Raw genomic sequence first — 60,948 nt, 5'->3', positions numbered from 1 at the left:
TACTCCCAGTGTTCTCCAAGTACCCTAACCTAGCGCTAACTTACCCCCTCTTATTTATGCCTTCGAATTTCCTAATTTCATCGCACCACCTAATTCTTTGCCGTCCTCATCTTGGCACCTATTGTGCAACCCTAATAGATCACCCACCAGCTGCCCTACGCATTACATGGCATGGCCAACTCCGTTTCTTCCTCTTAATCTTCCCCTTAACTAGGACTTCGACTGCCCTCGTTTATTATGTAATCCACACTGCTGTCTTTCCGTACCTTACCGTTACGACTGTCGTTCTTTTTTGTTTCATCGCTCGTTGCGCGGTCATTGCCTGCTTCTCAAGCTTCTTTGTTAACCTCCAACTTTCTGTCCCCTAAACGTTAATAGTGCTAGACCGCAATGATAGTAGACTTTTATTTTCAAACATTTTAGTATATCTTTAAAGTATCTCATTAGTACATTTGTCTCTGGTACCTTCTTAAACGCCAAAGTGGTCAGTAGCCGAAGCAACGGCGCACATGGACGAGGTGTGGTCGGCGCCGCCCGTTTTTCCTAGGCTGCGATCAACTCTACTGCGCCTTGTGCATGGTTCTATCCCGATACCGGCGGTGGGGGATACGCTCCTCCACACTTCATCGAGCACAGATCGACGCACCGCTTGCGGCAGTCGGCAGATGGCGCCACGCCGCACTCCGCCGCCAGGCATGGCTTCTCGCACGCGTCGTAGCAATTGGTGGCGCTGGTCGTCGTCGACGAAGGTGGGCGCGGCGTCAGACACGGGTTGGACGCTGGCGGCACCACGCACAGGTCTCCGCAGCACACTCCGTAGTACTTCTTGAATATCACGAACGTCTTCGCGTTTCGTTAAAGCGATATCGTAGGAAAGGAGAAGACATGAAAAAAAAAAGAAAAGTTCGGTCACTGCCACCTTTCAAGGGTGCCCATCCCCCACTGTGGCTACGTGCCACGTTTGAGGGTCGTCATAATCGCAAATGTCAAGTAACTTGCAGCGCACGAGAAAAAAAATGACAAAGAGAGACATGCGCTTTCCGCAATTTTTTGAATGCGAAGAGTGGGGTGTGTACGGTTCTCGTGCGACCTAGCGAAAATGCACCAACGTGTACTACGAAGAACTGGGTTGTGTCAGCAGCGCTGTTCGTGACGCGTCAGAGCGCTTCGCGCTCTTTGCTTTTCGCTAGGTTGCGTAAGAACCACGCACTCCGATGTTCGTATGTGAATGAGTGCAGATAGCACACATATAACTGATCACAGTAGCACAAGGGCCACCGGCTTCATGTGACAAATGTGATTTGGTGCGCTGTTACAAGGTATGTCGCATCTATAGAACTTTATGGATCACTGCAGTGTGTAAGTCGCAAAAAACTACCACGGATCGAAACTTTCAATTCAAGGCTATATGCCGTGGCTTCGCGGGAATTCGGCCTTTTCGCACATGCCTTAGCTGTTCCGTAAAATTTTGTGGCTGAGGCTGACTATACATGCAGTGCTCACTTTCAACTGAAAAAAAAAAAAAAAAATTCAGAGCCTTTCCATTATGTGAACATGGAAGACCAGCGAAGCGGTATTGTTCAATGGCTACATGAAGTTCTACATGGTGGTTATGCTATAACGGTTGAATAAAGGCACAAACACATAACTTCGTTCTTCGCTTCGTCTCTTATTATTTTACTTCTTTATTTTTATTTCCTTTATTTCTCATTTTTAAATATTTTTTTACTTTATGCATAGACGGCTATATATATGTGTGTGTATATGTTTCCATTCTGTACGGCTCTTGCCCACGGACATATTTTTCATCAGAACATGCCATATACAGCTACGCTGCAAAAATTTCTTCACCCAACAATGACAAAGCTTTCTTGTCACCCATTGCAATGCTGCACGTAGACATCGATGTCTTTTCCGGAGACACACTGAAAGGCTGCATGCCGACACAATTTTTTTGCATCATTGTGGCGTTTTCAACCAACTAGACTGGTAGTTTATTGTCACTTTCAAGGGGTACTGGCCGAAGCTCGAACACGCATTCTGCCACCCCCTTGTTGATCATCAACAAATACAAGTCCATAGAAATTATACTCGTTGAATGTAGCCAAGGCTCACATAACCACAGTCGTGAGAAGAGGATAAGGAAAATAGGATTATTATAGGGGTCTTTTCTTGCATCTATAACTCACCCTCTTACACCCATGGAAATGGTTGTTTGAGCGAATAAATACACCCATGTCAATGGGTGATCTTTTTGAAATTTCACCCTTTCCCTTAATAACTGTTCTGCCGAAATGCAAACTATACGTTTCCTCCCTACGGCCTCATGTTTCATTCTGTAACTGCACTAGTCTTGCAGGTGCCCGCCGAAGTAGTCGCGAAGTGCTCTGCGAGAACTTCATAAAAAAATAAAGCGCAGGAAAAAAAAAAAAAAAAGCCACGCAACACTCCACCGGGATGCGAACTGTGGACCTATACGGATTGCGACTCGGGCATGTTTTCTTCGGCTACTCCACTTTCTCTTTATTTATTGCTTTGCTTGACACGTTTCAACTAACCGACCGAAATAGTAAAAAAAGTAATGGTTAGAAATGCTCTTAGGCGTACACAAACTTGTTTTTTTTTTTGCTTTCTTCTACAGCAATCATTACATCAAATGTATATCAAAAGTGCGTACGATTTTTTTACTTGGACAGTGCATCGTAATATCCAATGATTATGCATCATTCTGCGCATCTTCTTTTTTTTTTTTTTTTCGTGGCGAGTTGAAGAAAGCAGCCTCAAGCCAGTGCAATTTCGCCGCCGAACCCCTTTCCTCATCGCAGTGGTATGTGCGGAGCGCGGTGCGTTTCAGCGACAGCTTCCGGTATAGTAGCGGTGTCATTGCGAATTGCTGTGGTTCCAACATATGTCTCATGTTTCATTGTCGCGTTAGTTGACTCAATGCTAAAAGCTACCTATGTGCTGTTTTCGGCTGCAAAAAAAAAAAAAATAACTTCAATTCACACGTTAAATATACTAGCGGCCGATGTATGTGAAGTGCATCTTCAGCTGTGACCACGCGTTTCAGCTATATGAGCTGACAGTGCGCTCGTAAATTTGATGACTTGCAAGATTCGATGCAGCACGAGTGTGCACTTCTGCTGCACTCGCTTCTTTGAAGTGCAGACGTCGTCTGGGCTAGTTGTCGATAAATTGCATGTGCGGCGCTCGAGAACACGGGACACACCGAGTGGAAGACGACACAGAGCTGTGATGTTTGCCTCCATGTGTCCTCGTTCTCGAACGCTCCAAAAGAAGTGCTTCACAAGTTAACACTCCGGTTGTAACATTACGCTTATGTGCAACACTTATTTCTGCAACGCACGGTAGTGATGCGCCTGAAAGAAATGTGCCGAGATATAGGTGCGAACATGGACAAAAAACAAAGTTATTTTTCTTGTTTTACGCTAAATGCAAACGTAGCTTTCCTGCCATCCGCTTGCCTTGTATGGTACCAAGCGCCAGCATGGCAGTTCTAAGCACCCGCACGACAGAGCTAATGCCCCTTAAGCTAAGCCATTTGTGAAAATAGCCAAATTTCGCCAGACGGTGTTATGCAGTGCGTAATTATTTCTTTTGACAACACAACCATACATTCCATGCACATGTGTGGTGTGGTATGGCATGGTATGGTAAATCTTTATTGAGGTCCTGCAGATTGTGAGTCATCACGAAGCGGACCGCTGGCCGAGCCTCTCGGCCGCATCGTGGGCCTGCCGGACAGCCCAGAATTGGTCAACCAGAAGAAGAGGGCTGTGGAGAACCGCCTCCCGTCTGGCCGAGCTGTTATCAATGATAGAGCGTGACTGGGCACACCGGCAGAACATATGTTCTAACGCGACTATTTCTCCACAATCGCGGCTAGTACCATTCGTGTAAGCATCCGGATAGATTTTATGCAAGAGCGACGGATTGGGATGCGCATTCGTTTGTAGTAGACGTATATATAGCGTTAGTGCTTCAGCTCTATTGAGCTGCGGATGAGGAACGAAGTAGGTTCTACGGCTGAGATAGTAGTGTTTAGTAATCTCGTTGTAGGTGTAGGGCATGTCCCTGTTCCCTGGGGAGTCGGTTTCCGATCGGTCGGGGGTAGAGCGGTGGGCAAGTTCGCGCGCAACCCCGTGGAGCGGACTCGTTGAGGTTGGGAGAAGCACCCTCTATCTGACCCTGACGTGCGGGAAAATATTTGCGAAAGAAAACGAGCAAAAGAAGGAATTCTGCAGCGTCTCTTCTCGGCACAGCCAAGCGCCGCTAGATTAGCCGCACATATGCCAGCCGTGGCCTCCCTGACTTAGCGTGTTGGCAGGCTTTTGCTCCGGCTGTCCCGTTGGCGCGAAGATAGCGTAAGTTGGCTACGTATCTAGTGTTGGCTTTGTTAGCCTCCGCCCCGTTGTCAGACTAAACACCGCACGCAACAGCCGCGTCACATTAGGGAGGAGCTTTGCACCGATCCTAACTCCCTTGCATGCGTAATCATGCGAACGGCAATTAAAATTTGGAGTCGGATATCTCGGAGCACAGTCACGCTAGAAGAATTCTTCCAACTGACACTGTGTAGAAACGCGACTGCCTCTAACTTTTCATTACAAGCGTACCCATTTACTGCAGTCAACAAAATGTTAATTTTTCAATTTTACTTAATTGGGCTGCTGACAGTGATACTTATCGTCTCACTTTGTATCCCCCTGGCCAAATAACTCATTTGCGCAGGTGGTCCTTCGTGTGCCTCCCAGTGCCTAACTTCAAAAAAAACATAAAGCTTAATTTTGAACAACCTGTATATCCTGCGAAAATCTTCCTCGACACGTGAAAAGAGAGGGTGCCGGAGCAGTCTCTGAATATGGGACCCTTGTCTGTATATCATTTCTTGTAACCAATTGTTATGAACGAATAATAAACTGAAACGGAAACAAATGCGCGTTGAGATCTCGCGCCATCTGTTTTCTATGGTAGCCTCCGCAGGTGTGCCGGATAATGATTATGACGATAATTTATTGGCATTCCATTTGAAACAGGGCTGCAACAAATATTCTCCTAGCCTGCTTGAGTAAATCAGGTATGCTATACATGCTTTTCATCTAGCATTTTATTGCGATAGCAATTTTATAGACACTCCAGGCGCATTTTTACCGTCGGCGGCGGCGGCGGCGCCGTGATGTTTCGTATAAAGTACAAAGGCGAAAACACCGTCGCCGCGCGCCATATGCTGTATGTGCGAGTGAAAGCATGCGATGGGAGTTGAGTTGAGCATGCGATGGGACGATCGCGGCTCAATTTGGCGCGCGTGAGGGAGGACGACGGAGAGCAAACGCGCCGTCTTCCGTCGCGCGAAAGGCATGGGGGGACGGGAGGGAAGGGAGGCGCGGCGGCGTTGGGTTCCGGCAGCAACTGCGGATTTCGCGGCCGGGCGCAAGGGAACTCGCCATCGCGGCTCAATCTCGCGCGCGACAAACGGAAGAAGGTAGGGTGGGGGGGGGGGGGGGGGGGCGTCTCCTACTTCGTCAGCAATGCGCGCTTTGCACGGCGGTGCACAGTCGCGCGCGCCGTATCTTGAAACCGACCTGCAGACATCTCGTACCTTTGTGCGTGCTGTTTTCTCGCCGCTGTTTGCGTTGAAGCGATACACAGCACGAAGGTCACTTCCCTCGCTGCTGCGTCACTAATCACTCGCTGCTGCTGCCGCACTTGCTCACGTCAGCGCTTTGACACCGAGTGTCCGCGGTCACGGAGTGTGATGTGTTCACGTTTACCTGTGCGAGCTGACACCGTGCTTGTTAATTTAGTTAGTAAACGAATGGTTCTCAGTTTATACGGCCGATAAAACTGCTATCCTTACTTTCTATAACTGTCTACTTATTTTTTATTGCAATTGTTCCTCCGAGGGCCTTTCGGGCGAAACTGCGACGTTTCTATTTTTTGTATACATCTAGTGCATCTTTTTTCCATTCCTCAAAACTTCTCTACCTACCTATATAGTACCGTTACCTATGCCTATGACGGACCGATGATGATAATGATGATGATGATGATGATTTATTGGTACCCCCTTTCAAACGGGGCGGAAACAAATCGTCACCTAGCCTGCTTCAGTTACTCAGGTATGCTATGAATGCTTTTTCTTCTCGCAGTCTTGTATACACCTCTTTAATCATTTTCCGTCTGCCTTGTACCGCTACATATGCATGTAGCGGCTCCGGTCGAATCAGTCTCTTTCCTGATTTTTTCCCACCAATACGCTAAAAGTCTCTTGCTTATCTCGACTGCTGACCGATTAAAAATTTCGTCTACTTTAAATTCAAGCACTTCTGGAAGTTGTACGTTACGTACTGGTATTATTGCGTGCATCCCTTCGCATTCCATTAGGATGTGCTGAATCGTCTCCGGATTTTTGCTCTAGTATAGACATACCTCGTCTAGTTGTGAATATTTGCTCCGGTATGTTTTTGTCCTTCGGATGCCAGCTCGAACCTCAAATATCAAGGCACTTCCCTTCGTGTCATCGTACAGATTTTCCCGTTTCCCTTCTAATTTCTTTTTTCTCATTCTTGTAAGTCTCCATGGTGTTTTTCGTTTCCATTCTTTGCGTCTAATTCGCTGTCTCTGTTTCTCTCACTTTCTGATTACCCTTGGTTGTCTATCTACACCTTCAATTACCCTACTTGGTTGACAACTTTCTTGACATCTTCCTCCATTCTGTGTCCGCGCTTTTTAGGTACCGATACATGTGCAATTTATCCGCTCATTTATTGTTACTCATGTAATCCTGAGTCTCTCTTCAAAACTAATTTTGCTCTGCGCTTCTCTGACTTCAAACGAGGCCCAACCCACGTACCCTTGCGCTGCCTCATTTGTGGTTCTGCCGTGGGCTCCCAAAGCCAACCGCTCCAACCAGACCTTCGGTTAGCTCGTAACCGCGAAAATATATACGATTTTAGGCACAGAGTGACATTTGCGAACGTCAACCGGGGGTCGGCTATCAGCACTATCACGGGGCAGCCTGGCGCGCGCGCCGGATGGTTTATTTTTTCGGGGTAGCACGCCGAATAGGACGACCGGAGCAAAGCCTGCCAGCGCGAGCAATCCTTAATTTTTTATTTAGATCCATTTTAGAGAATAATTCGAAGAATGAGGAGAAACCTGAGTAGATAGCCCTGGCAACGCTCGACGACAAGCGAGAGGTAATATTCAGCGACTCGAGACGGGCCATCAAAGCGTTCGAGAGAGGAGTCGTCTCCGACAAGGGGTTACGCGTCCTCCGCGGCGCTGATCCGAGCAACCTCAATCACCACACCGGCATCTGGTTTCCCGTCCACCTGAGTCGGATCCCGGGCGCCCCGCCCAACCTCAACGAGACAGCTGCACGACGCTGCGCGCGCGCTTACCGACCGCGCCGTCACCCCCGGGCAACCGCGTCTCGACGAGTTGGAGGCGAACAGGGACGCCCCAGTAACGTACAACGAAATCACTAAACACTTTTACTTGGGACGACGTCTCTTTCCGCCCCCGCACCCCAAACTAAACAGGCCGCAGGCGCTAACGCTACGCTTGCTACAGACACATGTCTATCCCAACCCCACCACCTTACACATCATCTACCCGGACGTCTACCCCGACTATGCGTGCCCCTCATGCGGGGTCACGGCGACACTCGCACACGTGCGCTGCGAGTGCAGAAACGCTGCGCCCGACTCTACCTCGGACAAGTGGGAGACTTAAGACCCTACGAAGCCCGTTCCTATACAAGACCAGCAATAGGCCGTCCAGCATGGCTCGCGCAGCGGCCGCCAGGTACTCCCTATCGGTCCCTGCGTGGGAGACGCCCACTGCGCGCTGACGTGTGTCGGGTAGGACTTTTGTTAAAGTTTGTCCAATCCAATCCATTTTAGAGAGTACGTTCTGTTTGCATCTCAAACAGAGTGAACGTGTACTCGCTTTAACAGTACGGACACAATCTTATTGCGATTTTCGGAGATTTAAACTACTGGGTTACGTGGGTTAACATTACTAGTAAAAGGGGGGACACTTACCTTGCATTTGTCGCCGTCTTTAAGGATCACTCCGCACTTGTACTTATGCTGCACTCGAGAATGTACAATCTGATTAGTCCATATTCATGGGTACACAGAGCGTACAACCGAACGAAGACGAGTGCACGCACACAGATTACTTACAGCAAATTATTTATTCCTGAAAGGATGCAAATGTATACCATGTGACATAAGCAGAAATAGGTGAAGCATTAGCAACGGTGCACAAGTGTAAAATATGCAGAAGGATACATACATCATCCTATTTTACATTATTTGTAGATCCCAGTGAACTCTATGTGTATCAAGTGATTGATGCCAGGACTATACCTGAACAGTGGCATTCGTTTTTTATGTGTAAAATAGTTCTTTTCATTTGGCAGGGTAATGTAACGCGGGTGCATACGAGAGGCTTTTCCTGTTTTGTTTGTTGTTCTTGTTTTGTGTCTCGGTTTACCAAAGGTTTTTCTATGTATACTTAGTATGTTTGTGTGTTTGTGGTATGTGCGTCTACGAAATATTTCTAAAATATTAGGGGTTGATATGTTTATTGAATATAAAAGGCCAAGGTGGGGGACCGATCATGTATTCATAGAGAAATAGGTTGTTTGAATTTCTTAAGTTTGTCGTGGAATAGGGGACTCTATAATAAAGCTATACCTTCACATTCGCGTTTATTTATTTAACAGCAATATAGGTAATCCAATCTGAGGTATACCGTAATTCATTACGTTACAATGCACGAAGCTGATCGGTTTTGCCTCTGGTATGTCTCGCGTTAGTTGCTTATCATGCCTGTGCAAGATTAGTGTTTTATTGAACCTTGGACTTATCTAACCTGACACAAAGCGGTACATCGATGCGTACTGAACTGTCTTATAAAATAAAATAAAAAGTCGCGCTGTTTGCATTGACGCTTTGCACATTAGACATTGCGTATGCACAATTTACATTGCTGCTTGCTTTAACTTGACGAATCCCGATATGTTGGTTAGCGCGACCTAGTTACAGGCGACATCACGTGCGCACTCACTCGGAAGCCAACAGCAAGCAAAGCACTCGTGGAAGAATGACTGGAGCTCTCCACAAATTGTAAAATCGGCACAAGTTTGATCACGTTTATTTATTTCGGCACATCTTAACTGTATGCACATATCTCCGAATACACGTAGTGGAGAGTGACAAATCTGCTCCGAGACGGACAGTGCTCGCGCTTTCCCGTGTACGACGGCGCAAGCGCGTTCTAAGAAAGATGCTGGCAAAATTAGAGCGACCACACAGTCAATCCTCAAAAAGACGCTTTCGTCCCGCTAGGGACTAACTGCAGGAGTATGCATGCCGCGTACAAATTTCGGAGGTTAAGCGTTTAGTCCCTAGTCGGGAAAAGAGCAACGGGAGAATGGAAGGCACCAGTTAGTCCCCATGCATCCCTGCCCCTGTTTTCCCCCGTGTCGTCGAGTGGATCAACGAAAACGGTATTGTCTCTGTAAATCCAGAAAACGTAAGCAAATTAAGTTTTATGCCCTGTCTATTGAATCACACACAGGGCAGCACTTTAGCTCTTCGTGAGAAAATTTCGTAGAAATTAAAAGGCGGTGTGCTGGTGCCTTCATACGTGCTGTCTTACCGCGCACCCAGTGCTGGAGTTAAATCGCCTGATTTGCTCATTTCCGAAGGTGAGGAAGAGAGAAATGGTAAAAGAAGCGGCAGCATGGAACGTTCGCTTTGAGACAAGCAGGAGCGCTCTCCGCTGCCGGCGCTCCACGCCGGCATTGTGTAGAGTTACTGCATGTGTTCCCACTATACAATAACTCCAGCGTTGTGACTTGAAGTGGTCTCGCTTCAAGAGTGAACTATTTTCATCTTTGGGCACGCAACAACACGCATGTTTAATTATAGTAAGCGAATGTCTACTGCAATTTATAGTGTGAACAAACTACGACCATCGTGTAATATTCTGATAACTTCCTTTGCTGTCAATGCATGCTCCACCTTTCGGGTGAAACTCACTTTTAACAAATAATCCCGGCTGGCATATTTTAGCGAAAAGCATATTGGCTTGTACAGGTTTTCCTGCTCAATTTAATTCAAGCGCGAGTCAATTTAATCCGAGCGCCAGTCGATTTAATCTGAGTGCCTTTCAAATTAATCCGATTGCCAGTCATTTAAATCCAAGCGCCAATCTTGCCGTACTTACAAGCGACTAAGGACGATACTGGTTAACATTGTAATAACAGGAATTATCAAGATGCTACTTTGTTTACATTGTCTGTCGTACTTAGAAATTTTGGGCAAGATATTACATAGTATTGTATAATTAGTAATTACTAACACACTGCATTGTTTATTTTCCGTACTTTATTGTTATACTTCCCGCTTTTCCCACTCCCCTCTGTAATGCCTTCGGGCCTTGAGGGTACCATAAATAAATAAATAAAATAAATAAAAATAAATTTCAATACAAAAAGCAATGTATTTAATACAAACGCCAGCCACTTCAATCCAAACGCCAGCGAATTCAGTAGAATCACGGCGTCCTTCAAGAACGTTCCAATTTCACGGCAACGGAAATTTTTCTAAAATATTAGGGGCTGATATCTTTATTGAAAATAAAAGAGCAAGGTGGGGGATCAATCGCATTCCTCCCAAGTGACAAACGACAACCTTTGGACGCTTTTCTTTGTGTTTTGAGAGCGACTCAGAAAACAGAAATTCTCTAGGCAAAACTGAGGAAAGGTCAGCATTAAATCGCTAAAAGAGTTAGGGACGCAAGTACGATGTCGTCATAGGTATCAACCGAAACACCAAAGAGTAGCTCATTGATGCTCACTATGCATTGATAAGTCATGGTCACTAGTGAACATGAATTACTTTTGCTGCCGCTATCGGTAGACTTTAGTCGAATACGTCGTCATCGATACCATTCATATTCTCATGAAATTGGCAATTAACTGCATGGCCAAGTTACTAGTGATCAAAGGTCACTAACTACGCTCAGTTCAGTGTTCTCACTGTTTTGAACACGATAACGTCATTTATATCAAATCAAATGTCATAAAACTAGTGATTCAAACACGCCTATAAGGAACTGGTGTGCTCCTGTCACTATAGATAGTGATTATGAATCAGTTATTTTCTCTGCGAGTGGCAGCTTATCATTGGTATGAATCAAACTGTCATAAAATGAGCACTTTTGTTATCATTTCCAAATGATTAGTCATTAGTGATCACTAGTGATGCGCTCGGTTCGGTTCTCCTACTTTCATGAAGCATATCATCATGGATATCAAATGAAAAGTTATTTAAACGACGATTCAATCATGGTAATTCAAGGACACTGGGACTGGGCCACAAGTGATCATGAATCACTATCTTCAGTATCATAAGAAGCCAACAAACACTGACACCAAGGACTCCTTGTTCTCCCCTTGTCCTTGGTGTCAATGTTTGTTGGCTTCTTATATGACTAATAAAAACCGGACACCTCGGTTAACCCCCTTTCTTCTTATCTTCAGTATGGCAGTGGTAGCGTTGTAGCTTTTATTTGTACGTGTCGTCATTGGTATCAATCAAATTCTCATGACATGAGCGTTTTTGATATCATTGTTGAATCATAACGCCGAGCCAGTAGGGATCACTAGCGATGCGCTCAGTTCGCTGTTCTTGTACTTTTATGAAGCATAGCATCATGGAAATCAAATGAAATCAAACAGCGATTTAATTTTGATAACTAGGAGACGCTTGGGCGTAGTCAGTAGTGATCACGGAAAACATTTTTCTACATGACAGTGGTAGCCATCATTCGTGGAACTCATCATTGATATCTTTCAAAATGTCAGTGAATGAGCATTTTTCTGTTACCATTGCTAACTCGTAAGCCATAGTGATTTGTGATCACTAGTGACACATTCTTAGCACCTCCTAACTAATAAACTTGAATCGCCGTTTGAATAACTATGATTCCTATTACTCTATGCTGTGTGAAAGTACAATAACACCGAGCTGAGCTCATCACTATAATGATGAAGAATGGCTCAGCATTATTTAATTCCCCTTACTAGCAAAAAAATTCATTTAGTGATATTTTGATAGATACCAATGAAAACGTGCCCGAATGATGGCGGTCATTGTAATACAGACCAAAATGATCCGTGATTGCTGGCGACTACACCCTAGCACCTCCTAAGTTGTCATAATTCAATCGCTGTTTAATAGGTTTCATATAACACCCGGGTTGATATGCTGCATAAAAGTACAAGAACGCCAGACTAAGTGCATCACTAGTGATCCCTAATCACTCGGCGCTATCATTTAACGATACCAAAAAATTCTAATTATATGACAGTTTGATTGATACCAATGATATCCACTAATGAAAGCTACCAATGTCATTCTGAAGATAGTGATTTATGATCACTCGTGACTAAATCCCAGTGTCTCGTAATTATCATAATTAAATCGTTGTTTAAATTACTTTTCACTTCATATTCATAACACTATACTGCGTGAAAATAGGAGAGCGCCGAAGCGAGCGCATCGCTAGTGACCGCTAGCGATGCGCTAGCTAGTGATCATGACTCGGGGTTCTCATTCGGAAATTATAAAAGAATGCTCATATTATGGCACTTTGATTTATACCAACGGCGACATGCACGAATGAAAGCTGCCACTTTCAGAGAAAATAGGCCATTATAGTGTTTAAAACAGCGATAACATTGGACTGAGCATAGTAACTTGTATTCACTAGTGACTAGACCCTATCAGGTGTATCACGCAGTTAATTGCTGATTTCGTGAGAATTTGAATGGTGTCAATGACGACATATTCGATTGAAGGTTACTGACAGCGGCAGTAGAAAAGTTATTCTTATTCACTAGTGACCAAGACCAACCCGCGCCTAGTGATCACCAGTGAGTCACTTATTGGTGTTTCGGTTGATAACTATGACGGGCATGACACCTACGTCACTAAACCTCTTAACCATCCAATGTTGACATTTCCTCAAGTTCTCTGCGAGGATTTTTGTCTTCTTAACTGCTCTCAATACACAAAAAGCTAAAGGCGCCCAGATTGTCAATAGTCACTCAAGGAATAATGGCGCAAACAGGGACGAGGTGGAAAAAACACGGACGAGCGCAGTCCATGTTTTTCTATCTCGTCCCTGTTTGTTTGCGCCATTCTTCCTTGAGGATGGATTACCAACACGCCCAATAGTAAGTACTTCTAAACCATTAGTCACGTGGGGGGAACGTTATTGGTCCCCCATATTGCCCTTTTATTTAACCGCCAAAATTTTCACGAAACTTCAGTTGCCCTAAAATTCAAAAGTTCTTGTTGAGCGTTATGCTTGCAATAAATTATTTTATTAAATTACTATTTTATTCATAATTTTTTTAATAAATTTGGATTATTTCGGCTGGCGTGGTGTTCTGGTTCAATGGTGGTCTGATTAAATTCAGTAGCACTTTGATTAATATGACGGACAGTTGGAATAATATGAATGGCGTTTGGATTAATAAATAGACTGGCACACGGATTAAGTTGACCGGCGCTTCGATTAAATTGATCGGGAAAACCTGTACAAATTATAGTTTTTACTAAAGTATAATGAAAAGGCTACTGCATCACATATAAAAAAACAAAAAGGCGTATGGTCTCACGTGATGGTGACAGGTTTCAGTGATCCAGAGAGCTCCTGCAACAGGAAGAAACTTCACGAGTGTGACTTTTTTGAGCAAAGAAACGTTGCAGCGTTAGTGCATATCAATTTCTGCCGTACAACATAACAATTAAAAGCCACGCTAGTTGGTACAGGCTCATTTTTTGGAATTGTGATTAACGCCCACGAACAGAAAAAAAAATTAGCACGGATGGCTTTATAGTGCAAATTTTCAATGGCATTTGTAAGGCGATATAGCTTTCTCGGAGAACGTTCTCCACTTTGTACCGCGATAGCGTGAAGCACCCCGCCTCCCATAAAATCCGGTGTCGGCGTCTTGCGTTGGGCGGCATTTAGCGAAAAATCATTCCGAACCAGAACCACGCAGGCCCTCCACATGAAGCAGAGGCGTTACTGAACTAACCGAATTCCTCAACGTAATATGCGTCAGAACAAAAAAAAAATCATAAGCCATTCCACTCTGTGGAGGTAGTTGACCAGCGAAGCTGTTTAAGCACACGACACAGAGGTGACATAATTTTAACAAAGGTACGAACTCATTTATTGCCTTGATGGGTGGTCATCGTGACGAAAGATACGCACACTCATTTATTGTTTTGATCGGTAGTCATTATTTCACTCGCAACTGTAATCACATTCTGTCATAATGTCAAATCGATGCATGTATACGCCGCTCGGTGGTCGGTAGGGCCGGATCGGTGTGGCATCGCAAGGGAGACGTCTGCAACGCGGAACGCGTGAACCACTCCCCTTTTCGGTACCGACGCATCCACATTGATATCACCGACAACGACAACAGGGGCAGTGTCATCGCAGCTAATTCACGCAAACTGAGTAGCCATAAACTTTACGGGACTTTGAGTCATTACATTTTAGTCGGGTGGTCTTCCCAGGGATCGGCAGGATCCCTGGAGTAGAGCCATAGGGCAGAGCAAACAAAAAACAAATAAATAGGAAAGGAGAACAGAAAAAAAAGGGAAAGGAAAAGAGAAAGAAAAATAATTTTAAAAAATGGTCCGTCTGTGGCGATCGAACTCGCGACGCGGGTATTTGCCCTGGACTGACGTGTTCGCGTCAGTACACGTCGGAGCCATTGCTGATCACGGGGGTATGAGCCATTGATGATGACTGTGTTCAACATGCTGTTCTGTATGTTGTATGCGCGATTAGAAAGAATTTAAGCACTGCTCGCTTCACTGAGTGGTAGCAGCCTCCGCCTTACGGGGCAATGAGCCATTGCATTTTTTGCTTGCTTACGGGAGCATGAATGCTTACGGGGGTATGAGCCATTGACGATGATAGTTTCTGTTCACGGGCAATGAAAATGCATGGAACCCTAGCCATGTACAGCTTCGCTGTAACATCGCAAAGTACAACCTAAACCCAACCTACGGACATGATAGCGTCGAAGTGTAATTCGAATATACCAGAAAACATCATTCTATTACGCGGAAACACGAACACAAACCCCTTTTACAGCGTTTCTACCATTCATTGAGCGGCGCGCTACGTTGAGGTATTAACAAGGTCACCCGTCAGTACCTTGTTTTCAAGTAAAGCCTTTACTCACTCACTCACTCAGTTTCTTGCAACAACACCATCCAGGTGGCGCTCGCCTCCGCGCATCCGTGGCGCACGCAAGAGGCCGCGTTTCTACCAGAAAGTTCTACTTCGTGCATAGCGTTCGCCGCCGGCATTTCCCGGTAAACAATACAGTTACGTAAGCTGCAGTTGCCGGGGAAGTGTGAGAAGCAGTCAGGGATCTTTTAATGCTATCGTGTTCCACTCTTAAAGACGACGCTTTAGCGTCCTGCAATTTTTTTTTTTTTTTTTTGTGCATAAACTATGAGCGTGCGCCTGCCTTTCGCTATAACGCTCTGCTTATACTGTGTAGCACGCTGTCCCGTGTTTACTGCCATAAAGCCTTTGACTGTTCCTATATGGGCGGAGTGAGGTGGGGAGGGGGGGTTAGATGCAAGCCGATTCGTTGGCAAATCAGTTCTTCCGAAGGTGGATGAAGGTTCGTAAAAGGAAAACTTGTTATCCACCCAACTGCAGCACGAAGCTACAAATGAAACCTTTTCCCTGCTGTCCCTGCTGGGTTCGAAAGGGGAACGGAGAGCCTGGGAGGCGAACCCCGTAAAGCTCCACTTTCCGTCGGACGCAGGCCAGGTTTTGAGCCATAGCGGCGTCCTCCGCCAGCCGGACAGCCAAGAGCTGGTCTTCTGGGCATTCGCTGAGCAGTATTCCCTCCCACTGCTCAGGCGTTTTCATTTTAGCATTGTGGTTTATGCTGTGTCTGATATGGTTTGGAGTTGATGAGCATGCCCATATAATGTGATGGAGGTCTACACGTGGTGCACTGCTGGTCTTACAGTGTGATGAGTATGGTTCTGGGTGTATTCGGCGCATGAGTAGTGGTGTAGGGAAGGAGCTTGTTTGTAGAAGTCTTCTTGAAGTTGCTTGGTGTTTGTTTAATGATTTGTCAGGAGGAGGATATTTATAGCGAGCACTTCAGTAGTATTAGAGGATTTCTTCGTAAGTAGTCATTTGTTCGTATTGGGTAGCTGTTATTTCTTGATGTAGTTCTGGTTCTGGGGGCCGTAGTTCTGTATGGGTCTTTTCGAAGATTTGTTCTCCAGAGAGAGATGGGCGACACAAGTGACTCTCCCGGTTGATACTTGCCCGGCAGCGTCGGGCGCAGCGTTGTTCCCAAGTACCCCTGCATGGCCTGGCGTCCAGATGAGTCGCACAGTTCTGCTGGTAGGATGTGTTCCAATGAGAATTCGGTATGCTTGAGGTGATATAAGAACCTTGGTGTAATTAATTAAGGCTGCTTTGGAATCGGTGACGATGCATGATGCATTGCTTGATGCGTATGCTAAAGCTATTGCAGCCTTTTTCCCTTCTTCTGGGTGTTTGGTACGTATGGAGCTACTTGTTGCGATATTTATTTTTGTACCCGTAACAACTGCAAGAGTCATGGCTGGTTGTGATGGATACTTTGCAGCATCAACATAAGCCACATGTTCAGCGTCTTAGAGCACTTTGTTGTCTTTGAGCTCTTGCTTTCCGTCGCCCTGCGTTATGGTTTGGGTGCATGTTCTTTGGGGTGGGGGGTATTATGATGTTCCTTACGTCCGGTGGAATATCTCTCTTTTCTTCAATTCGCGTCTGGTATTGCCAGCTTGTTTACTATTGTCCGTGCAGTCTTCGTGTGTGTTAGGCGTTCATAGTGTGATGTACTCTGTGCTTCCATAATTTCGTCCAGTGTATTGTGCAATCCTAGGGCTAATAACTTTTCGTTTGCTCTGCTTGGAGGAAAGTGTAATGCTTCTTTTATCATTATGTCAATCGTGTGCTTCTCCGTATGCATGAAATTTAAGAATGGCGCACTATACGCTGTACGGGAGATGGTAAAGGCTTGTACCAGTCGAATGATATTGTTCTCTTTCATGCCGGTGTGTCTGGTAGCAATTCTCCAAATAAGCAGGCCCACTTGTGCCGTGTAAGTCTTTAAGCGTTGGATTGTTGTTGTGTTTTTCTGGTCACTTTGTAGGTACAATCCCAGTACCCTTAGGCATTAGACCTGGGGTGCGGATATGCCTTTGATTTCCCAGGCAATGCTTTGTTGGTTAGAGGCTTGCGATTTTCTTTGGTATTTTGGTTTGATCAGCAGAAGCTCAGATTTCTCCGCGGAACATGAAAGTCCTCTCGGTTCTACGTATATTTTGACTGTATTTATTGCTTTCTGCAGGGTCTCCTGGATTTCGCCATCGCTGCCACCCGTCGTCCATAACGTTATATTGACACGGGCTTCTCGACGGCCACGCAGTTACCGCCTTAGTGGACACAGGGGCTGATTACTCCGTCATGAGTGGACACATCGCCGCCCAGTTGAAGAAGGTTAAGACTGCATGGGAAGGCCCTCAAATTCGCACCGCTGGAGGACACCTCATCACGCCGACTGGAATCTGCATGGCAAGAATAACCATTCATGACCGGACTTACCCTGCCACTTTCGTTATCCTCCAACAGTGTTCACGAGACGTCATTCTCGCTATGGACTTCCTGAACCAACACGGCGCAATCATCGACCTGAAGTCACAGTCAATAAAGCTGTCGGAAGATAAAGCGATACCGCCGGAGAGCCCTCGTAGTCACCACGCCTTGAGTGTGCTCGAAGATCAAGTGAGCATCCCGCCTCGCTCCAGCATTGTTATTTTGGTCGGCACCGAAACACCCGCTGACGTAGAAGGCGTCATCGAAGGCGACCAACGTCTACTGCTGGACCGTGAAATTTGCGTCGCAAGAGGTATCGCTCGACTGCACGGAGGAAACACAAAGGTGTTGCTGACAAACTTCAGCCAGGAGTTCAAGCACATCAACAAGGGCACGACGATCGCATACATCGAGGAAATTCAGGAAACCAGCGATGCGTTTGTCCTCTCGGATTCTGTCGCATCTACCCCGACGACCGTAGTTCCCGAGCCAGACTTCGACATAAATCCAAGTCTCCCCGCGATTAAGCAGCAACAGCTCAGAAGTCTGCTTCGACGATACAAAGGCTGTTTTTCGACGTCATCGAGGATTCCACAAACACCAGTCGCAAAGCATCGCATAATAACCGAAGAGTGCGCTCGACCACTACGCCAGAGCCCTTACCGAGTTTCGACGCGGGAACGTGAAGCTATAAGAGAACAAGTCGACGAAATGCTGCGCGACGACATCATCCAGCCGTCGAAAAGCCCGTGGGCATCCCCTGTTGTCCTGGTAAAGAAAAAGAACGGAACCCTGCGCTTCTGTGTCGATTATCGTCGACTGAACAAGATCACGAAGAAGGATGTATACCCCCTCCCACGGATAGACGACGCATTGGATCGGCTCTGCAACGCTAAATACTTCTCGTCGATGGACCTCAAGTCTGGCTATTGGCAAATAGAAGTCGACGAAAGAGATCGCGAAAAGACCGCCTTCATCACCCCAGACGGCCTCTACGAGTTCAAGGTTATGCCATTTGGACTGTGCTCGGCGCCTGCAACGTTCCAGCGCGTGATGGACACGGTTTTAGCAGGATTGAAGTGGCAGACCTGTCTCGTTTACTTGGATGACGTCGTTGTCTTCGCCGGAAATTTCGACGATCACCTTAGGCGGCTTGCAACAGTACTCGAGGCCATCAAGTCATCAGGCCTCACTCTGAAGCCAGAAAAGTGTCGCTTCGCCTACGATGAGCTTCTGTTCCTAGGCCACGTCATCAGCAAGTCTGGAGTCCGCCCCGACCCGCAGAAGACAGCTGCCATCGCAAAGTTCCCGTAGCCCACCGACAAGAAGGCAGTGCGTAGATTTCTTGGCATGTGTGCCTACTACAGGCGATTTGTCAAGGACTTTTCACGCATTGCTGAGCCGCTGACACAGCTAACTAAATGTGACGTCGAGTTCAAGTGGGAAACGCCGCAGGCCGACGCATTTGAAGAACTCAAACGACGCATGCAGTCGCCGCCCGTACTTGCGCACTTCGACGAGCACGCCGATACCGAAATCCACACTGACGCCAGTAGCCTAGGCCTCGGTGCCGTCCTAGTCCAGAGAAAAGATGGACATGAACACGTGATAGCTTACGCTAGCCGGTCGTTGTCAAAAGCGGAAGGCAATTATTCCACAACGGAAAAGGAATGCCTCGCCATCGTTTGGGCTACAGCGAAATTTCGCCCCTACCTATATGGCAGGCCATTCAGAGTGGTCAGCGACCATCACGCGTTGGGTTGGCTAGCTAACTTAAAGGACCCTTCAGGACGGCTGGCACGGTGGAGCCTCAGACTACAAGAATACGACATCACTGTAACATACAAGTCCGGACGAAAACACTCAGATGCCGATTGCCTATCACGCGCCCCCATTGACCCGCCGCCGCAAGATAACGAGGATGACGACGCCTTCCTTGGAATAATAAGCGCGGAAGACTTCGCCGATCAACAACGAGGGGACCCGGAGCTAAAAGCCCTTGTCGAGTATTTGGAAGGGCACACCGACGTTGTCCCTAGGGCATTTAAGCGTGGATTATCTTCGTTCACGCTTCAAAACAACCTACTCGTGAAGAAAAACTTCTCACCAGTCCGCGCCAACTACCTTCTTGTTGTTCCGTCGGCGCTGCGTCCAGAAGTACTGCACGCCTTACACGACGATCCAACTGCTGGGCACCTCGGATTCTCCCGGACGCTGTCGAGGATACATGAAAGGTATTACTGGCCGCGTCTGACCGCCGACGTCGCCCGTTACGTCAAGACATGCCGAGACTGTCAACGACGCAAGACACCACCGACAAGGCCAGCAGGGTTACTACAGCCGATCGAACCTCCTCGTCGACCATTCGGGCAGATTGGGATGGATTTGTTGGGGCCGTTTCCGACGTCAACATCCGGGAATAAGTGGATCGTCGTGGCGACGGACTATCTCACCCGCTTCGCTGAAACAAAAGCTCTACCGAAAGGCAGCGCAGCCGAGGTGGCGAAATTTTTCGTCGAGAACATCCTGCTGCGACATGGCGCCCCAGAAGTCCTCATCACCGACAGAGGAACGGCTTTTACAGCAGAGCTCACCCAAGCCATTCTGCAATATAGCCAGACAAGCCACAGGAGGACAACTGCCTGCCATCCGCAAACGAATGGTCTCACGGAGCGCCTGAATAAGACCCTCGCCGACATGCTAGCGATGTACGTCGACGTTGAGCACAAGACGTGGGACGCGGTCCTGCCGTATGTAACATTCGCTTACAACACGGCGGTGCAAGAAACAACACAGATCACGCCATTTAAGCTGGTCTACGGCAGAAACCCGACGACGACGCTCGACGCCGTGCTGCCCCACGTCACTGACGAGGACAATCTTGACGTCGCTATCTATCTCCAGTGCGCCGAAGAAGCCCGCCAGCTCGCCCGCCTGCGGATCAAGAACCAGCAGAGGACCGACAGCCGACACTACAACCTCCGACGACGCTTCGTCGAGTACCAGCCCGGCGACCGTGTTTGGGTATGGACCCCGATACGCCGACGAGGACTCATTGAGAAGCTACTGCGACGCTATTTCGGACCCTACAAGGTCATCTGACGTATTGGCGCTCTGGACTATGAGGTCGCGCCAGACGGCATTTCGCATTCACAGCGGCGCCGCGCACGATCTGAAGTGGTCCACGTGATGCGCCTTAAACCCTTTTACGGACGCTGACGAGCTTCGTTATTTTTGTTGTTTTCTTTGCTACGAGTGCTTTTGTTTATTACTTTCGTTTGGTTGCAGCATCGGGTCGATGCTTTTTTAAGAGGGGGGTATTGACACGTGTACTTATCTTTATCGGGAGACCACGTTTCGGCGCCTAACAAGTGTTATCGCACAGCGCGGGACGCGCCGGCATGTATCCGAAGTTTCTGGAAAGTTATCGACGCTTCCATCTGCTGTCTGTTGTCGCCGAACCTTGTGTTATCCGATTTCATCGCCTGACGCGAATGGTGTAGAACTTTGTAGAAGGCACGCGGGTCCGAACGATTAGTCTGGAACATTCGACGGCTGCTGTATAAAAGCCGACGCGCTTGACCCGCTTATCAAATTTTCGACGATCGCCGACTGTGTTCGCCGCTATCGTTGTGCTTTAAGTGTAGCCTGTTTTGTGGGCACAGGTTCGCCCAATAAAAGCTAGTTTTGTCTTTCACAGTACTGCTACTGTGTTCCTTAACGTCACTACCACATGACAATATCATCCGCATATAAACTGTGATGTTGGCGCGGGATGTTCTCGAGTCTTGTCGGGAGCCCAATGAGTGCGATGTTGAATAACATTGGTGGTAGCACCGATCCTTGAGGCTTGCCTTTGTCGCCCATGTTCACAATGTTCGACTTGAGTCTTCCGATATTCAGGGTAGCAGTTCTGCCGGTAAGTAAATCCGCAATATATCGGTATGTCTTATGCCCTATGTTTAAGTTAGAAAGTTCTTCTAGTATTGCATTATGGCTTACGTTGTCAAATGCTTTCTTGAGATTCAGTCCGAGTATGGCTCTTGTATCCAGCTTAGGAGCTTGATGCGGATCTATGACTTGATGGCAGAGTTGCAGCATGATGTCTTGCGTTAAAATTTTTGCCCTAAATCCTATAATAGTACGTGGCAGTTGCTCATTCTTTTCAATGTGTGTAGTAAGTTGCGAGAAGTTCATTGAAGAGCCCAGTACATTCACGGTGCAGCTCTCTAAAACGTTTCACCGACTGAAGAGCGGTCCTGCAGACCCTGAAGTGGCCACGCGTGCAGGAACAACTCGTAATCAACGTCAGAAGCCTATGAAATAAAGACTGCGAACTGCATCATAGCGTTGTGCCGCAGTGGTTACCAGCCCACTGCGGAATACAAGGCAACGTCCAGGCTGACCATGCTGCCAAAGCTGGACACGACACTTCGAGAGAAATGGTCCAGATACCTTTCTCGAGAAAAGGCGCGGCGACACTGGTATCTGCACACGCTTGGCGTCTCCAGTGATCCCTCTGGACAGTTTCCTGCTAGCAGTACGGACCCTTATACAAAATAGATCCATCGTGCGACTTTTACATGCCGCCAGGCCTCAACAGACAAGACCAAGCATGCCGTCGCCGCATAAGACTCAACGTGGCCTACAAAAACTACTTCAGGTGTAATATTCAACTCACGGATTCGCCAATGTGCTCTGAATGTAGTACCTGAAGACCTGCGACATGTTCTGTGCGACTGCTACCGCTACGCGTCAGAGAGAGGGTCTCTGAAGGCGTCACTTCACCTTCAACGGGACTCGAGCTTGGCACTACAGCACATTCTCGGCCCATGGCAAAGCACCAGCTGTGTGTTACGCACCCCACGAAGGCGTGTGTGTGTGTGCGTGCGTGTGTGTGTGTGTGTGTGTGTGTGTGTGTGTGTGTGTGTGTGTGTGTGTGTGTGTGTGTGTGTGTGTGTGTGTGTGTGTGTGTGTGTTGCGAGAGAAACAACCAAATGACCGGGTCCTTGGCACCCATCGATAGCCGGGCACCTTCCTTGTCTTCTGTCTTTTTCTTAAAGGAGTCCTGAGTCAAACCTTAGCCTTCGTGAAAAAACGCCGTCCGGGGATAGCATACGCTGCTGCGAACTTCTCAGCCAAATTTTGCAGTCTTGCGAGGCGGGTGGAGCTTGCAAGCGTAGCGCGCAGTCAGCTTTTTCTCACTCTCTTCTCAACAGAAGCCTTCTCCTCACTCTTTTCAGGCGCGGTATTTCGCCATATAGCATATCCCCATACACGGCTGCTATTGGCCGATAGCTGACATCAATCAAGAGGGATATTTGGACCAGTACGCTTCTTCCTGCTGTTACTCTGTGTATTAATTGACGCATTATTGAAACAGGCTGAAATAAGCGAAAATCTGCTTTCGAATTTCGGTAAGAACTACCTATTTCCGGAAAAAGCCAACTATCGTCTGCACACGCTCGACCGTGGCCGCCCGCGTAGGAACTGAATTTTGGCCAGACAGCTTACCGGTGTCGTAGTCGTCGGGTCTCGCTAATTTTGATTAGTCTCGTACACTTAACTAGCCTCTAACCACACAAAACTTAAGGTCAGACCACGTGCACGCTTGCAAGCAAGCGCTCACTCCTCGCCCGTCCTGGTTAGACGCCTTGGCAAACTTCGCTTCGTATTGAGCTATTACGTAGGGCTTCATATTCATGGGGCAATGCCAGAACAAATAAATAGAACACCAGAAATATCAAGTGTAAATGCAACGCAACGGTTGGCGGAGCCCCGAATTTGCTTTGAAACGCAATAATAATAGATTATAATACGAAAATTACTTTGCCCACATCTCATTCGGATGGACAACTTACACCGGCGTTTTTAATCCGTTATTTTTGTTTCTCGCGTCGTGTACATACCGTCGTGCATATTACGTCGTGCTTGGCTTGCATCAGGTCAAGCTAGCCCTACAGAAAACACCCCGCAACGCGAACGGTCACACATCAAAAAAGGAGTACGAGTACTTTTTGACGATAGTCTAGCGTACTTGGAATGCGCCTGGTATTTGGAGATAACGTCTCGTAGCCATTACAGACGTTTTTCAATGCATTCACTTTCGCAGCCTGGAACGTCATACAGATGATGACAGAATAATGTTCTCTTCTAGCGCGTCTTCTACATACTTTCGACATAAACAATCACGCTTTGTGACGTCTTTTGTTTAACGCTGCCCGCATTGTGGTGTTCTTTTTTATCCGAAATATGTGCCCCAAAGAATCCCCTGTCTCCCCATTCATAATATGCCTATGTCTTTCATTTACCTACAAGTATTAACAACAAGCCATAATCAGAAATATGTCAAAGAAAAATGTGAAACTCTGCATATGGGTCCGGAGGCAGGACTGTGGAATGCAACGTAATTGACCGGCTTTCGTGGCTATTGTCTAACACCTGCTTTTACTGTACACTGATATGCATGCCCTCAAGCTCAGTACACTACGAAAGGACGCACCAAAGCCGAATATCGCCCACAAGTTGGCAAAGACAATATGGCAGTTACTGCGCAACGCTTTCTTATAGTCGTTCTGCACCCAGTTGAAATAAAAAAAAAACTTGGACCGGCAAGACCGAAACAGGAGAACAAGGTGGCCGCTTTCTGGGGGAATATTTCTCACAAATGCTGAGCACCATTCCATGTGAAGTTAAATTAGAAGATCACTTTTATTTCTGGCCTGAGAGAATACATTCTCACAGCAAGAATATAGAATGAAAATTTATTTCACATACAGACGAATAAGTACAGCAATTAATTAATTAATGATTGGTTTGCTGAAATATCCACCACTAAATTTCTGCTCCAGCCGGTCAAAACGCGGTGTGTTTCGCGTTAAGATTCCCTTGATCAAATCAGAAATCTGAGGCATTAACTCACAGTATCCAAGATGATAAGTTGAACTTTGTGTAAATTTTTTCGACATAGCGTCATAGTTTTCGGCATACGACATAGCGTAAATTTTTTCGACATGCAGGACGTACAGATATGGGAACATTAATTATATCAATATTACCATTAAGACATTGGACGTGGTTATGCATTAGGCGTGGCCATACGAATACGAATCGGGCCCTTTACTTCAGTCCCGTACTTACCATTCCCGCAACGACGGCTGGTTCTAAAGGCATTATATTGCTTCCGCACTCGACAAAAGGTTCGATTTCTACGCAGTCCTGTAAAGGTGAGTGCAGATATCCGTGGCGTTCGCTCTATGTTTAGTGGGGCGACATCAAAACAACAGAGCATGTCCTTCCCGTTGCCCATTCTGCGGTACGTTTGGCAGGACGATGGCAGAGAGGCGCCTGCGGTATGAACTTACCGAAAAGGAGAACTATTTGCAGTGCGTGCGACATCTTGCTTGCTTTGCGGAACCGGCTGACGTAGAGTTGCGCTCTTAGAACAGTTTAGCGAGCTTGTGTTCGCGATAGGCCAAGGCTGGCGTATACCGCATGTCGTGAGCATCTGATGAAACATGTTATTATACGAAGTACGGTTGACTGAAAAAAAAAAAAAGTAAATCGTCATCTTGCGCTTTTGATAGTTCTTTCTCTCCTATTTCCGCGGAGGAAAAGTTTATGGAGAAAAGCGAAGCGACAGTTTGTTTTTGTTTTTTCGTGCCAGCCTGCCCACGAACAAAGCTAGCCATTCGCAGAGGCGTCTCTTCTTCTGAGGATGTTTTAATGCAGGGGATATAGCGGGCGCATACATACAGCGGATCCTTTGTATGCTGCACGGCACTTACTAGTGGTGTTCATCTCAGCGAGAACCGGATGCGTGAGGAAGAGAGTACATATATACCACATTCGTGTTTCGCACCCGTTCACAATATGCACACTTCAAAACTCTGCATGGTGCATTGACCAGCGCGATTGGCAATTACGCCGTCGGTGGGGAGGGGTAATGTATGTTCGAATGGAAGTGACGGAAGTTGCGGAGCGACGGAGTTATTGAAGTCGGATGTGCAAACAAAAAGGTGACTGTACGAGACATGCGTCGTAAAAAGAGTGGCAGTGTATTTCGACGATACTGTCAATACAAGCCTATCAGAGAAAGAGAGAGAGAGAGAGAGAGAGGTAATAAATGATTATTTAGAGAACTAGCAGGAACTTCTTCCTTGATGAGTGGGGCCGTCAGTCCAGAGCTGCGTTGCCTATGAGAGCCAAGACAAAAATGCAGTCAGTCAATGCTGGTATAGACGCACCTGCCGCGAGCAATCTGTGCCTGTGCGGAAGAGCTTTTCAGGCAAGAAATGAAGCGCTACAAAAGAAAAGCGCATCATATTTTGAGTCAAGCTTTCCAGAGGTCTCCTGCAGCGACTACATTTCTTTGAATTCTTTACAGGGGTTCTTTATTCAAAATGTGTCCCTCTCGCACGCGCGCGCGTGTGTAATATGTAAACTGAAAGTATGCCGAGATCCGATATATATATTGCACTTGTTCGTTGAGGACGCACGTACGAAAAAAATAAACGATGCGTTATTTTCTACGTTTCGGCCGGGGTCCGGCCATCCTCCCGGACCCAAGAAAGTGGATGGGAAAACGGCGCCGCGGTAACTCAATTGGTTATAGCATCGTACGCGTAATCTGAAGACGTGGGATCGTTCCCCAATTGCGGCAATTGGTTTTTTCATTGCCATTAATTTATTATTTTTTATTTCAATTAGTAATTACAAGTAATTTCCTCTGTTGTCCTTGGTGTCTGTTTGTTGGCTTACACATACACATTATATATATATATATATATATATATATATATATATATAGAGAGAGAGAGAGAGAGAGAGAGAGAATCCAGATTTTTATGCATTTTTAAGAAGAAAGCTAATAGCCTCCTTGAGCTGTAATGCACTTGACAATTCGTTTTTCCACTATTCGATGCATCCTAGGAACCCTTCAATTGTGATGCTGCCGAGGGCCACCTGCTAAATTGCTTCTACGGCCGGTACATCATCGAAACGCTGCCCCTTCAAACCTGTTTTCATGCCAAGAAATAAGAATGTAGCAAGGTGCCAGGTCCGCGATATATGGTGGTTGGGAAATGACCAACCAATCCGTGCGACGCCAGATACCGCCGCACGCCCCGCGCATTGTGTGCGCGGGCATTGTCTCGATGACGGCACCAATCAGCACTGCGCCACAGATATATTCGCTTCCTTCAGATGTACTCTCGCAGGCCCCTTTTGACCTCTAGATAAATCTCTATTCGGCTGGGACGAACTCCCTATGGACAATGCCTTGGACGTTCAGGACATTGTCGATATAGAGAGCATCGATCAGCAGTGTTTCGACTTCTGAACGACTTCGTCGTATTTTTTCTATCATCGTGATCCATGAGTGTTTCATTGATGTGAAGCCTGCTTGGATTCCAGGACGTCGCCCTAACACCAACCCTCATCTCCTGTTGTCACTTTTGACAAAAGTGGGTCTGCTGCAATTCATTTTTCGAGTCTTCAGCCATCGAGAACCGAGTTTTCGTTCCCCTGTGAGCAGCTTGGGCACGAATTTTGCCGCGAGTCGCCTAACCTGCAATTCTTCAGTCAAAATTCGTTGGCATGCAACCCAACTAACGGCTCCGTTCTCTGATAACTCGTCGATTGTCATTTCAGCGATCTCGGTTGATCACTTCACGAATCAAACCAACATTTTCGCCTGTCCGACTGGTAGAAGGGTGACGCAAACGAGGTTCATTTTCAATGCTCATTCTGCCATGCTTGAATCGACGATACCAGCCGTAGACTTGAGTGCAGCTCAAACTCGTTCTTTGAAAGCTGCTCATAGAATTACACGATATTCCGTGAACGTTAATACAATTTGATGAACCCATGCTGCTCCTTACGATATCGTATGATCGTGTCGCAGACGTGTCATGTTTAACCTCTGCAATACAAGCGATGCAAAGAATGACTTTCTTCTACGATGGCTTCCGTCAAAACACTGATAGCAGACGACTATAGATAGCCGCACCTAGTGGTGAGACTTGGAAGTGCGCCCACGAGAGGTGTGGAAACGAAACTTAGGTTTCTTCTGGGTCCTCCTTCACACACACACACACGCACACACGCACACACACACACACACACACACACACACACTATATATATATATATATATATATATATATATATATATATATATATATATATATGCAAGCCGGAAAGATGGTTACACGTGCATTAAATTGGTGTTGCATGGCTTCCAGTCCAAGGAGGAAATAAGTTGACACAGGAACAGATTTGGAAGTGTTTCCATAGTGTGATTAATTTTAACGTTATAACTCGTTGCACAGCACCTTCTCAAATATACAGCCGAGCTTTGTATATTAGCGGTCTTTGCTCGTGCTACGATCGAGCCGTAAAATGAGCAGCATATGGACTTGTGCAAAATAGTATTCCTTAAACGAAATCCCGCATAACGCCGAGGGAGTGACCAGCACACACAACGCTGTGTTGATAAGTCAACTGCTAGAAGACATTACATCCGCTGGACTTACAATCACGCCTACAACAGCCAAAACAAACCAGCAATGACAGGATACACAGACAAACGGCATGGTAACAGTAAATGCAGCAACATGGGTATTATTCCGCCAGTTGGACAGAAAAGGAATACCGGCGTTGACAGGCAGCCACAAGTCAAAGTGAAATACCGTGTAGAGACGAGTGACTACAGCATAGTGGCTCCGGGGCGCTATAACGTAAAGATATTCCAATCTGCCTGTATTCCGTTTTCGCCGCTATCCCTCCACGATTGGTGAAACATTTGTCAGGCCTCCGCCATGTTACCTGTCTGTCATGTGACGTCACGAAAGCCGCGAAAACACATCTGATGTGGTGTGACGCCGAACAAAGGACAAAACAATTCTTTACGATTTCACACCTTCTCGCCATCAGCGCTACTGTATTGGTCAGAACATTTCGGGCTGCGCCCACTTTGCCTATCTGTCACGCGACGTCGCAAAACCGCAAGAACTCCCCAACTGATATGACGTGTACATAGGCCGAATAAAAAGAAAATACGATTCTTTACGATTCTACGCCTTTTAGCCATGAGCGCTACGCTATTGGTAAAAAACATTGCGGGCTGCGCCCACTTTGCCTATCTGCCACGCGACGTCGCAAAACCGCGAAAAATTACATCAATCTGACGTGTACGCACTAAAGATGCATTAATACGCCCAAAAAAAAATATGAATTTCTTTCGCTATAGCCGGAGACCGTCCCTGTTCCGAAAGGAATGAGAGAGGACTGCTCACCGATCGCTCTGGCACTGGCTATACTCGGAGCTGCCGGGGAGAATGTATTTTTCTACGTATAATAAACATGTATGGGTGACACCATAACGTTGTCGATCCCTTTCGACACGCATACGAAATCGTTCTGCCAACTTTTCTTCGCTGCGGATGCGTTTTAGCGCTATTTTTTTAGCCTTCCGATTGCAGGTCGTCGGGATTTTCGACCAGCCGCCGCAAGCTAAGCAAGGGTAAGAGAACCAATCGTGGACGCGGGCACCACCGTTCCCATACGGCTATCTATAGACTTTCACTGCGCTAGCTCGGACGCACTGAAGCCCTTTCCAATTGTGCGCGCTCCTCGCTTGTCAGGCAAATAGATAAAAAAAAATTGTGGCAGGACCCATCTGAAGATGACCGCCGACGGTAATGCGTTACAATCGAATCAATATAGCGACACAACGTATTGCCGTCGTCGAAAATAAGTTATGTATCGGGCCTGTAGTGCAGCGGGGCTCCTATTTCGCGCTTCCCTGAAAACTCGGCGCTATCTCGCGCGAGCGCCGCGAAGCGTGAGCGTCACGTCTGAAATGCATGGCGCGCCGGTCTGTGCGAACACTGAGAAACGCGCCATGCGGCGCCAGACTTCCACCTCTCGCGCTTCCCTTCAGGGACCTTAGCTTCCTTCTGGACACTGCGCCATCTAGTGGCACTGCCGAGAAGCCCGCGCGTGGCCTCCGAGAGGAGAGGCACGGTGCGCCGCTGCCTGTGAACGCTGAGAATTGTTCCCTCGCTTGGCCGTGCACTCAGTGGCACTTACTCAGTGACCGAAGTTGGAGAGAGGTTAATGGTTGCTGCACTCAGGGTAAAGCTTGCTAAAGCATTGGCGTGAAAGACGTTCATTGAAAAGCGGCACGTAGCCAGTGCATTTGTGGCGCAGACTGATAATGCGACAAGTCCCTGAGGAGCCATCGTGACGTGGTTTCGGTTCCGTTCAGCATCGTGGAAACTTAAGGGATCATTCTCGTCATTGTAGAGTGCCACATACCTAGTGACCCAAGTTGGCATCGAAGAGGTTCATACGGATACAAAGAACTCTATTAAAAGGATCCTGAGAAAGGATCCTTTTAATAAAGTGCCATTCGGTCTGGGCGGGCTTCATTGCAGACCAGCACAGACCGAGTGGCACATACCCAGTACTCAGAGTCGGCATCAAAGACTTTTCTTCGAACAGCGGTACTACCCGGTCCCGCGTCTACAGTGACCCATGTCGACGTGAAACAGGTTCGTTGAAGGGCGGCACTATGTACAGTGCGCGCGCCTCCCTTGTGCTGCGCGCGCGAACGGCTGCCGCCGGGGCGTTCCAGAGCCAGCCGGCGACGGCATCCAGTTGCTGGGTCCGAGATAAGATGCGTCTGGGCACGTCTGGCCACACATACAGACAGGCCTTGCTCTTTCAATGCCCGCGGGAGCGAACGCTTACGCAGCGCCTTCGTCTTTCCACTGCTACTTGCTTCCGCGGCAGTTTCGCTTTCGCGCGGAGCGAAGCAGCGCGAGCTGAGACCGGGGTTTGTTTCAAGAAATTTGCCTTCTCGCTGATGCTTAGCTAATCGTCTGCTTCCGCGGGCAGTGAAAGAGCAATGGAGCAAGGCTTGTCTGTAAGTGTGGCCAAACATGCCCAGACGCATCTCGGGCACATCAACTACCCTCGTCGTTGGCTAGCTCCGTCGGCTGGCTGGCTCTACCCAAGGGTAACGCGCACTGTACACATTGCCACATACTCAGTGACACGAAGTTGGTTCGGTGGTCGGTTCCGAACCCTGTACAGCAGCCCGATGCGCCACCCATTCCTCCACTGACTACTCACCCAGGTAGGCGGGAAAACGGTTAGACACAAACAACAAATATAGGTAGCTCCCGGAAAGTACGTGAAGTACCCAAAGAATGCTAACGCATTACAACCTGTCAAGGTAGGCAATACTGTTTGTTTTAAAAGGAAGCAAAAGTGACCTGCTATTAACAGGGATAACGTTTGATTGGGCTATTGAAACAACGCTGCGGGTTTCTCCACGGTGTTTGCATCGGCGGTTACGTAAATTTGATGTAGGGGGATTGGAATAAATTCAGAACGGAGTAGCTTTACAATACACGGGCGCTGCTTTGGTTCACGGCGTCGCACGCAGCCATATAACCCCGCTGGTAAGCGTGAACCGTGGCTGAAACATATACAGACGTCGTGCGGCAGTAAGGAGTATACTATACTGCGCAATGTGAGCTTTAATTATTTACCTATACTTGCGTCTTCCGAAGAAGCAAACGAGTGAATGTATGGGCCGCGTATGCTATCTGAAATCGTCGAGTCTCTCGATCTGACAATATCGCGCGCTAAAACCGACGTCGCTGCAGTTCCTGCGCCCCTGCGTGGCCCAGGGAGATGGCCGCAGGTTTTTCAGCGCCGGTGTATGGCGTTCAGGTTGAAGTAGACGAGCACCACGAGGAGTAGCAGCAGGGCGACCACTATGCTCGCTATCCGAATGGCCAGCTGCTTGGACGCCGGCGAAGCCCGGATGGGTCCGCCTCCACTGCTCTCGCTCCCGAACGTCGACGCGGTCGCTGGTGTAGAAAAGAAGCATGCGGAGACGACAGCTTTCAGGTGAATTGTTTGCCATGGGGCTTTCGTATGCGGCCCCGAGTTGAAACACGAGCATGCGCAGTAGCCGAGCGTGCGCGAACGGCACACGACCGGTGCGTGTAGCGCCATGCCGAAAGGCTCTATAATGCCAGCTTTACATGAGCTTTATGTTGAGTTACCTAATAGCGCTTTTACCCGCGATACTCGGCTCCAGCGAAAGAAACTGTTTTGCGCTATGGCGTTGTGTCTGCCGGGCAACGTCATGAACAGCCTAGATAGTGCAATAACGGCTGCTGAGTAATTCTAAACTAACCTGTGGGGTATTCTGTAAGAGTCCACCTAGTGGACTGTCCATTTCGGCAGCTGCTGATTGGATGCAGCTGTACGAGCGAGGAGGAGATGAGCGGATCTAGCCAATCAGCAGCGGCCGAAATGTACAATCCACTAGGTGGACTATTACAAAATACCCCACCTGTACAGCGCTTACTTAAGTCAGGGTACCGTGCACTTCAGTACCTCGATTTTTACGATACACCGGTATGGTGGAGAAGTTGCGGTCACTGGCCAGAGGCGTAGCAAGATACTGACACACCGGGTATCTGCCCCCCCCCCCCCCCCCCCTCGAAATTTGTGTACAGGATACCTGCATAAAACGACGTGCAACAACAACATCCACAAACCCCCACCCCGCTTCCCTGTTTCAATTCGCCATTGTCATCAAGCCAAGGTGAACAAACAGATACGTTTCGGACGTCTGATCTGACATTTGCTGGAATCTTTACTGATTCGCGACTGGCACTCTCAGCAGAATAGATGGGTAAGTACCTGATATCTATACTCCGGCTCAATACGTCATATGTTGGTATGAAAAAGGACAAACGGCTCTTGTCTGCCTTGATATCGGCAAGGAACCCACACGGATTCCGAAACACCTGTTTTATTATTTTTTTTTACCTTGACTGCAATTTCTTCATCATACGGTTACCAGACCCTACGAATTTTCATCGAGCCCTCGTCTATACACCGGTATAAAACTATAAAACGCACCCTTTGAGGATGATGACCAAAACGAGAACAAAGTAGCCAACGTTTCGACAACGTTGGCTCCCGCTTTTACCTTGTTCTCGTTTTGCTAATCGTCTTGAATTTTCATCTCCCGCCTTCCCCACGTTTACCTTTTAAGGATGACACAGGGGATGGCGAACTACAGCAGCACCGAAACCAAGTCACTCGGATTCCGCAAAGAGATTCTGTGTGGATGATTTGGCAACTTCGCATCTATAAACGTACTGGAGCGAAGAGTCGCTTAAAGGGTGGCGGAATTGGTTCATCTTGAATGGCAGTAGTTGAGCGCTTAGTAAAGACGAGGACAAAAAGGAGACCCGTGCGTCGGTGTGCCTGCTTTTTTGTCCTCGTGTTTACGAAGTGCTCAACTACTGCCATTCGCTTAAAGTGCTCCTGCACCAGATTTGGCCATTTCTAAGTTACAAGCGCAGTGCATACAATGCGCGCTAAAAGTCGTGTCTGTTAACTATTACAACCCTACGCGCCCCAAAAAGAGCTTCAATTTCAAACCAAGCGTCGTTTGCCCTTCTCGCTGGCGCCGCGCTACCAGCCGGACACCGGTTGCGCGAGTGCGCCTACGTACATGTTAGTGCTGTGACGTCACTCATAGTGACACGTGACTTCAAGAATTATTGAAAACATCAGCTATTTATTTAATTTGTTGTTTCAATAGACGAATTTCGGTTTAGAGAATAATGACGCCTACAAACCGAATGTCTGCGTGTCCTTGCTTTGCTTCGTTACGCAGCAAGAAGGATGTACTTCCGTTTCGTCTGCTCGTTCCCTTGTCGTGCAGTCGCGCACGCCGAGAGCGAAACTATGTCATTTTCTGCCGTGTTTCAGCGTGCGATCATGCTCTTTCATCCTCTCGCGCCTGCCGCAGTGCTCGTGACTGTGGCACCGACTTATACCGCTAATAAGGTCTTGTGCAGAACGTTCAAAATCGTCTGCTGCGCGAAAAAAGACGAACTTAACAGCCTGCGCGTGAGACTGTTACCGGAAGTACGCCAATCAGCAAAAACGTGGGCGAGAGAGAGAGAAAAAGAGAGAGAGAAAGCGAGGCCCGTGACGTATTTGTCACGTGATCCTCCGGCTTCGGTGTGGGAGAACGCAGGGATGGAATTTCATGTGGGGCAACTGGAGAGAGTGCCCATGTTGGCGGCGACGCTCGCCTCCTGAAATGATGGGTTCGCGGCACTTCAGGTATTTCGATCTCTGCTATTAATGAACTAATTGGGAAAACTCTTGCGGTAGAACACTCCTTAGAGGGCACATATGAACGTCTAGAGTACAACCGAAATTCGCTATGTGGCCTGGTGAGGGGCCCTTTAAGAAGGCAGGTGCCATGCGTGAGAAAAAGAAGTTGAGGCTGATAGATACGACTCTTCCTGCGGATGGCCATGAGACTGCTCATAATTAAACGCATGTTAGTTAGTACGATGCGCTTCCTTCTTCGCACCTCTTGCCAATGACGCTTCCTCCGTGCTGGCCGTTGGCGAGGTTAGCGAGCAGCTGCCTGCCTCCAGCTCAAGGAGGGCCTTGGCCAGTTTCTCTTGCTTCCAGTCCTGGCAGGAAGGGGAGAGACCCACACCGCGGGGCAGTGCCGACTTGTTGACCACGGAGCCGGTTAGATCCAAGGAGACACGGCTCGTGGCATCCGTCGGGTTTCGCGTGAGCCGGCTGCTCGACCTGTCTCGATACATGACGTAGCGCATTCGGTGAACTCCTGTTCTTGTTCCCAAGCAAATGACACTTACCCACTGCGGCAACTAGGTCAATAAACGGGCCGCTTGAAAAAGATTGTAAATATAACAATACGTTAAAAATCAAAATAAACGTTAGAATACGCATGTCTGAGTCTGTATATTTGCCAGAAAAAGAAAGTTGCAGTGAATATAAGAATCTACAGAATCTCTATATATCCGCTGTGTCCCCTTTGAAAGCTTGTCTAATGTTGAACGTGTGGCGTTAACCAGGATGACCATTCTGATTATATGTAGATATTATGTGTGGCGGTCTTTATTAAAGCCGAGAAACGCCGAAATTTATATTTAAGAATCTGGCTTTAGGTGAGAAGAGTCAATATTTAATGATGATATATATACATATATATATGAAAGGCAGTTGAGAAGTATGCTGAAAAAAAGATGTTTAATCGTGTAGCAAAAACACCTAAACATTGTGCACATGACACATATAACACTTACGAATAAATACGTAATTAAAGAAAGCAATACACTTTGAAGTGCAGTGTCCCGATAGAAACATATCCTCAACAATGGGTGTGAAGTAATTGACCCTGTCTCTTTCAGCACCGAACTTTCACCGTACCCGCAATTCGTTCGTTTCGAGTGATGTTGTTCATGGTAGTCTCCTTGGTTTATTCGACTCGTTCTACTGCTGCAATTTGGCAACTGAGGAAAGAACAACGCTTTTCACCGTGACACTTTAATCCATTTCTGCAGGTCTTTTTCGTGCTGAAACTCAAGAGACTTAAATATTGCTGACGAGCTTTACAGAAGGCGAAAGGAGAAGCACTGAAAAAGAATAGCGATGTGGGGCGAGCAGCTTTAAGTTCATGGTGTAATTTCCGCAGTGCGAAGGACTGAAGTGCGGAAAGGTAAAAAGGAGGAAGGAATAGCAATATTCGTGTATTGTGTTTATGTATAGTGTTTGTCCTTCTCTTGGTGTTCCTTCGTTGCTTTTTACCTTTCCGCAATTCAGTGCTTCGCGCTGAAGAAATTGAACCACGAAAGGAGAATCCCGCTTTCGTTTCGTGTATTCATTGACGTTTCTCATGAAGCATTTGATTGGTGCTATTATTCCGTCACACAAAATTTAATTGCCTCGGGCAGCATAAACTTTTTTTAATGGGCGCAAGTCTATGTTTGATTTGCCTTTGCAAGCTCTGAATCAAGAAAACGCATGAAGAAAGCTGAGAAAACAAGATTTGTTTTGACAATCCTGCTACGTCAGGTAAGAACCATACTGGAGAACGGTGAAGTGGGCTAGTTGGTATTGATTCGTTGTTTGCGCTGTAGTAATTATGAATCATATTGAGTTTGTGAGAAGGATCCCCCCCCCCAACCACAGGTCATGTTCAACTCTCTTGTAGACGATTGCCTAGTGCACACACACACTCAAAAAAAAAAAATTCACCGGTGTATGTTATTCCTATGTTATGTTATTATTCCTATGTTATGTTATTCCTAAGACGACTTGAAGGCGAAAGCCCCAGCGCCGATGCATTAAAGACGGACACATGACGTACACATGCCCCTTAATTCGCTTAGTGTACTCGCTTACTCATCCTCTTAATTCGCTTAGTCATCCCCCTAATTCTCTTAGTGTACTTAGTCATTCTTCTTAATTCCAAAGGTCGAGGGTTAGACTCCCACTCAAGGTCGTGGGTTCGAGTGCCTTAATTAAATCTATCTTAACTATCGCTGCCTTCATTAACTTCGCCTTAATTACCATCGAAGGTCGTGGGTTCGACTCCACAAATGGTCATTGTTCTGCTCCCACCGAAGCTCGAGGGTTCGCAGCCTTTTTGTACGTTTCGTGTCGTCGACGCGTTTTTGCTCAATGACTTTTAGTATCGATTGACTGATGAGACATATAAGGCTTTCGCCTTAATAATGGCCGAAAAGCCACTTCATCATGTCTGACTCCAATAAACCTTCCCGCTTTGTTAACCTTGGGCGTCTCGACTTCTGGGCACACTGTCAGGAAAGAGTGCTCGGCTTTGCATGAATTTGTTTTTGTTTCCAAACAAAAATGGGCTCTTACCCGTAGCGGCGGATTTAGCAAGAAGAGGGCGCTTTTACCTGTATGGTAAGGAAAATATAACTAATATAAATCATCATAGTATTTGATTTTGGCTTAGAGAAAGAAAAGCATAAATAAGAAGAAAAGTCGAAATGATTCTGAGATGAAATGACATAAAAGAGAAAATAAAATTAAAGGTGTAAAAGATAATTATGGAGATTTAATAAGGTAGGCGTCTTAATGCAAAGATGTTGTAAATGCTAATACAGGTGCCCCTGTTATTTAAACCCAGCGAAACCGCCTCAAGGGCGGGAATGGTTTCTTTGGTTCCACGTGGTTTCACTCACTCAAGCCGTACCGATTACTTTCAAGGCGAAACTTTCTTTGTTTACCCTGTTTCGCCTCGCTGTGGGGCCGCACGTTTCAGTTTCGCTGGTTAACCATCTGTACGGAGTCCTTAGGCTGGCAGTTTTTTTCTCTGATTTAAACATCCATATTTCCCACCATGTTCTGGGCCACTCCTCCAGAATTGGCGTGTCCCACTACGTACGATTCCTGCGTGAACATGAAAATACAACGCCGCCTAACAAGTATGCCTAAAGCAGAACGATCTGTTGATATAATGGCTGATTATGTTATTGCGATGGCAGTTATATCGATACTCCAGGCGCATTCTGTCGTCGCCGTGATGTTTCGTATAAAGTCCAAGGGCGATAACATCGTGGCCAGGCGCCGTACGCTGTAGGTGCGAGTGAAAGCGGGCGAGAGTGAGCCGACGACGGCGGCTCAATCACGCGCGCAAGGAAGGAAAGCGGGGAGCAATCGCGCCGTGTTCTGTCGCGCGCAAGGTACCGGGAGGGGTGGGGGTTGCGTTTACTACGGCGGATGCTACGTATGGCGCGGCTGAGCGGGCCCTGTCTTGAAAGCGATCTGCCTTGAGGACAAAGTCAAGGTGGGTTGAGGGCTGATAGCTTAGTGTGCGCTGTGTTTTCGCCGCTTAGTTCGCGTTGGACAGGCAGCATGAAGATCAGTTCGCTCGCTGCTGCTGCCGCTCATCTTCACTCCAGCATTTTGACAGCGAGTTCCCGCAGTCATCGAGTGAGATGTGTTCATGTTTGCTTGTGCGCGCATGGCACCATGCTTGTTAATTTAGTTAGTAAGCGAATGTTTACAAGTTTCTATATATGGGCGATAAAACTACTATCTTTACTTCATATAGCTGTCTACTAATTCGCTGTCGCAATCTATGCTTCGCCTTCCTGGCGGAACTGCGACTTTTTTGACAACTTATTAGGTTTACTCCACATTCATCTAGCCATTCGTTATGCGCCACTGGAGCTGTGTCCGATTATTTGTTGCATAGAATGAAAATAAACAAAATTGTGCGCATCGCCGTTAGATGCAAAACATTTCATTAAACGCTCTACTACAGCTATGCTTCATGAGATTCCAACATGTGTGTTGAATCTGCATAATTTGTTTACTGAATTATTCTGTGAAGTTTAATTTGATTCAATTTTATTATTACATATTCTCCGATCTTTATTTTTTGGTTTCACAGTCAAGACCTGTGTCGCTATTACGTAAATCTATCTAATTTTTTCTATTCCATTTCCGCCATTAGCGCTCCGTGACTGATCACAAATGTTGTGCCACTGCCACATTGCTTGTCTGTCCCGCCAAGACAGGAAAATGGCGAAAACGGCGCTTCTCGAAATGAGATGTACACAATGTTTATGCATGAATATGAAAGAAAAAGACAAGTTATTGCCGATTCTACGCTTTGTCGTCATTGGCACTCCACAATTGACAAAAATATGTCGGGTCGCGCCCGCTTGGCCTGTCTGTCACAGAACCGGGAAAACTGAACAGGTCACAGTGACGTGTACGCATTAAAGGTGTGTAATTCTGCCGAACAAAACTGAATATGTTTTTTTTTTTGGAATAGCCTTGGATTGGGCCCCGTTCCAAAAGGAATTGACGATGACTTCCACCGATCGCTTTGGCGCTGGCTGGCATGAAGCTACAGGCTGGATTTCTTTTTGTACGATAAAAATGAAGTTCGGAACGGAATATCAAGCGTCATTTGTGTATTCTGAGTGAAGCACCATACACTTCATTCCCGTATCCCAACGTATGCCGTATCTAAGTTACGTAAAACGGTGTTTGCTTCTTTCTGCTCTTATGGTTTTCCCACTTGAAAGCAGGGAATGCAAATCTCCTCGATTACAAATGCACCTAGGAAGCTGGAACGTCGAATTCGAGCAACAACAACGCGACTCGTCGAGCCGATCAGCTGTTTCCACAGCGGATGCTACCTTGCGGGCGCTGAACGATATATATGGAATGCGGAATCGACGCATGTATCAGTACGGCTTTCAAAAATTTGAGCACTGTTGTTTATTTCGAAATGTATTGGAACCGCCCTGACGATGAAAAGATACAAGATGTTGCTTTCGGTGGTGCGCAATTGTACATTAAGCGCTTCTATCGAAAATGAAGTTGCCGTAAGGCCCCTCCAAGTAAAAAAAGAAAAATTATGCAGGGACCTTCCTAAATAAATCGAAGAGTTCGCTTTGCCAACTCTTTTCCGGTGAATATCCGTTTCGGCCACGTCCCTTGTACCCCGCTGCACGTCGCCGTAATCGGCGAAAAGCCAGCGCAAGCTAAGCAAGGGCAAGCATACCAATCGGAGACGCCGGCCACCACCTGCTCACTTCCGCCTCTCCCGTGTCATGTCGGCGTGAGTTACCGCTGCTCAGACCAATCGTAGAGGCCAGCGTAACACTGCTCCTCCTGTTATCGTCATCGCCGCCTTCACGAACTCGACTCAGAGATGAAAATACGGATACCAGCGAACATGAAAAGGTGCAATCAAAACTTGTTGCACAGATTACGATTAGGTGTGGCGTTCACGCAGCGCTACCTACATCTCATCGGCCGGGCGGACAGCCCGAATTGTGAGGAATGCGGTATTCCTGAGGCGACAGAACACCTCTTGTGCATCTGCCCGCGATTTGATGTGCAGAGAAAATCGCCGAGAGACATCTTGTCAAAATTTGTCGTTGGTCCATAAATCTAAAAGGTTCTATTGGGACCTTCGCCTGTTCCTCGTCATCAGCCTGATAGTCTGAAGGCTCTCAACAAATGTTTGTACGACAGCGGACTAGACAAGGTACTTTGAAGAATCTTAGAGCGGGCGCGATTCTCACCACCAACTTCATCTTCATAATCAACGTCTTCTCTCTTCTTTCTGCACCCGTTGCCCTTCCCCCAACGCCGAGTAGCAAAGTCAGAACATTGATTCTGGCCGACCTCTCAGCTTTTCTATCATAATAAATACCTGCCCACCTACGCTTTCTCCGGTGATGCACCTTCGCTCGGCAAAATCGGCACCTCTCCACTTCTGTGCGTTCTTCGCCCCTCCTCAGCTGTTGAGATAAGCAAAACACTTCTGAGCAGGCCGTGCTATTCGCTTAAAGGGCCCCTCACCAGGTATGGCCATATTGAGCTGACAAGCGCAGAGCATACATTGCAAGATAACAATCGTGTCTGCAAAGTATTACGTCGCTACGCGCCGCGGAAATATCTGAAATTTCAAACAGAACGTCGTTTTCCCTTCTCCTCGCGGCCGCCGCGCTCCAAGCCGGAGGATGACGTACACGTGCTAGTGCGCCTACGTACTCGGGTCTGAAGTGTGACGTCGCTCGCGTTGACACGTGACTTCGAGAATTATTCAAGGCACCATCTGTTGTTTGTGTGATCTGTTGCTTGAATTGACGAATTGAAGTTTAGAGAAATAAAACACGCAAACCGAATGTCTGCGTGTCTTTGTTTTACTTCGCGCACCGCAGCAAGAGAGATGTGCTTCTGTTTCGTCTGCTTGTTCCCACGTCGTGCAGTCGCGCGCGCTGACACCGTCATTCTACTGGGTTCCAGCGCGGGATCCGCTGGAACCCGGTATTCGTGTAGCACTGACTTATACCGCTAGTCAGGCGTCCTCGTGCACAGCACGCGAAATCGCGTGCTGCGCGAAACGAGACAATCACAACAGCTCGCAGGCGACGCCGTCAGCGGTAGTGCGCCCCGCCGCAACGAAGCGACGAGAAAAAATAAATGAAGGGAGGGCCCGTGACGTATGCGTCACGTGATCCTCGAGGTCCGGTACGGAAAAACGCAGGGAAGGAATTTCGCCCCTAGCGGAAGCTAGACGGGTCAAGTGGACAGAGTGTCTCGCTTGGCAGTGGAGCTCGCCTCCTGAAATCATGGGTTTGCGGAACTGAAATATTTCTATCTAGGCTATTAATGAGCCGATTTGAAAAAATTTTTGCTGCAGAACGCTGCCCAGAGGACACGTAACAACTTCCAGCGTATAACCCAAATTTGCTATGGGGCCTCGTGACGTGCCCCTTAAAAACCGAACAAAATGGACCGTCTCTAAACGAGGAGAGCGTTTGGCCGGAATCTTCAGAAACTATTGCGGGTCCCCGCCCACGCTGGCGTCGGCCATGGCGCACATATGACGTCAGGAGGATTGGAATAACATTAAAGAGCTTTACGTTATATATCGTTTCTGTTTCAATGTTGTTGCATACAAGTATTCTCCAACTTCTTATGATCGTGCTGCCCTATTATTCGCGAATCTCACCGAGTGAATACGTGCCACTGATACGAGGGACCATGGATTACACTACTACTAGCAAAAAGGGAAGCTTCCCGAACCTCCGCTTGGCCGATTTGAACTTTCCTTGACTATCAGAAAGCTATGTCTTCTCTCGGGGTCTCGGCGATGAGCTTCAGCAACAGGGGTGTTTGCCTTGCATCGTGCACTTTAATTTTGCAACAGAAAAATATTGCTGCGGTATATTTGCATTCCTTTAATGTGAAGCATTCTTCTCCTAGTCCAGCCACCTTACGACGAGTGGGCCTACCTCGCCATTTTCGTGGACCTATTCCGGTGATCATACACTCTAAAATTATGTGCCGCAGGGGCGACTGGATATCTGCAATGGGTATGTGCATGGGGGCGCTGCGTACGTGCCACTGTGTTTTTGTTTGCTTTCAATTTTATCTTTTTGTCATTACAAACGTTTTGCCTTACTCTAAATATACATCCCCCTACCTCCTATCGTCTCTACATAACCGTTCGCTACACAACAGTCACATGATTTATGCAACCGTTCTCTACAAAGCGTTACGTCACCTGCAGTTGAGTCTGCCTTTCTTTTTTCTTTCACATTCTCGCGCATATTTCGCATTTAGTTTCAGCCAAGTAATCCTCCACGATTACTCCTCTCCCTTTCTTTCTTTACCTCTTCTTATTCCAGCTTTGAACTTATTTGTTTTTCCATATTATACACCTGACTGCTAAGCAACACATATTTCTTTCTTATTTTGCTATTTTAACTAAACATTGGCGTAAAATGTTATATTACCACTACATTGTAGCTTTACCTATTCTCCTTATAGTACTACTAGTTTGCTCTCCCCTCCCCGCCAATCTTCTTATCATATCGCCCGCTTCTTAGCCAATCTCCCGTTACGTGTATGTGTCATTCGCCGCGATCATCATCAGCGTCGTCGTCGTCGTCGTCGTCGTCATCATCATCATCATCATCATCATCATCATCATCAACCATATGTGGTGCAGCCGAAAGAAAGGAGGAACGCGAGGAAGGCTAAGGGGCGACTGACTTCGTGCGACAGTTTTCAGAGCAACGAAACCGGCTACAAGGCCTGACTTCACTGTCAACAGCAGCACATCAGCGGCAACGACGCCTTCACCATGCACTACCAGCGCTTCTACAATGATGACGATGCAAAGTCTCGCCCGGCCACAACGGGCAGAGACCTCCCTGCTGGGTCTCCACCAGTTATAGACACAGGGGCCGTGCCTGCAGCAGGGACATCTGGGCATCCGGCTAGTGCTCCTTGGGTGGTGAGTGATGCCCTGGCTGCCTGTCCTGGTCGGCTCGACGTTGCCCCTTCCGCTGCTGCCTCTGGTGCTCCTGGCCAGCGCGCCGTCCAACAGGGGTATCCACAGAACACGCCGCTGCCGACTCCCAACGCGGCAGACAACATCGCGCCTCCACCGGCAAGGCGCAGTCATACTGCCGGTAAGCTTCTGAATTCTCAATCAAATAATCAATCGACCGATTAACCAATCAATCAATCAATCAATCAATCAATCAATCAATCAATCAATCAATCAATCAATCAATCAATCAATCAATCAATCAATCAATCAATCAATCACAAACTTTATTTTCCAAGACAACGTAAATAATTGCTACCGGAATTATGTATGTTTGACGTAGGACTTATTAACGCCATGAAAATGTGTAGTTTGTTTCGAAAAATAAAGCTTGCAATTGATTGATTGATTGATTGATTGATTGATTGATTGATTGATTGATTGATTGATTGATTGATTGATTGATTGATTGATTGATTGATTGATTGATTGATTGATTGAACGTGGTGTCTTCTTTGTCTCTGGTTGTTGTCATGCCGAGTGGACAACAACTTGGGTAATTGATTACGTGCCACTGGGCGTGTGCTCGAACGTGTGTTCCCGAATATGTGCCACTGTGACACGAGCGGTACCCAAGACTTAAATGTGTCTAGCTTTATGTCGCACTTTTCGGTACCCGTAAATATTTCGTCAACGTTCTTCCCTCGACAAACCTCGTACGTCGCCTTTGTCCACGTGACACTTGACAGCTACAGGCGGCGTGGCTGGGTTCGTGTCCTCAGCTTCTGTGGCTACCTCGTTTACTCAAACAACCTTCTCACCAAATAGACTTCAACCTTACGGTATATCTGCGTGTTTTTATTACTGATGAGTCGTATTGACAAGGTGTGCACAGTCACTATGGTCGCATAGCCACAGGCGAGTGCGGGGGCCATTCACCATATGTACTGTTTAGAAACTGTCAATAGAATACTTAGTTGAACACAACTGGGGAAGGAATATTCATTTCCATCTCCAGGAGACCCGGAACATGTCGCACAGTGTCAGCAGTACAAACAGTTACAAAAGAACACAATATCAACTGATACAACGTTTACGAGGGTCTTGCAAAAGTCATACTAAAAAACTCCTTGGTATATTTCAGAGCAGTGGGTAATATATCAATCGTGTCCGCTCTAAATGAATCATGGTATCACAGAAGTGTGATACCGTTTTTTATTCGAGTTACAAATCTTTAAACTTGATGCTTGAGTTTTTTTGCAGTTTTTAGGAAACTGTAAAAGAACTAATGGCCTAAATTGGAGTATTACTTCCAATAGCTACTAGATCTTTAACTATTCCTTTTAAATGCAACAATACTCACCAACCGAGGAAAACGCTTTCTCAGTTCACAAGAATTTAGATAGAAGCTCCGGTGCTAAAGCTTCATCATAAATGGACAGCTAAGACGAACGTTAAGTTAACTTCTATTGTCAAATCAGGTTTCCGAAATAGCAAAATGCCAACTGTTACCACGAGATGACGCTTCGCCGCCGGGAAATGCACGAAAGCCCAAAACGGCTGGCGACGTTACCCTGACGTCGCCCGCACCGGTTTGCCAATACGACACGGATTTTGACGGCTCCCGCTCGGGTCTACTTAATTGTCTTGCCGGTAAACAAAGACTGCGTTGAATTTTGAAACACTGTAATGCTTAACATAGCAACTTTCGACAGGGGTACTCTTTATAAAAAATGGCCAGGCTTAGCTTGGTTAAGCCAAGAATGCGTTGCATATTTGGGAGTTGGGAGGAGCGGGAGTCAGGTGGTGGTTGCGGTCGCGCGCGACCGCGCGAGTTGGGGCCCAGCTTTTCCTCCGTGACGTGGATGGATGGATGGATGATTGAGGCTCAACCCTTTGAATCGGGCGGCGGCGGCGCGCGCCACCTAGCCTTTAATGGTTCTATATGCATGCATACCTATGTATTTACTCCTTTGCTTTTGCGTTGATATTATCCACCAATCAGATAGTCTCCGTTTAGTTATTTCTACCTGTTCAAAGTCTATTCTACTTTCACTGTCTTTAAAACCCAAAGCTTTGAATAGTTCCCCGTTAGATTCAACTGCAGGGTGAAGTTGTTTACAAGCAAGTATCAGGTGTTCAGCCGTTTCCTCCTCCTCTCCACACGCCTCGCACACCAAATCTATCTCGTGGTATCTGGCTCGGTACGTTTTAGTCCGCAGTACACCTGTCCTGGCTTCAAACAACAATGAGCTTCCCTTAGAGTTATCGTAAATATTTTCTTTGGCTATTTCATGCTTAAACGTCCTGTATGTCTCCAATGCCGATTTGGTTTGCATCTCTGTACTCCACATACCCCTCTCTGTCTCCTTAACCTTTTTCTTGACAGATGATTCCTTACTTGTCCCCCGCTACTGCCCAAGTATTTGCTTGTCAATTTTCTAGTTCGCTTCCTCCACCTTGTGTCAACATTCCTCGTGTATAAGTAACTGAAAACCTTCCTAGCCCACCGAATTTCCCCCATTTTTCTCAATCGCTCCTCAAATGCTATCTTGCTACTAGCCTCTCTGCCCTCGAAAGAAGACCATCCCAGATCCCCCTGCACTCCAAGATTTGGTATCTTGCCATGTGCTCCCAGAGCGAGCCTACCCACACCACATTGCCTAATTTCCAACTGTTGCCGGGTCTCTGTTCTAATACATAGAACTGCATTGGCAAAAGACAGGCCTGGTACCATTACCCCCTTCCATGTCCCTCGTACTACCTCGTACCTATTGTAGTTCCACAGTGCCCTACTCTTCATAATCGCTGCACTTCTGTTACCTTTAGTCGTTAGATATTTTTCGTACTCTGTCAGATACTCAATGCCATTATTTATCCGCACCCCAAGGTACTTGTATTTATCGACTATCTCCAGCGTGGCCTCCTGTATCTTATGCTCGCCGCAAATGTTATCATTAAAAATCATGACTGCTGATTTTTCTTTGCTAAACTTCAAGCCTAATCTGTCTCCTTCTGTACTACATATGTCCATTAATTCTTGCAGATCTTCTGCATTGTCAGCCATTGTCAGCCACGTCACGCGCCGGCGCAGCGCCCCTAGCGGGAGGAGCGGGAGTCAGGTGGTGGCTACGGCCGCGTGCGACCGCGCGAGTTGGGGCCCAGCTTTTCGTCCGGCTGTCGTGACGTCACGTCACGTGGTTGCGCTAAAGGTCAATGGTGGCTGCCCGGCCGCGCCCAAGGGCTGAACTGAGTGATTGCAATATGCAACGCATAAAAGTGGCATCAGCGCGAAAGAGTACCACGAAGTTGATAACGCCACTTTGCTGTACCGTCGTTCAAGTGGCTGCGCGGAATTGAAAACAAGGAATATGCTTGAGTAGGACATCTTGGCCCACATGTTACTGGTTAATCTTGGAAGAAATGAAGCTCAGCCTTCGTTTTGTACAGGAATAGTGAACATTCCGGCAGAACCCATCTCACAAGCACTGTCGACGTTAATGCTGCTAGCATCCAAGCAAGCTAGCGATACACTATATTTCTGAATACACCTTCACTTAGAATCTGTAGTCTTCATTCTGAGATTTCCAGTGGCTGAGCTATATCCCTTGCAAAAATCATGTATAACATTGAATTGTATTTAAATGGAATGTCTATCGCATTCAAAAAAAATGTCAATAGAAATTGAACCGCGTTCTTTCTTTTTTTTTTTGACGACTTTTGTTAGCGATGCAACATACACCGTTTCCTGGATCGGGCCACTTTGTTAATCACACTCGCTCGCCTGGGTCAATCAATGACCGTGAGGGCATGACGACCACTCGACGACGACGACACAGTGACGACGAAGGATTGGTACGCGTTTGCACAAGCCGACCTCCTAATTGTTTCTCTTTAGGATGAATCTCCTCTTTCTCTTGTTACGCCCCGGCTAACCTCGCCGTCTTCTTTTTCCTCCTCTCCATTTTTCAAAGCAGGGCCCGCGGTTCCAAACTTCCAGAGTGGCAGCGTCGCCCGCTGCCGCCTGGATGGACCCAGCGCGACTGTGCGGAACACGCGTCCGGGTTGGCTGATGTGCCTCTCTGTGGTGCTGGCGATGGCATGCACGGTGCTCGGGGCTCTTGTGTACGTCGTCATGAGGATGCACCAAGACCAACGGCGCATCGGCCCTCGCGCCGTGCCGGATATTCCAGCGACGGAGTTGGACGACTAGTAGCGTTCCCTCCCTCCGGACTATATAGTAATGCGCCGCACGTTTCACGAGTCGCCGAATAAAGGCACGCTCAATTCCAGGTCCCTTGCATTCGTGGATACATTGCATTCGTGGGTACAGCGCGAAAATTACGAGGACGACGGAAGAGCGGACACCGCAAGCTCGAACTAGCAACACGTCCCGAAAGGCGCCAAGCACGGCGGCACCTCCATACACTCCATCCTTTTGTTCCCTGCCCACGTCGGGGCGATTGAGGGGGTTCCTCTGAACCTCAACGAGTCTGCCCACGAGGCTGCGCGTGGCTTTACCGTCCGCGCTACCCTCGGATCGGGAAACTCTCTCCCCGGACACAGAGACGCTCCTATCACGCACAATGAACTTGCTAAATTCTTTTACTTAGAGAGAGGGGTTTTCCCGCCGCCTCACTCGAAGCTAAGCAGGCCGCAGGCGGTCACGCTTAGACTCTTGCAAACGAACTCCTAGCCGAATCCGACGTCCCTTAACAGCATATATCCCGAGATTTATCCGAATTGTTCTTGCGTGGCCTGTGGTGGGGTTGCTACTTTGCATCATATGCTCTGGGAGTGCGGGTCGCTGGGCCTGAAGTTCACCAAGGAAGAGTGGGACGCGCTCCTGCGAAGTCCCCTCTTTGAGGACCAAATCCTGGCCCTCCAATGCGGGCCGGCAGACTAGATCTGTCAGTCGCGTCATGGGATTAGCCGGGTGCGCGTTTTATCGCGTTTTGCTGGACCCAATAAAAGTTTATTCACTCACTCACTCACCCGGCGATCTAACAGCGTGTCACTATGAATGGGCCATAGTAGGTCTTTTAGGCAGTCGACGTTGACAACGTGTCGTCCACAACGGTGCAGGCCCGAGGACGGTTCAACGGGCTCGATCACGTAGTTGACCGGAGATGTGCGTTCGACGACGCGGAAGGGGCCTTCATACTTGAGCAGTAGTCTCGACAAGAGCCCAGGTGTAGTGGAAGGAACCGAGAGCCATGTGCGCAGCAGGTCTCCGGGGAGGAACGGGGGCGCAGGAGTGGTGTCACCGCGAACGCTCTTTTGGCGCTCTTGGTCATTTGAAGTAAAGGCCCGCGCGAGATCGCGACACTCTTCGGCATGTCTGGCCATGGCAGAAATAGGCGCCCACGAAGATGCATTGTATTGTATTGTATTGTATTGGGTTTTATCGAGCATAAGCAACTAAGGCTATCATGCGCCAAACACATGATATAATTTATTTCAAAAATTGGGTATCCTCAGCGAAGGTCCTTGTCCGGACAAGGACTCTGAGGAGCATCCGGCTTGTACAGAAGGGATGTGTTGATTGTGTGCGATGGGTGCCGGTCGTACAATAAGAAGAGGGGTGAAAAGCCAGTGGTGCTCTGAGTGGCGGTATTATATACGCGTAGGTTGCGAAGGGCAGAATAGCATCCCAGTTTGTGTGGTCTGAGGCTACGTACATTGCGAGCATGTCGCCAAGCGTACGGTTAAAGCGTTCTGTGAGGTCATTGGTCTGCGGACGATAAGCAGTAGCTGTGCGATGCGCAACGTGGCACTCTTTGAAGGTGTCTTCGACGACTAACCAACAAGACACGTCCGCGACCGCTGAGCAACTCCTGTGGTGGACCATGACGCAGTATGAATAGGCGAAACAGGAAGTAGGCAACATCGCGCGGTGGTAGCCGCTTGGAGAGCGGCAGTTTCGGCGGATCGCGTGAGGTTGTGAAGAGGCGCGATGGGCCAGCGGTTACCAGCAGATGTCAGGGGAAGTGGCCCATACAATTTGATGCCGACGTGCCCGAACGGCCGGATAGGGCAAGGTAACGGCTGCAGACCGGCTGGGCGAGAAGTGCGGCGAAGATTTCTGACGCTGACACACACACACACACACACACACACACACACACACACACACACACACACACACACACACACACACACACACACACACACACACACACGCACACGCACACGCACACGCACACGCACACACACACACACACACGCACGCACGCACGCACGCACACATTTGTCGTTCCCGTATTTTGCGCACTGTGCATTGTGTCGCGAATACGTGCCGGCTCACCACACCTTACGTTTCGGCATCACATTGTGCAAGTTTTACAACCCTTCCAGCCATGCTTACTGCACAGTGTTGTCGGCTGATGGTGCACCCCGAGCGTACTAAGTGGCGCCTCTGTATAGCCGGTGCACTACGCGTAAAAAGCAGTATTTTGAGACTTGGTAAAAAGTTTCCATTAGCCCCTTCCTTAACTGTATACGCCTTGAAGGAAGCACTGAATATATAAAGTGCTGATACTCAGCGCATTGCAATGTGACGGGTGGTGGTACGTATAAAGGCGCAATCTATCGCATATATAATATATTCTAAAGTGCTAAATTTGGCGCGGCATACGTCGAAAAAGAAAAGGAGATGGAAAAATTAACTACATTACACAATTGAACATAGTTCAATTAGCCTATTTGACTTCACTTCAAACTATCTCTCAACTGCCGTCGCCCTCTCTCCGTTTCTTTTTCTTTTTGTTGCCCTTTTATGTTCACTCCTTTCTCGAGATACAAGGCGCTATTTATAAGGAAGGCATACGTGGATGCGCAAGAAAAATATCGCGAGTGGCCGCTCAAGCAGCTGCCCATATCTTCACCGCTATTCAAAGCGCTGAAATAATGAAATGTTTTCATTACTTTTTCCAAAAGAACGTAAATTTGCATGGGTTCGTTTAGACGTATCGTGCGGAGTACGCCGCAGGCTTCTCAAATGGAGCGCTTCGTTTGCTTGCGTGCGCGTGCATAAAAATAGGGAGCTGAATTTCGCTTGAAAACTTTAATTAGGTGTCTTCCGCAAGACTGGACGGTAAAAGCGTGAAAGAAGCCCGCAAATACACGCAAAATACACGCATAAAAACACTTTTATGCATCACATATCGCGCAAGAGAAAGCTGTATCGGGAGTTTTTCATGTATTTTCTCATTGCCAATTTTCGTCTAATTATAATATTTGAGAAGTTGATTAATTAATTAAGGCTACCTATCTAATTAGGTGGAATGAAGAAAATAATTATCTGAGTACCTCCAAGCGACGGCAACCGACATTACGTTGGCTTTGTCCAACTACGTGGATTTTGCGTGCTTTTAATGTTTGGCTCAACTTACGTGATACACCCTGTACGGAGGACAGGTATTTCATTCTGAAGAGAGTGGTGGAACATTTCAACAAGTTCGTTCTTTCGACCTTGTAGCGTTTCTACATACTCAAGTACCTTGACAACCTACACTACTTTAGCTGTCGCTTACTTACTTACGCATAGAAACGAAAAATACAAAGAGCGTATAAGCGGTATAAACGTATATCCGTAGAACGCGCGCAACCTATTCAGCGCATTTGTAGATTACGCACCAATGCTGCTTATAGTGTGGGACAGTTACGAACACGTACGAGCGAACGCTTAGCAAAACAGCCTGCTTACCCACTTTATGATTGGACCATAATGCAGTGCATCGCACCGAGTGTAAAGGCGGCATGGAAAAATCGCTCGTTGCGCAGAAGACCTGAGGGCGGATTCAATGTAGACGAGATCCGCCCGTAGGTTGCTCCATCATCCTCCTGCGTTGATCTCATGCAAGTTCAGTAGGCACTATACAGACTTTTGTGGAATACCGATACTTGGTTAGTAAAACGGGGCCTGCTGGAAATAAGAAATTTCAAAGCAAACACCCGCAAGCTTGCAGTTGCCCCATATCGGAGCTATAGCCCAATGAGAAGTTACCAAGTGTACCGGAGTATACTTTAGGATACAAATAGCAAGTCTTGTAGCGGATAAAATTAGTTTGCTAGCATCTTGTTTGTGAATCTCTAATACTTATCGGCTCAGTATCTTCTCTCTGTATCACGATGCATTTGCAAAGTATCTCTGCCAAGCCCTTATGGCGGGCAACCAGCGGTTCCAGGGACACGCATCCATTAGCACATGTCGACCCACATTTTTAGGTTGCACTATATCTCCGGGATGGGCTCACTATAGAGGCTAGAAACATGCCCGATACGGAAAAGTTGTGGTAGCCCGCTAAAGAACGATATCGTCTTCAGAAAGGAAGTTAGCGAGAGATAGGATTTTTAACACAACCGGGAGAGGTTTTGTTAAACCTCTCCTGCAGGCCTGTCGGCTCACCTAGCCTGCTAGAGATGAGCGCGATGAAGTATGAAATGACACACACACACACACAGCAGCGGGCGCTGAACTGGCACAACTTACACGGATGGGAAACATACGAAGCTAATGTCACGGTATCTCGACGAAAGCAGATTGTCGCGAGAAGGTCAAAGGCGCCTTTGTAGTTCGCCGTGCACAGACCGAGCTAGTTCTTGCCGTGGTCCAACAAGTGCACCCACAAGCAAAGGTATAGAGACCACAGGCTTGCCGAAAAAAGAAAGAAAGAAAGAAACTAAACGTATGCGTAAGTGAGACGCACAAACTGAAATTTACGAGTGCACTGGAAATTTCGCTATACCGACTTTGTTTCAAGTTACATGCATTAGCGGAGAGGAAAATTCGCTTAACCGGGAATTGGTTGGTCCGTGTAGTTTCGTTCAGGGTTGCATATCTTCTAGAACGGGGCGTTATCTGTCATCATCATCATCATCAGCCTAGTTACGCCCACTGCAGGGCAAAGGCCTCTCCCATACTTCTCCAACTACCCCGGTCATGTACTAATTGTGGCCATGTTGTCCCTGCAAACGTCTTAATGTCATCCGCCCACCTAACTTTCTGCCGCCCCCTGCTACGCTTCCCTTCCCTTGGAATCCAGTCCGTAACTCTTAGTGGCCATCGGTTATCTTCCCTCCTCATTACATGTCCGGCCCATGCCCATTTCTTTTTCTTGATTTCAACTAAGATGTCGTTTACCCGCGTTTGTTGCCTCACCCAATCTGCTCTTTTCTTATCCCTTAACGTTACACCCATCATTCTTCTTTCCATAGCTCGTTGCGTCGTCCTCAATTTCAGCAGAACCCTTTTCGTAAGCCTCCAGGTTTCTGCCCCATATGTGTGTACTGGTAACACACAGCTGTTGTACACTTTCCTTTTGAGGGATAGTGGCAACCTGCTGTTCATGATTTGAGAATGCCTGCCAAACGCACCTCAACCCATTCTTATTCTTCTGGTTATTTCAGTCTCATGGTCCGGATACGTGGTCACTACCTGCCCTAAGTAGACGTATTCCCTTACCACTTCCAGTGCTTCGCTACCTATCGTAAACTGCTGTTCTCTTCCGAGACTGTTAAACAATACTTTAGTTTTCTGCAGATTAATTTTCAGACCCACCCTTCTGCTTTGCCTCTCCAGGTCAGTGAGCATGCATTGCAATTGGTCTCCTGAGTTACTAAGCAAGGCAATATCATCAGCGAATCGCAAGTTGCTAAGGTATTCTCCATCAACTTTTATCCCCAATTCTTCCCACTCCAGGCCTCTGAATACCTCCTGTAAACATGCTGTGAATAGCATTGGAGATATCGTATCTCCCTGTCTGACGCCTTTCTTTATAGGGATTTTGTTGCTTTCTTCGTGGAGGAATACGGTGGCTGTGGAGCCGCTATAGATATCTTCCAGTATTTTTACATATGGCTCATCTACACCCTGATTCCGTAATGCCTCCATGACTGCTGAGGTTTCGATTGAATCAAACGCTTTCTTGTAATCAATGAAAGCTATATATAAGGGTTGGTTATATTCTGCACATTTCTCTATCACTTGATTGATAGTGTGAATATGGTCTATTGTTGAGTAGCCTTTACGGAATCCTGCCTGGTCCTTTGGTTGACAGAAGTCTAAGGTGTTCCTGATTCTATTTGCGATTACCTTAGTAAATACTTTGTAGGCAACGGACAGTAAGCTGATCGGTCTATAATTTTTCAAGTCTTTGGCGTCCCCTTTCTTATGGATTAGGATTATGTTAGCGTTCTTCCAAGATTCCGGTACGCTCGAGGTTATGAGGCATTACGTATACAGGGTGGCCAGTTTCTCTAGAACAATCTGACCACCATCCTTCAACAAATCTGCTGTTACCTGATCCTCCCCAGCTGCCTTCCCCCTTTGCATAGCTCCTAAGGTTTTCTTTACTTCTTCTGGCGTTACCTGTGGGATTTCGAATTCCTCTAGGCTATTCTCTCTTCCACTATCGTCGTGGGTGCCACTGGTACTGTATAAATCTCTATAGAACTCCTCAGCCACTTGAACTATCTCATCCATATTAGTAACGATATTGCCGGCTTTGTCTCTTAACGCACACATCTGATTCTTGCCTATTCCTAGTTTCTTCTTCACTGTTTTTAGGCCTCCTCCGTTCCTGAGAGCCTGTTCAATTCTATCCATATTATAGTTCTTGATGTCCGCTGTCTTACGCTTGTTGATTAACTTAGAAAGTTCTGCCAGTTCTATTCTAGCTGTAGGATTAGAGGCTTTCATACATTGGCGTTTCTTGATCAGATCTTTCGTCTCCTGCGATAGCTTACTGGTTTCCTGTCTAACGGCGTTACCACCGACTTCTATTGCGCACTCCTTAATGATGCCCATGAGATTGTCGTTCATTGCTTCAACACTAAGGTCCTCTTCCTGAGTTAAAGCCGAATACTTGTTCTGTAGTTTGATCCGGAATTCCTCTAGTTTCCCTCTTACCGCTAACTCATTGATTGGCTTCTTGTGTACCAGTTTCTTTCGTTCCCTCCTCAAGTCTAGGCTAATTCGAGTTCTTACCATCCTGTGGTCACTGCAGCGTACCTTGCCGAGCACGTCTACATCTTGAATGATGCCAGGGTTCGCGCAGAGTATGAAGTCGATTTCATTTCTAGTCTCACCATTCGGGCTCCTCCACGTCCACTTTCGACTAACCCGCTTGCGGAAAAAGGTATTCATTATCCGCATATTATTCTGTTCTGCAAACTCTACTAATAATTCTCCTCTGCTATTCCTAGAGCCTATGCCATATTCCCCCACTGACTTGTCTCCAACCTGCTTCTTGCCTACCCTGGCATTGAAGTCGCCCATCAGTATAGTGTATTTTGTTTTGACTTTACCCATCGCCGATTCTACGTCTTCATAAAAGCTTTCGACTTCCTGGTCATCATGACTAGATGTAGGAGCGTAGACCTGTACAACCTTCATTTTGTACCTCTTATTAAGTTTCACAACAAGACATGCCACCCTCTCGTTAATGCTATAGAATTCCTGTATGTTACCAGCTATTTCCTTATTAATCAGGAATCCGACTCCTAGTTCTCGTCTCTCCGCTAAGCCCCGGTAACACAGTACATGCCCGCTTTTTAGCACTGTATATGCTTCTTTTGTCCTCCTAACCACACTGAGCCCTATTATATCCCATTTACTACCCTCTAATTCCTCCAATAACACTGCTAGACTCGCCTCACTAGATAGCGTTCTAACGTTAAACGTTGCCAGGTTCAGATTCCAATGGCGCAATTGGTTAGCGCACGGTACTTATAGGACAGTTCTCGTTATCTGTGCCGTACGTTTAATGGAAACGTCAGTGTAGATTCTGTACAGCGCAGAGCGGCTGTAAGAGCGTGACAAATTTGTCTACGTCGTGTTGTACGCAGGGCACATTTTTACTTCGGAATTTCGAACGATACAGCGCGAAGTCTATTGACTTGATGAGGTTGTGACATACGCAAAGTCGACCTCCCTACCCCATCCCTTCAGGTTCGCCTTATCGTTCTCGGCCATTGTACAGCGACGGTCTCTCGAATTTGTCAGCCTTAATGTCATGAGCTATAGCATACAACTATTTATTGTCCAATTGCCTTATAAAATAATTAAAATCGGTTAAAACCGTGTTCCACGTCCGCCGCCGTGATCATGAGGGGCGCTGGCTAACACTCCCAAGTCTAGATCTACACAAATACTCAAGAAAGTGGACAGAAGGGGGGGCCACGTGATAATTGAGTGGTATATAGCGTGGCGCGCGTAATCTTGAGCTTGTGGGTTCGGCTTCCAGGTGCGGCAAGTTACCTTTTCGTCCGCTTTTATTTCCCGTTTCTTTATTATTTATCAACTTCAGTTAAAATGACAGTTATTTCCTTTATGGCTTTCTTGTCATCATTATCTGCTTACTACGTGCGGTTGTAACCACGAAGAAAAAAAAAAAAGGACCCCTTTATCTCTGCACCAAACCAGGTTACATCAGAAGCGGCCGCCGCTGTGTTTCACAGGAACAGTGAAAGTAAGTCACAAATAAATTTCCTGTTATATGGCATTAAAATATGTATTACATATGGGAAACTAGTGCATTTCAGCGCATTTCGACAAGAGATGCGCAGCAGATTTCTGTGGCCCGACAAGAGTCTGGACCGTCAATCAGCAAGCGATCCTTGTCAGCATGCAAGAAAAGGAACATGTACGTACGAAAGCGCCTTCTTACTCCTGCGGTTGCACTATATAAGAAAGATGTCTTACTGTTATCAACACAAGTATTGTTGGCCCTTGTTGAGGCAGTCTACCACTGATCTGTACTATGTAGAGATCAGTGCAGCCTACCTCCGCGTCAATTCAACTAACGCTTGTAATGAGGACAACGAAGAAAACGCAAGTCATTCCGCACCAACGTATACAGATTTTTTTTTCCATCGGCGTATGCTTCTCCGACTGTTCTTTCCAGTCCTTTCTAGCGTTCGTATAGGTTCACGTTCAAGACCGTTCGGTATCTCTCCAAACACGCTGCCCGATTGTTTGCCTGCTCCCCACAGTGGGTATGGACCATTGTTTCTGAGCAAACATCATCGTCGCAGATTCGACTTGTCCGAAGCGGTCCAGCCGCTGCGTGTATCGCGCTTGGCCCATCGGGCGACAGGAAACGTCCCACCGGGGCTCGCGCTGTCACCACGGAACTGCACTTTCTATACTAGCCGCGTGGCCCCACTAGTCCGGAAGTCGGACCTCGGCTAGTAGAGCATTTTTCTGCCGTCCGAAGAGTGCGCCCTGCCGCTTCTCCCAGACAACCCGCGAACCTAAGACTCGGGAGAAGAATCTCGACTACAGCGCGCTATGGTGTCCACCACGGGACAGGCCGACCCAGGGGAGAGCTCGGCGACCTCGAGCACCGCCAGTTCCGGAGCGGGCAGCTCGGCGGTTTCGGGCTCCGGCTCGTCGGCCGGCGTTCCGCCTGCCCCCACGAGCGGCCGTGTCAAACCCGCCCGAGGCATGACGCCCTGGGAGAGGCGTCACCTGCGACCGCGACCGCACGCGCACCAGCGAAGACAGCCGCCGCCGCCGTCGTCGTTCTTCTCGTGGAACAACGGATGGGGCAAGGTCATCGCCCTCTCGGTCCTTCTCGTCGCGCTCTGCATCGTCTTGGGCGTTCTGGTGGTCATGTCTTACAAGATCGTGACCAATCCGCTCCGCAGGAAATCTCTCTTCCTCAAAGCTCTCATGTCGGCTCCCAGGGTGACGGCCGCGTCCGAGTGAGAGGCTGCTCCGTGTGTCGGTTGTGTTCGGGAAACTGCTGGGCTTCGTAAGACCTGCTGTTGTTCGACGAGACTTTTCGCCGCTTTCTCGTCGGTAAAGCGGCGAATCCTGTGGCAACGATTCCTTTCATCGGCTTCAGAAAATTTACCGACCGGAGTACCCTTAGAAGTAGTTTGTTATTGTGAACAGCTTTGGCACAGCCTTCGCGTCATTGAAAAAAAAGAAAGAAGTTCCGTGCGCAACTGAGCGTCCCGCTCCCTTCAAAAGCCAAAGTTGAGAGGTGCCACCTTGTTGGATCTGTCTCAACATAACCTTTGTTTTTTTCTGCTACATGTGGTTCAGACTTTTTTTTTTTTTCAGCCGCGGAAGACGAAGGCATCTGTTCTGCCGTAGATGTGGGTGGGGGCACAGGGACAGTCAGCAACCTTAAACGTCGTTTCGAAGCTTGGTGTTTGCGGCATTAAACACATAAAAAAAATTATGCAACATTGTCTCCTTTGTATGGGCTATTCGAGCGATAGTTCTCTTGAATAGACATGCTTATTTATCTGCAGAAAGACGCATAGACATACAATGCGTCTTAACGAAGATATTCACACATGTGCAGGTATGGTTTATCTTTATCATTGCTTGAAGTTAGCAGTGTGCCGTTTTTGACGAAAACAGCTAGGCTTTAATGATGTAATGATTTAATGATTTAATGATAAAAGGGATCCCACATTTGGCTCTGTAGTTTGCCGCTTCGAAAGCGACTACAGTGACGAAGAAAACCACTGTTTTCATTCAAAGCTCGACAATTTCACGCAAACAACAAAGAAACATCCAAAAGGAATGTTTAACACAGCTATCACGTACCTCTAGGCTTCAGTAAATCCAGTACTTTTCTATTGTCACTGAAACCTACAACTGTTTAGCAATTCATTGATCACGATATGCTTCTGGCTTGAATTCTCGTCGTTTCATCTTAAAAAAGATAGACTTCATTTAATGGACGCGTGCAAAAGGGAGTGGCGAAGACGGTTCAATGTACTGCAACAAATATTTTTATTGCAATTTGCATTCCTGGAATTTTTTCAAGCACTTTCCGGCAACTATCTACCTAACATATAAGTCCTAACCTTTTTCCTCTCACGCCAACTTGGGCAACTGAGTAATTCGCAGTCTAATGGGCAGAGCACCGAGCTGCTGTGCTGGTGGAATCAGGCTCGAAACCAACCGTCTGAACAACTTGTGTCACTAAGTATGTGACATTGTGTATGTGACGCTCTTCAATGAACCCCTTTGACGATAACTTGGGTCACTGGGTATGTGCTACTGGGCATGTGGTACCCTTTAATGACATTTAAAAGAGCGTTTAAATTTTCTCCGGTGCTAGGCGGCCTCGAACCCTCGTCATATACTGTAACGTGTAGCGAGCTGGCAACGCTGTACATGCCCCAACTGTATAAAAACATGCCACTGATAAATGGCACTGGCTGCCGAGACACCGGACGCATGTACGCAACCAGTTCGATACATGGTGTCAGGAGTGCCCGGTCCACGTCCACGCCCACTGCGAGAGGGTGTGGACGTGTTCCTGACAACTGGCTGAAGTTCAAGCAGTGAATACAGCTTTACTTTTTCGCCACCGAGCCACAGGAACCGCAGAAGCCACGCGGCAAGGCGCAGAAAGCTGCAATCTTCCTTCATCTCGCCGGGCAAGAGGCCATCGATGTGTTCAACACCCTGAACATCAACGAAGAGGCCAAAGTCGGCTACGACAAGCTGGTGGAAGCTTTCGAAGCCTATACTCCCTGGCGCAAAGCAACGAGACGTACGAGAGGTACGTGTTTAGCAGCAGAGTGAAAGCTGATGGGGAACCATTCGAGCACTTCTACAGGGGCCTGCAATGAAGGTTAGGAGTTGTTACTTTGGCACATGCGAAACTCGATGTTGCGGGACCAGATAGTTTTCGGAACTACAAGCAAGAACCTGCTAGAAAAGCTGTTAGCGAAGAAAGACTTAACCCTTGAGGCGGCCGTCGAAGGAGCAAAAGCAGAGGAAGTTGCTCTTGCACGCAAAACAATTTGCGACGAGCAAAACATTTTTGCTGCGGTAAAGCACACCAAGGACAAACACCAAGACAGATTCTAAGGAAAGAGCAGATGCGGCTTTTTCGACAGAGAGCACAAAGTTAGACAATGTCCAGCTTTTGGTAAAACGCGTGTGAATTGCAATAAGTCAAATCATTTCGCTGTGTGTTGCAGAACGAAGCCGCTAAGGGTAGACAACGTAACACGGCAAAGCGACGTAATGCAGGACAGCGATAGCGATTTCGACGTGCTTGAAATTTTCGTGGTCGGCAGCAGTATTATCTATAAGTCAAAGCGGGACTGGCTTGTCGTTACTGGCATCCTTGACCGTGACGTAAAGCTGTAAGTTTACACGGGTGCTCAAGCGAACTTGATTCCACTCTGCATATTCGAGGCATTGAATACGCGGTAGCGTCCGCTACCAACAAAGGCCATTCTTCACAGTTATGAAGGAAACGAAATCCAGCACATGGGAAAGTTCCGTCTTTTTGTTCAGCTAGAATCCCAAAGTCACCCGGTCGATTTCTTCGTCGTGAAAAAGGGAAGACAAGCCGTACTTGGGCTTGAAGCAAATCAGCAGTTTCGCTTGGTGAACATAAACGAAGTCTATGACGTGAAAAGTGAAAGTGAACTGTCTAAGTGCATACAACTTGAGTTTAAAGACCTGTTCACAGGTATTGATTGGCAAGCTGCAACGGGAATACAGAATGACCTAGAAAGTCGACGCCCTTGCAGTAGCAGAGCCGGCAAGGTGTGTTCCTCTCGCACTGCGGCCTCGACTCAAGGAAGAACTGGACCACCTGGAAGCAGCTGCCATCATCACAAAAGCTCGAGAACCGTCTGACTGGGTGAGCCCACTAGTAGTGGTCCGTAAAAAGAACGGAAAGTTGCTTATTTGCATGGATACCTGAAACTTGAATGAAGCGATAAAGTGGGAGCATTTTCAACTTCCACGCAGGGAAGAGTTTGAGAGCGAGCTTGCGGGCGCGAAATATTTCAGTAAACTGAATACAAATAGCGGCTTTCATCAAATTCTGCTAGAGGCAGAGACTTCCAAAAATATGCCAATTCGGCACCCCTTTCGGACGTTACCGGTTCTTACGGCTACCGTTTGGGATAGTTTCGGCGCCGGAAGTCTTTCAGGGGGTGATGACAGAAATATTTGACAGTTTGCCCGGCGCACGTATTTACGTGCATGACATCATTATCTGGGGAGCCACGTTGGAAGAGCACATCGAAAGGCTGTATAACGCTTTGAACGCTGCTCGCGACGCTGATTTTCTCAATGTATCTTTTTCTCAGCATAACTTACCACCATCATTATTCGCGCATCTTCAGTCTATTCCTGCAAATCGTAACACATTTCAGAGACGATCATTATTCCTTTAGTATCTTCACTTTATCTATAATTTTTTTCTTTCTTTTTCCTCCCTCCTGCCGCTACCAATTCACGGCTTATCCCACAGCACCAAACCAAATTGGTGCAGATTAGAAAAAAAATATTATAAAAAGCAAGGGGGGAGGGGGAGTAGACCCAAAGCAACGCAAATAGTAGAGTCTAGCATGTTACAGCCGCAAAAAATTACAGCATGCCTAGAAGTCCGGCTGATTTCACAAAATCCAGGGGTATGCGCTGAACTGGAACACGCATGTTAATACTGCCTCGCATTTGGTTGGCTGGTTGATCGTGCGTTGTATGGCCCAACATGCTACGCATAATAGGCAAACATTGAGTGGTAGCAGAAAAATGTAAAATAAATTTTGTAAATAAGAGGAAGCTTTATCTCAGGTGTTCCTATCTAAATACATGTAAACGGATAATTCGTTTTTCTCGGCAACCACTGCACCAAATTTGACGAGGTTTGTTGCATTTAAAAGACAAACTTAAAATCTAGTGACTGTTGGTTTTGAATTTTCGATTTAGGTCCTGATTTTTTATTAAAAGATGGCAAAAATCGAAAATTTTCAAAAACAACACTATCAAGTTAACAACTCTGTAACTCAGCAAAGAAAATGATAATATAATTCTGTAAATTTCACCTAATAGTCCATATAAATCGGACAAAATTGATATGTTACTCATTAATCTGAAAAAATTAAGTAATACGGAAATGCAGCTTTTGCAGAACTCTTGTAAACAACGTAACAAATTCATGTAAGATATAAAATGACATGCCGAATTTGTCCGCTTTCAATGGTCTAATGGATGCCGTTTACAAAACCGCGATATCTGTTCTTTATGTAGAGCTATGAATTTGTAAACTTCGTGCTTCTATTTCTTTCAAACTTTCGAATTTTTTTAGAATCCTTGTAACAAAATTCAGAACCTAAATCGAAATTCCGCTTCCAACAGTCACTAGAATTTAACTTTCTCTCTCAAATGCAATAAATTTAATTAAAATAGGTCCAAGGATTATCTCACAAGAACGTTTTTGCGTTTTATATGTATTTGAATAGGCGGCGTCGGGGTTGAACCCAAGCTAAAGCTTCCTCTGGAATTGGTAATAATTGTACATTAATGGATAATCATAATAATAGGGCCCTAATTACCTGAACCTTGTAAATATCATTTTTATGATATGTTGTCAATAAGCTATCTTATTAATATTGATAGACATCATCAGCATCGCTAACCGCCATTTTTCTGTTCGTATTAATCTGACTTTTCATATTGTTTTTTGTATGGTTTCGGCTAATGC

The 60,948-nt window shown here is 47.0% G+C and overlaps 2 protein-coding genes across 3 annotated transcripts; one reads left to right on the top strand and one right to left on the bottom strand.

Annotated features, from left to right (window-relative positions):
- Positions 1–386: 386 nt before the first annotated feature.
- Positions 387–25,267, bottom strand: LOC129385696 (uncharacterized). Its single transcript, XM_055072661.2, has 4 exons — positions 25,116–25,267; positions 13,730–13,764; positions 8,070–8,117; positions 387–843 (listed from the first exon to the last, which is right to left on the bottom strand). Exons 1-4 carry the CDS (start codon positions 25,147–25,149, stop codon positions 583–585), a joined length of 378 nt encoding a protein of 125 aa, XP_054928636.1. The 5' UTR covers positions 25,150–25,267; the 3' UTR covers positions 387–582.
- Positions 25,268–42,134: 16,867 nt separating this feature from the next.
- LOC129385445 (uncharacterized) lies at positions 42,135–47,024 on the top strand. Of its 2 annotated transcripts, none has more exons than XM_055072079.2 (2): positions 42,135–42,605; positions 46,441–47,024. In XM_055072079.2, the coding sequence occupies exons 1-2, from the start codon at positions 42,275–42,277 to the stop codon at positions 46,674–46,676; spliced, it is 567 nt and encodes a 188-aa protein (XP_054928054.1). In that variant the 5' UTR covers positions 42,135–42,274; the 3' UTR covers positions 46,677–47,024. The 2 variants fall into 2 exon arrangements, with proteins under 2 accessions (XP_054928054.1, XP_054928053.1); XM_055072078.2 differs by having other exon boundaries at positions 46,438–47,024.
- Positions 47,025–60,948: the final 13,924 nt, after the last annotated feature.

This window comes from Dermacentor andersoni, chromosome 7, assembly GCF_023375885.2.
Source record: "Dermacentor andersoni chromosome 7, qqDerAnde1_hic_scaffold, whole genome shotgun sequence".
NCBI lineage: Eukaryota > Metazoa > Arthropoda > Arachnida > Ixodida > Ixodidae > Dermacentor > Dermacentor andersoni.
This window is presented reverse-complemented; position numbering and strand designations above follow the sequence as displayed.

Excerpts from the sequence above, each read along its gene's own strand:
- LOC129385696 (XM_055072661.2), bottom strand. The coding sequence starts at position 25,149 with ATGTCGCACGCACTGCAAATAGTTCTCCTTTTCG. Across the intron at positions 13,765-25,115 it reads GCAAATAGTTCTCCTTTTCG|GAGCTCTCTGGATCACTGAA; the intron begins GTAAGTTCATAC and ends TTCCTGTTGCAG. Across the intron at positions 844-8,069 it reads AAGACGGCGACAAATGCAAG|ACGTTCGTGATATTCAAGAA; the intron begins GTAAGTGTCCCC and ends CGAAACGCGAAG.
- LOC129385445 (XM_055072078.2), top strand. The coding sequence starts at position 42,275 with ATGCACTACCAGCGCTTCTACAATGATGACGATGCAAAGTCTCGCCCG. Across the intron at positions 42,606-46,437 it reads AAGGCGCAGTCATACTGCCG|CAGGGCCCGCGGTTCCAAAC; the intron begins GTAAGCTTCTGA and ends CATTTTTCAAAG.